A 60948-nucleotide genomic window follows, 5' to 3' on the forward strand; every position below is an offset into this window, starting at 1 on the left:
TCCCTTGAGAACCTTTCCCATTACCTTCTGCTGACTTCCTGGGTAGCTTTTGACTTTTTTCCCAGTCAAATGTTTCTTCTATTCAGTGAGTCCAACTGGGAGAACAAGTGTGGCCAACAAGATTATGTGGCCATTTTGTGATTTAGTGTCTGCACTGATTTCATCAGAGTCAGTGAGTGAGGCTACCGTAGGTTTGCGGTACCCAAAGAGTTCTCAGGTGCACAGGCTTGGATGTACATATTTATACAAAAAAACAAAAACTCCTCCTCCCTTTGTTTCCTCTCTTGACCACTCCCCCCTGGGATTACATTAGACCCATGCCTCTTCCTATTCACATATTATAATACAGGGAACTACCTGTCCCCTTGTTATTTCTCCCTAATGCCTGCTGGCATTAGGCCAGTGGGGTCTGTTTTCTCACTATCCTTGTATTTTCACTTCTGATTTTTGGAAGAGGCCTTTTTTCTTAAATTAATTTTTACTATGTCAACACATTTCCAAAATACTATAAGACCTACTTTTACATCCCATTACATTTCTTGTCACCCTAATATAAAGTTCATTGTTCTTGGCACTATGGTTTCAGAATACTTTGCCAACTTCTGTTACAGAATTTACCAAGTTGTATAGTAACTACTTCCTGGCCATATCCACCATTATTAAGGACAGGGGCCATGCCTTATTCAGCCTGGCATCGTTAATCTCTAAAAGACAACAAAACAAAATAAAATACACTATCTAACTTAGCTTAAATGAAACATTTAGGATGAACTTGTGTTATCACTAATAGTAACCTTCCCATCCCTCTGCTAAAGCAATAGCTGATTGCTTATTGCTTTAGCAGAGGGATGGGAAGGTTACTATTAGTGATAGTTGGCTGAGCCAATGGGGAAGGGGAAAGGAGAGGGAGGAATAGGCATGAGACTGCAACTCTTTCCTCCCCTTCCAGTTCCCAGTGACTAGATAATTGTCATTATCTAAGATTTCAGAGCCAGAACTTCTTTAACAAGTATTTTTTAAATTGCTTAAAATGACACTTCCTTATAGGTGAAGCTGATGTTGTAGATTGTACAAGAAGAAGAAAATGAGAAGAGGTGAAAAGGAGGATATAGGAAAAAAAGATTAAAACTATGCTCCAGTTTTCCACACTGAAGGTCATGAGTACCCTTGAGGTGTTTTGGTTAGCTTCACTTCTCATGACTTGTGAGATTTATTTTGATAATTATAGTATAGAAATTTTTTTTTATGAACATCTTGTGACTCTATATTTATCTCAGTTATTATCTCTGTATGAACTTAGCTATTGCTTGAGCCTGTCTCAGCCAAGTTTATTGGCAATTGCAGTCTATTTGCCAACAATTTAAGAAGCACTAATTTTAAACTAAAGTACACCCAATCCTTAGATGCAATCCTGCCTCAGGTTCATCAAACCAAATCAATAGAATCATTCAAATCCAAGGTTAAATCTTATCTTGGAACTAAGCTCATTTTATTTTTGTAAACTTTTATTTTTGCCTTATTATGAAGACCAAAAGGACCGTGGGAGGGCTGTAGAAAGAAAGCACCATAAACAATCTATTTATGTCCCTTTGTAATACCAATTAATTCATATAATTTTTACTTCCAACTTCATTCCAAGTATAATTGTGTATCTTCTCATATATAAGAATTGTCTTTTTCTGTTTGATGGAAGCCTTTTCAAATACCAAATATTATTAGGATTTTCTAAAAATATTAGGGGAACAGAGGAATGGAAATAAGTCAGATGTATTGCACATGAAACGGTCACACAGCTTTCTATAAGATCAGAGAAGAAAAAAGTGTGTTTGTGGAAGCATATTTCTCAGAATTAATCTGTTTTTAAAGTATTTTAATTTACACTAGAACTGTAATTGGCACTAAAAAAGAAGTTGATATTTTTATTCCCTCTACTTTTTCCTGGACATTTTGATATTCTTTTTATTTTGTCTATGATGACAAAAGCAAATATACAGGTAAATGTAAAGATAAAAGATTTATGGAGAAAAACTAGAGTTTCCCAGAAAAGAAGGAATGCCACCTCAATATGGTAACAAGATTGCAACATTGACTCTTACCTGAATATCCAGCCTGCCTGCCTGCCCTACAGATTTCAGGATGCTAGCTCCCAAAATCACATGAACTAATTCCTTATAATAAATAAATACACATATATGTCCACGTGCACACTCATACACACACAAACACACCCAAGTTCTTTGCAGAATTCTAACTGATATAATAGGTATATATTGTATTTTCAACTACAAAGAAGTGTGCAGGAAATGTTAAACTCCATTATTTCTTTAAAACGAAATTAATTCCAACTCCAAGTTCCCATTCCACAGACCAGCAAAAAAATTCAACCTAGGTCCTTTAGAGTTCACAGATATCCTCTCAGCTTTATCATATTTCCCTTTGATATCTTATTTTTCAAGGCCTCTTGGTTCCTGAAGGCAGATGGCTCTGTTCATTCTATGTCAAACCTGAGCACTGGAATCTCTGTCAAAGCTGGGAGTCCCATTTCCCGGTCCAGTCTCTCTAGGAGCACCACACAGCAGATCAACTCAAATGTCTTGCCAGTTCCTGAAGGTACTGCCAGGGAATAGAGGGTGGATCACCACTATTTTTGAAGTTCATAAACCTCCAGGCCCAGTGTTGGGGAATTTCTCTTTCCTCATTCACTTCCCTCAAAGGAATTTAACTCTCTTCTTTGCCCTAAATATTCTTCAGAAGCTCGGGTCTCACTATAAAATAAAAACTAAGAAAACAAGCTCTTTGGCAAGCAGTATCTACTTTCTATCAGGTAATACAAATTCCTTTTGAGATGAGGAATCCAAAATTATATCAATAAATTTTCATACTCTGTTACATAAAATGACCCACCTTGCACTATGAGTAGATCTTTTACCCACATATAATTCTGTTAACTCATGCATTGGTCTTTTGAAAAATATCAGTTCAATGAGTTATATAGATTTTCCAAATGTTTATTATAAAATTATTTTTTTTAAATCACATTTGTTAATATCACCACCATGTCATCAGAAGAATCTTTAGACAGTATGAAGCTGTCAAGCCCATAATGACAAGTACAAGTTTTTCAAAATTCTAACTTTTACTTGAAAGGCTGAATTTTACCATTGGCAACAATTAATTTTCCTTGAAGTGATAGTCTCACTCAGTTGTTTTTCAAGAAAATATTTGCAAAATACCCAAGTCTAAATAACCATAGTTTATCAGTCAGTCTTTTAAATAAAAATTCTGTTCCATAAGAAAAGCAACTGGTTCAGCTTCCAACCCAAACAGTTGCACAAATGCTCTTCTTTGAGACAGCCATTGTGTTTCAGTATGCATCAGAAGAGCTTTATAAATAATTCTGATTTTTGCCACACAGAATGCTACATAGATGTATTTAAGGGTCAAGTTTTAATAAACTTCATAGTTTACACTACTTTATCAAGGACATTCTAAAGTGAAACTTGCTTTTTTTCTGTAAGTGGCAACAAAGCATACAAAGACTGCTAATATTGTTGGGTGCCACTGCCTTGGTATGCACCATCAGTGCAAATGTTAATACATGTGAAAGGCAAATAAAGTCTCAACTTCATTATGAAAATAATTTTGACCTCATGGACCCCCTGAAAAGGATTGGTGGCTCCCTCCCCCACCCCAGTGTTTATGTACCTTGATTTGAGAACCTCTGGTCCACAGCACTGAAGTACTGGGAACTAAGGAACTGGCAAACACCTCCCACTTATCTCCTGACAGAAATGGGCAACTCAGTACCAAATAGCTGCAACTTTATGTACTAGTCCTAACCTAGAAACAGACCTCTAGACTAAACAGGATGCAAAAATCAAGTTTGTGTAGAAAAGATTAGAAGAGGAAAACCAGTAGGAAGGCATTTGCAATCATTCAACAATAATGTAAGAAAAACTGGAACATAGGGTAGTAAAAGTTACAATAGAAGAAAGGAAAGATAATTTAAAAGGCATTGGAAAAGTAGATATGTCAATAATGCCTTAGCTTTGGGGAACTACGGCAGAAGTGGTGTAAAAGACAAGTCCAAGGTTGGTGGTACTAATAGGAGAAAAGTAGAATCAGGAGAAATCACTGGAAAAATAGAAATAATAATAACAATAACATTTACTGTAATAATGTACTAAGTAGTATTCTAAGCACTGGTTTTAGACACCTTTTTGTTTGGGGCTTTGTTTTTATTTTTTTAAAAAATGAGAGGATGCTGAAAAAAAAACCTGACAAATTTTAAAATTTCAGTCCCACCTCTTTGCTAGTGTCTCTTTCTTCTTTCTCCATTACTGTATTACCACTGCAGTATCTGGCAACTGTGTTATAAAGAATACCAGACACAAGTCAAAGGATAACACTAAAATCTTAGCATTATTAATCTTCGTTAATGTGTAAAATCAAAAGTACATGCTCATTAAGTAGAAGGGAATATGAGTCAGTCCACATATTTGTCTGTGAAATTATTGCTCTTAATCAATACAGATTGTGTGATAGGTGCTTTCTAAGATGCCCCTTGATGATCTCAGGACCCCTGCCCTGGTATTCATAACTTTGTGTAATCCACCCCAGCCCCAAACTGTGGGCTGGACTTCGTGGTTTGCTTTACGAATAGAATGCAGCAAAAATGGCAGACTGTCACTTCCAAGATTAGGTTACAACAAGACTTTGGCGTCCAACTTGCTTGCCCTTTCTTCCTCTCTCCCTGGCTCACTCTGATAGAAGCCAGCTTTCATGTTGTTACTGTCTGATGGAGAGGCCCATCTCGTCAGGATCTGAGGGACATCTCCAGCCCACAGTCCATGAGAAACTCAGGCACTCAGTTGAACAGCCCACAAGGATATCAACCACTTGAGTGAGCAGGAAGTAGCTCCTTCCCTAGTTGAGACTTCAGATAAGATCACAGCCCTGGCCACCCTTGATTGCAGTTTGAGGACCCAGTAAGCCAAGCCCAGATTTCTGACAAACAGAAAGTGTGAGACAATAGATGTTTTTTGGGTTGAGCCACTGAATTCTGGGGTAATTTATTATGCTGCCACTGAGAACAAGTACACATGGTCAACATTTGCTCAACATTCATTTATTCATTCAGTGAATAAATACTAAATGTCTTTGTGTCAGTTATTGTACCAAGGAGAGGCAGATGTGACTATCTCACATGGGCCCCCTACACTCGAGAAAATCAGTCTGGTGAGGGAGATAGTGAGGTAAATAATAGTATATAATATCTATAGCAGAGATTGAAGAAAAAATCATGTGGGACTATGAAAAAGAAAATAACTCGATTTGAGAAGGCTTTACTGAGTAACTGCCATTTGAACTAGATCATAAAGTTTGAGCACATTAAGACTCTCTGGCACATGGCACTGATTTAGTTCAAGCTGCTACTTCCAGAAACCAAACCTAGAATTCTGCATGTAATCATTTTCGACCTACAGGCAGTAATTACATAAAGCCATGAGAGAGAATAGGATCTCTTTAGGAAAAAAAAAAAAAGCATGTAGAGAAAAGCAAAGACTCAAGGCACACATAGGCAAAATAAGGGAAATGATTAATAAGATGAATAAATACAGGGTCAAAAAGTGCTTACGTATAGCATTTGACACAACTCCTCCTCCTAAAAACTTTCTTCTCTTGGCTTTTTCAACACTACTCTTTCTCCTTGTTTCCCTTCTACCTCTCTGATAACTTCTTGTCTTTTTTCCTTCAATGTCTTTGTATTAGTTATGTATTGCTATGTAAGAAGCTACCCTAAAACTTAGTGCATCAAAACAACAAACTTTACTTATCTCAAAGCATCTGATGGTCAGGAATTCAGGAGCAGCTTGGGGTGGGGAGACAGGGACATTCTGGCTCAGGGTCTCTTAGGAGGTTGCAGTCAAGGCATTAACTGGGGCTGCAATTATCTAAAGGCTCAAACGGGGAGAGGGGATCCATTTCCATGAAGTTTCACTCACATGGCTGTTGGCAGAAGGCCCCAGTTCCTATATGTCTCAGTTCCTCACCAGCTGTTTGCTAGAAGCCTTAGTTCCTCACGATATGGGTCTCTCCACGGGCTACCTAAGTGTCTTCACAGCATGACAGATAACATCCCCCAGATCAAATAAAGAAGGACAGACAAACAGACAAACAGAAAAGCTGCAGTACCTTTTATGCCCTCCTCTCTGAAACTGTCCACTGTTGGAAGTTAGCCAATAAGTTCATCCCAACACTGAAGAAGAGAGGAATTAGGCTCTACCTCTTGAAATGTATCAATTTGTGGTATATTTCTTAATTACCACAGACTACTTCGTTTCATTTACTAAGAGATCTTACCAGTCCTTTCACCATCTCACTTTATTCACTCACCCTGGGTGATCTCAACTACTCCCATGGTTCCAAGTGCCATCTATGTTGTTGAATATACGCATCTATATTGACTCTCAAATCATTATTTGAGATTCATTATTTTAGTCCTCATCTCTCTTCCAAAACCCATATTTGTATTTTCAACGGCCTATCACACGTCACCTAGAAAGCCAGCTTAGCCTAACCAAAACCAAATGCTTGTCCTCGTCTCTCTTTGCTTCCAGTTTGGCTCTTCTATATCTTCAATGCAGTTACCCAAGATAGAAAACATGAAGTCATCCTCAATTCCTACCGCTCCTCACCTCTTATATCTTTGTTATAGATTTATCCTTATTGTTTATGCCCCCTAAATAACTCTCAGTTTATTTCCTCTCTCCATCATCAGCATCTTTGTACAGGTCGTCATCATCTCTCTCTAAGACTACTGCACTAGCTTAATAATTGATCTTTAGGTCTAGTCTCTCCTTTTTCTAATTTATCTTTTGTCAGATTTATCTTGGCTAAAATATGTATCTGAAATCATATATCTCTCTAAAAACCTTGAATGTCTCACTAATAACTTCAGTTTAAAGCCCAAGTCATTTAAAATGATATATAAGGCCCTTTAAAATCGGATCCTAATATGTTTTTAGCTTCATCTCTTGTCACTGTCTCAACACATCTTCCCCAAATCATTCCCATTCCCCAAAAATGTCATGTACTTTTATACATTCATATATTTGCACATTCTCTTTTTCTCTGCCTGGCATACCCACTATCTCCACGCTGCTTGGTAAATTCTTATATTTCAAGTTCAAACAACCTCCTCCAAGCTTCTCCCTCTGACTTCCCTAGGTGAGAAGTCATTTTCATCTACTATGGCTTCACATCATCTTGCATATACTGTTGGTATATCATTTTTTTAAATTTTATTTTACTTATATGGCTGCACCGGGTCTTAGTTGCAGCACGTGGGATCTTTTAGTTGTGGCATATGGGATCTAGTTCCCTCACCAGGGATTGAACGTGGGCCCCCTGCATTGGGAGCGCGGAGTCTTAGCCATTGGACCACCAGGGAAGACCCCTGATGGCATATCTTCATCACCTATATGTCATGGATGTTTTTAGAACTGTTTCAGTTTCTAATGTTCTATCTTTATGTCCTCATAAGAACATGAATAAATTTATCAGAGTGCTTCCCACTTTTAATGCAGAAAATATGATTACTAGTGACACTACTTGTCCCCTCTAGGAATTCCAGAATAACCTATTACAGGAAGAGGCTTACCTGTCTCTTGCAGAATTTTTGGAATCTTTTCTGATTTTATGTTGCAAACATGCATCATCGAAGAAGGCAAAATATCATTTAAAGCCCAGAGCACAAGTAAATATTTTACCAACGTTTATATCCTTCTCCACATTGCCTGTTCCCCATTCACGACAACCCCCACCACACCATTAAAAACCCACATTCCATAATAAGCAGCAGAGATGTCATCAGGAGAACTGAAAGAAGGGAAGCCTATAAATGTGTCTGTACATCTAATTATAGATGTATATCCTCAGAGGTCTCATCTATTAATTCTTTCCTGTTCTTGTGGAATCTTGGCATTTAGTGACATATAGCATCCCCATCATTACTGGAAAATTCCCCAGTTGGATCTGGATCCTCATAACATCTTGGCACAGAGGCTTTTATTAAGCTCACCTTCAATAGATGAGATAAATACCAAAGCTAAATACACTCTTGCAGAGCAAATGGGAAAGAACTCTTGTCTCTCTCACCTTAGTTCCAGGCCATCACTTTTTTTTTTTTTAACAGATCTTTATTGGAGTATAATTGCTTCACAATACTGTGTTAGTTTCTGTTGTACAACAAAGTGAATCAGCCATATGCATACATATGTCCCCAAATCCCCTGCCTCTTGAGCCTCTGTCCCACTATCCCTATCCCACCCCTCTAGGTCATCACAAAGCACCGAGCCAATCTCCCTGTGCTATGCTGCTGCTTCACACTAGCTATTTTACATTCGGTAGTGTATATACGTTGATGCTACTCTCACTTCGCCCCAGCTTCCCCCTCCCACCCCGTGTCCTCAAGACCATTCTCTACGTCTACATCTTTATTCCTGCCCTGCAACTAGGTTAACCAGCACCTTTTTTTTTTTTTTTTTAGGTTCCATATATATGCATTAGAATATGGTATTTTTTTTTTCTTTTTGACTTAACTTCACTCCGTATGACAGACTCTAGGTCCATCCACCTCACTACATATAACTCAATTTCATTTCTTTATATGGCTGAGTAATATTCCATTGTATATATGTGCCACATCTTCTTTATCCATTCATCTGTTGATGGACATTTAGGTTGGTTCCATGTCCTGGCTATTGTAAGCAGTGCTGCAATGAACATTGTGGTACATGTCTCTTTTTGAATTATGGTTTTCTCAGGGTATATGCCCAGTAGTGGGATTGCTGTGTCATATGGTAGTTCTAGTTTTAGTTTTTTAAGGAACCTCTATACTGTTTTCAATAGTGGTTGTATCAATTTACATTCCCACCAACAGTTCAGGAGGGTTCCCTTTTCACCACACCCTTTCCAGCATTTGCTGTTTCTAGATTTTTTTGAAAATAGCCATTCTGACCGGCCCGAGGTGATACCTCAATTGTTGTTTTGATTTGCATTTCTCTAATAATTAGTGATGTTGAGCAGCTTTTCATGTGCCTCTTGGCCATCTGTATGTCTTCCTTGGTGAAATGTCTATTTAGGTCTTCCACCCATTTTTTAATTGGATTGTTTGTTTTTTTGACATTGAGCTCCATGAGCTGTTTGTATATTTTGGGGATTAATCCTTTGCCTGTTGTTTCATTTGCAAATATTTTCTCCCATTCTGAGGGTTGTCTTTTTGTCTTGTTTATGGCTTCCTTTGCTGTGCAAAAGCTTTTAAGTTTAATTAAGTCCCATTTGTTTATTTTTGTTTTTATTTCCATTACTCTAGGAGGTGGGTCAAAAAAGACCTTGCTGCAGTTTATGTCAAAGAGTGTTTTTCCTATATTTTTCTCTAAGAGTTTTATAGTGTCTGGACTTACATTTAGGTCTTTAATCCATTTGGAGTTTATTTTTGTGTATGGTGTTAGGTAGTGTTCTAATTTCATTCTTTTAAATGTAGCTGTCCAGTTTTCCCAGCACCACTTATTGAAGAGGCTGTCTTTTCTCCATTGTATGTTCTTACCTCCTTTGTCGTAAATTAGGTGACCATTTGTGTATGGGTTTATCTCTTGGCATTCTATCCTGTACCATTGATCTATGTCTGTTTTTGTGCCAGTACCACATTGCCTTGATTACTGTAGCTTTGTGGTATTGTTTGAAGTCAGGGAGCCTGATTCCTCCAACTTCGTTTTTCTTTCTCATGATTGCTTTTGCTTTTCGGGGTCTTTTGTGTTTCCATACGAGTTGTAAAATTTTTTGTTCTAATTCTGTGAAGGATATCACTGGTAGTTTGATAGGGATTGCATTGAATCTGTAGATTGAGTAGTATAGTCATTTTCACAATGTTGATTCTTCCAATCCAAGAACATGGTATATTTCTCCATCTGTTTATGTCATTTTTGATTTCTTTCATCAGTGTTTTATAGTTTTCTGAGTACAAGTCTTTCACCTCCTTAGGCAGGTTTATTCCTAGGCATTTTTTTCTTTTTGTTGCAGTGGTAAATGGAAGTGTTTCCTTAATTTCTCTTTCTGAATTTTCGTTGTTGGTGTATAAGAATGCCAGAGATTTCTGTGCATTAATTTTGTAGCCTGCAACCTTACCAGATTCATTGATTAGTTCTAGTAGTTTTCTGCGGGCATCTTTAAGATTTTATATGTATAGTATCATGTCATCTGCAAACACTGACATATTTACTTCTTCTTTTCCAATTTGTACTCCTTTTATTTCTTTTTCTTCTCTGATTGCTATGGCTAGGACTTCCAAAGCTATGTTGAATAAGAGTGGAGAGAGTGGACATCCTTGTCTTGTTCCTGACCTTAGTGGAAATGCTTTCAGTTCTTCACCATTGAGTATGATGCTTGCTGTGGGTTTGTCATATGTGGCCTTTATTATGTTGAGGTATGTTCCCTCTGTGCCCATTTTCTGGAGAATTTTTATCATAAATTGGTGTTGAATTTTGTCAAAAGCTTTTCCTGCATCTATTGAGATGATCATATGGTTTTTATTCCTTAATTTGTTAATGTGGTGTATCACGTTAATTGATTTGCATATATTGAAGAATCCTTGCATCCCTGGGTTAAATCCCACTTGATCACGGTGTATGATCCTTTTAACGTGCTGTTGGATGCTGTTTGCTAGTATTTTGTTCAGGATTTTTGCATCTATGTTCATCAGTGATACTGGTCTATGATTTTCTTTTCTTGTGACATCTTTTTCTGGATTTGGTATCAGGGTGATTGTGGCTTTGTAGAACGAATTTGGGAGTGTTTCTCCCTCTGCAATTTTTTGGAAGAGTTTGAGAAGGATCAGTGTTAGCTGTTCTCTAAATGTTTGCTAGAATTCACCTGTGAAGCCATCTGGTCCTGGACTTTTGTTTGCTGGAAGATTTTTAATTATGGTTTCAATTTCATTACTTGTGATAGGTCTGTTTATATTTTCTAATTCTTCCTAGTTCAGTCTTGGAAAATTGTACCTTTCCAGGAATTTGTCTGTTTCTTCATGGTTGTCCATTTTATTGGCATAGAGTTGCTTGTAGTAGTCTCTTAGGATGCTTTGTATTTCTGCAGTGTCCGTTGTAACTTGTCCTTTTTCATTTCTAATTTTATTGATTTGAGTCCTCTCCCTTTTTTTCTTGATGAGTCTGGTTAAGGGTATATCAATTTTGTTTATCTTCTCAAAGAACCAGCTTTTTTTTTTTTTTTTTTTTGCGGTACATGGGCCTCTCACCGTTGTGGCCTCTCCCGCTGCAGAGCACAGGCTCCGGACACACAGGCTCAGCAGCCACGGCTCACGGGCCCAGCCTCTCCACGGCATGCAGGACCTTCCCGGACCAGAGCACGAACACGTGTCCCCTGCATCGACAGGCGGACTCTCAACCACTGCGCCACCAGGGAAGCCCAAGAACCAGATTTTAGTTTTGTTGATCTTTGGTATTGTTTTCTTCATTTCTATTTGATTTATTTCTGTTCTGATCTTTATGATTTCCTCTACTGACTTTGGGTTTTCTTTGTTCTTCTTTTTCTAGTTGTTTTAAATGTAGGGTTAGATGTTTATTTGAGAGTTTTCTTGTTTCTTGAGATGAGATTGAATTGCTATAAACTTCTTCTTGGAACTGCATTTGCTGTGTCCCATAGGTTTTGGGTCATTGTGTTTCATTGTCATTTGTTTCTATGTATCTTTTTATTTCTTCTTTGATTTCTTCAGTAATCTCTTGGTTATTTATTAGCCCACTGTTTAGCCTCCATGTAATTGTGTTTTTTACAGTTTTTTTCCTGTAATTGATTTCCAATCTCATAGCACTGTGGTCAGAAAAGATGCTTAAATTTTCCAAGGCTTGATTTGTGACTCAAGATATGATCTATCCTGGAGAATGTTCCATGTGCACTTGAGAAGAAAGTGTATTCTGCCACTTTGAGGTGGAATGTTCTATAATATCAATTAAATCTATCTGGTCTATTATGTCATTTAAAGCTTGTGTTTCCTTATTTATTTTCTGTTTGGATGATCTGTCCATTGGTGTAAGTGGCGTATTAAAGTCCCCTACTATTATTGTATTTCTGTCGATTTCTCTTTTCATGGCTGTTAGCATTTTCCTTATGTACTGAGGTGCTCCTATGTTGGGTACATAAGCATTTATAATTGCTATATCTTCTTCTTGGATTGATCCTTTGATCATTATGTAGTGTTCCTCCTTATCTCTTATAACAGTCCTTATTTTAAAGTCTGTTTTTCCTGATACGAGTATTGCTACTGCAGCTTTCTTTTGATTTCCATTTTCATGGAATATCTTTTTTCCAACCCTTCGCCTTCAGTCTGTATGTGTCCCTAGGTCTGAAGTTGGTCTCTTGTAGACAGCATATATATGGGTCTTGTTTTTGTATCCATTCAGCCAGTCTGTATTTTTTGGTTGGGGCATTTAATCCATTTACATTCAAGGTTATTATCAATATGTATGTTCCTACTACCATTTTCTTAATTGTTTTGGGTTTGTTTTTGTGGGTCTTTTTCTTCTCTTGTGTTTCCCACGTAGAGAAGTTTCTTTAGCATTTGTAGTAAAGCTTGTTTGGTGGTGCTGAATTCTCTTAGCTTTTGCTTGTCTGAAGAGCTTTTTATTTCTCCATCAAATCTGAATGAGATCCTTACTGGGTAGAGTAATCTTGATTGTAGGTTTTTCTGTTTCATCACTTTAAGTATATCCTGCCACTCCCTTCTGGCCTGCAGAATTTCTGCTGAAAAATTAGCTGATAACCTTATGGGGATTCCTTTGTATGTTATTTCTTTTTTTATGTTTTTCCCTTGCCGCTTTTAATATTTTTTCTTTGAATTTAATTTTTGTTAGTTTGATTAATATGTGTCTTGGTGTGTTTTTCCTAAGGTTTATCCTTTATGGTACTCTCTGTGCTTCCTGGACTTCGGTGACTACTTCCTTTCCCATGTTAAGGAAGTTTTCGACTATAATCTCTTCAAATATTTTCTCAGACCATTTCTTTTTCTCTTATTCTTCTAGGACCCCTATAATTTAAATGTTGGTGCATTTAGTGTTGTCCCAGAGGTCTCTGAGATTGTCTTTAATTCTTTTCATTCTTTTTTCTGTTCCTCAGCAGTTATTTCCACCATTTTGTACTCCAGCTCACTATTCATTCTTCTGCCTCAGTTATTCTGTTATTGATTCCTTCTAGTGTATTTTTCTTTTCAGTTATTGTGCTGTTCATCTCTGTTTGTTTGTTCTGTAGTTCTTCTGGACCTTTGTTAAACATTTCTTGTGTTTTCTCAATCCGTGCCTCCATTTTATTTCCAAGATTCTGGATCATCTTTACTATCATTACTCTGAATTCTTTTTCAGGTAGATTGCCTATTTCCTCTTCATTTATTTGGTCTTTAGGTTTTTACCTTGCTCCTTCATCTGTGAAATATTTTTTTTGTTGTCTCTCTCTTTTTTTTTTTTAAATGAGTGAGATTGTGTTCCTGTCTTACTGGTTGTTTGGCCTGAGGCGTCCAACACTGGAGTTTGTAGGCTGTTGGGTAGAGCTGCGTCTTGGTGCTGAGATGAGGAACTTCGTGAGACCTCACCCTGATGAATATTCCCTGGTGTCTGAGGATCTCTGTTAGTCCAGTGGTTCGGACTTGGAGCTCCCACCGCAGGAGCTTCCACCCAACCTCTGGCTCATGAACCAAGATCCTGCAAGGCACGTGGGGTGGCAAAAAAAAAAAAAAAAAGAGGACAATAACAGAGTAAAAAATAAAATTAGATTAGGAAACTAACAGATATGTCAGAAAGAATATAAAAATAAAAATACAGATGAATGAACAACCAGAAGGTACATCACAGTACCACAGTAGTAGAAAAGAGGAGGGAAAAGGAAAAAAAAAGAAAGAAAAAAAAAGGGGGGGAAAGGCCTTGGCTGTGGAGGGATGGTGGGGCCTAAGCAAGGGGGAGGTTTGGGTGTTGGGCAGGGCCTATACTTAGGACCCACAGAGCAGGAAAAGGCCCTGGGGGCTGTGGGTGGTGGGGTTTAGGCTCAAGGAACAGAAGGGGCCCAGGCATGCCCCTGCCCCTGGTCTCAGAGGGCAGGGCACCTCACCTGGGAGCCCAGCAGGCTTCCTGGGCTTGAGGTGGAGGGGCAAACGTCCTCCTCTCCTCTCTTGCTCCACTGGTCCTAGAGGGCCCTTCCCACCGGTCTCTCCTGTTGTCCCCGCCCTCCCTCCTATGCCCCCAGAACCAATGTGGCTGGGGGCGGGGTGTCTTGGAGGTCAGGGGACTAGCCAGGGAGCTCAGCAGCCTCCCCGGCCCAAGTGGGCCAGGAGATTGCCCTCTGCTCCTCTCCCGCTCTTTCCAGAGGGTCCCTCCCGCCTGCTTCTCCTGATCCCCCTGGCCTCAGGGGCGCCGGTCCTGTCTGGCCTCCACTTCTCCTTCTCCCTCAGTCCCCCCACATCCTACCAGTTCACTTGGAGGTTCCTCCTGTCTCCTTGGGCGTCAGCGTCCCCCACCAGTGGCCAGCAGGTGCCCTAGTTGTGGGGAGACGCTAACTCGACAACTTCCCACACTGCCATCTTGACTCCGCCCCCATCACTTATTTTTTGACACATGTATTGAGATCCTTCTAAGAGACGGATTGTGTTAGGGGCCATCAATGGAGCAGTACACAAGAGACCCAGGATCCCTACTCCAATGAAGCTTATATGCTAGGGCAAGAGACACCCAATTAAGAAATAAAGAAACAAAATTACAAAGTAATTACAGCTTGTGATAAATGCTATTAAAGAAATGAAGAGAGTGATGAGATAGAGATTAACTGGGAGTAGGGGAGGGAGGCCCTTTAGCTCTAATGGTCAGGGCTGGCCATTCCGAGGAAATAGCATTTGAGCTGACACCTCTGGGTGAAAACAAGCCAACCATGTGGAGATCTGGGAGAAGAATATACCCTAAAGAGGGAACAAGGGCGACCATACCCGAAATATAGTACCTTAATCACAAAAATGCATGTTATTAGCAGACGGCAGTATCCATATATACAAGAAAAAAAATATAGGCCAAGGTAGTTTGAAATATCTACTAATTTAAGACTTCTATGTCTTAAATCGGATGTCCAGTATGACTCACCCTATTTCTGAATGAGTAGTCACATTTTAAAGCCAACTCCAGAGTCAAAACTACCCTGGTGACAACCTCCGACTTGAAAGGTTCTTGTCCCTAAGCATCCCTATCATAGTTGTCTCTTGTCACTTTGCTTCCTGAGCTGCTTCTTCTATATTTGCCTTTTAAATGTTTTTCCCTTACATTCCTAATCTTTTTTTGCTCTGTACAATTCTCCTCAAAATTCTCCATTCCCATTGACATCCATATGTTCCAAAGTCTCTCCCGAATTTCCAAGTCAAATATCCATATTCCATTGGATTTCTCCACATGGACGTCCCACTAGCACTCTAAATTCAACAGAGCCAAAACTGGATACATTACTCCCTGCCCTGCCCACATACTCCACGCATTGCCTATGTAGCCTGTCTAGCACCATCAGTGATCATTTGCCCATGCTTGACACCTGGAAGTCCTCTCCTATTTCCTGACTTCTACCCCCTCAGCTCCCACACACAGTCACCCAATCTCCCAGTTTTACAATCTTAACGTTTCTTGGCGTGAGTTCCCCCAGATTAAGTCAACAATGAATTCTTTACTTCTTTACACTATGAACTGGAGTTATAGTAACATAAACTAATTATGTGCTTAACAGATGTTAGGCATTCTGAATGATTCACATGCATTATGTCATTTCATCCTTCCAATAGCCCTGTGAGTTATGAACAGTATGATTATTTCTCTTGTGTATATAAAGAAACTGAAGCTTAGCGGTTTTTAGCAATTTCCCTAAAGTCCCCTATGGAAGTGGAAGGGATGAGATTTAACCTACACATTTTTGACTCTAAAATCTGATCTTTTAAACATTATATCATAGAAAAGTAAAAAAATTAGCTTTCATAACAGAAAAATTAAGCATTTAACTTGACAGTTCTCTCTAGGAACAAACGTACCACTTTAAAGATTTTAAAATTCTGGGATAACAGGCACTAAATCCAGCTATGAAGGTGACATGGTGTTTGATTAATTAAATCAGTTATTGTGAAATGTGTTCAGAAAACAGACATCTGAAAGTTGTGGTGTTATTTGGGTAACAACGAAAACAATGACACCTTTAATTTCACCAAAAACCTAGATCTAATGTTTCTAACAGAAAATAAGACTATATTTTACATAAATAGCTCCACATTATTTGGAATGTCTAAAAAACACTTTTAGTCACATGAAATATTTTATCCATCCATTCCTGCTGGTTTCTTCTTTGTTCATTTGTTTTATGACTTGCTAACTAAAAATGCTAGCAGCCTGCCCATTTTTAAAGAACAAATGTGAAGGAGAAATTTTGAAATTGAGAGAAAGAGTTTCTTGCAGTAGCCCAAGCAAGAGATGTGGCCCTGAAATAAAGTAGTGAGGTAGGAAGGGCATAATTTGAAAGATATTTAAGAGATAGAATCAATAGGACTTGACTGGATTTGGAGGTAGAAGAAGGAATCAAAGATGACTCACCAAAGTTTCTATTTATAATAGATGGAACATAGATAGCAGTTTTTGTTTGGGGTTATATACATAAAACTATAGTGGTCCCCATTTATCCACAGTTTTGCTTTCCATGGTTTTAGTTACTTGTGGTCAACTTTGGTCCAAAAATATTCAATGGAAAATTCCAGAAATGAACTACAGTAAATCCCCTACATACGAATGAGTTCCGTTCCAAGAGTGCATTCGTTAGTCCAATTTGTTTTTAAGTCCAACAAAGTTAGCCTAGGTACCCAACTAACACAATCAGCTATATAGAACTGTACTATAATAGGTTTATTATACTTTTCACACAAATAATACAAAGAAAAACACAAAAAGTAAAGAAAACATTTTTAATCTTACAGTACAGTACCTTGAAAAGTACAGTAGTACAGTACAACAGCTGGTATACAGGGGCCGGCATCGAGTGAACAGGCAAGAAAAGTTACTGACTGGAGGAGGGAGAGGAAGTGGGAGATAGTAGAGCTGAAAGATCATCAGCAATAGGAGACGGAAGGCAAGCTGTAATTTCACTCACGCCTGACGATGATGGCACAAGTTCTGGTTCCTTGCTGGATTCAATTCTATCTACCCTCTCGAAAACATGATCCAGTGATATCTGGGTAGTAGCTTTTTTTTTCTCGTCATTGATGACATGGTAGCACTGGATTGCATTCTGAATGGCTGCTGCAAATTTCGTGTACCATTCTACATTCAGGTCCTGTGCCTCAAACACTAACAGTGCCTCCTCAAATAAAGAAAATCCTCTTGCCATTTCCCATGTCGTGAATCTCATCAGTTCTTCAGTTACTTCTTCCTCCTGTCTCTCTTCATCCTTTCTCTGGGCCGCCATTTCCTGGCGCTTCTTAGCAGTACCAGCTACATCACCGCTGCTTTTACACTTGCTTCCAGACATCCTGGGCTTGAAATAAAGACACTGTACTACTGTACTCTATACAGTACTGTACAGTAAAGTACACAAAAGCACAACCACTTGCAGAAGATGCAGACACATGAACTAACTTATGTGACTGGACACGGGAACGCACGTTCGCTTCTTTGAAAGTTTGCAACTCGAAAGTTCGTATGTAGGGGACTTACTGTATTTGTAAGTTTTAAATTGTGTGCCATTCTGAGTAGCTGTTCTGAGTGGCATGATGAAATCTTATACTATCCCACTACATCCCATCCAGAACATGAATCATCCCTTTGTCCAGCGTACCAGTACTATATATGCTACCTGCCCGTTAGCACTGTACAGGAAAAGAAAACATAATATATAGAGAGTTTGGTACCATCTGCAGTTTCAGGCATACATTGGGGGTATTGGAATATACATACCCCCGATGGATAAGGGGGGACTACTGTATTTATGAAAAGCTCTAAGGCAGTAGAGAGTAATAGGTGGGGTGTGGAGAGATAGGTGGGGTGTGAGAGATAGGAAAAGTTGGCCTAAAATGGGCAGTATAAACTGAAATAATAGAAGATAAAAAGCAGACATAACTGGGTGGAGGAAAGAGTGGAATCCCTTGTATTAATTCAAAAGGACATGGGAAACCATCAGAAAGCTAGTACTAGGGAAATACTGTGATTGATGGGAATCATGAGAAATGGTTTTAGCTTCAATGAAGCAAAAAAATATTTGGAAATTGTACATCTTGATTTCTTGACAAATGCCATAATAATTTTATCATAATGGCACCAAGAAATATTTCAAATAGAAACAGATAAGTCACACATGTAAGTCACCCATTTAAGAAAACTTTACATCAGTGTAGGCTGAAGTGAAGGTTCATAGAATTGAAACTCAAACTGACAAGTTAAAAGAGATTTTACATGCGCTACTGAAACAATGGCACATCTTTTGTAATAGTTTATTATTTGGGAGAGGAAAAAATGTCTTAAGGAAACTGCCAACGTGTCAGAAGCATTTTGAAGCCCTCAATATTTAAATCAAAATACTTTCTAATATGTACTGCCTCAATCCATAAATCAGCAACTTACATGGCCAGTCAAATTAGTCTTGTCTTGATGACAAGAATTTATTTACATAAACTAGTAGTCTTGCCTCTGCTCACCGTAACAACACCCACAGCATAGTTTGGTCCTTTATCAGTTAGTATATTAGTATGCTATGATAACAAAATATCACAGACTTGGTGGCTTACACAACAGAAGTTTATATTCTTATGGTTTTGCAGGCTAGAAGTCCAAGATCAAAATGTCAGCCGATTTGGTTTCTTCTGAGGCCTCTCACCTTGGCTTGCAGATGGCTACTTTCTTGCTGTGTCTTCAGGTGGTATTTCCTTTGTGCACATGCATACCTAATGTTTCTGTGTGAAATTTCCTCTTCTTATAAGGACACCAGTTAGATTGTATCACTATTAGAGCCCAACCTAAAAGCCTCATTTTAATTTAATCACCTCTCTAAAGTCCTTACCTGTAAACACAGTCACATTCTGGGGCACTAGAGATCAGTGCTTCAACATATGAATTTGGAAGGGTGGGGGGAGGCACAGATCATCCCGTAACAGTCTTTAGGTGCAAACAACTAAAATCAAGCCCAATTTAATATATATATATTAAATATATATATATATTATATATATATAGGAAATGTTGCCCACAGAATCTAAGGAATCTGGTAAACTTAGGATATCCAGAATCTTGAGAAGCCTGGAGAATCAGGCTGGGAAAACCTAAAGAGCAAGAGATAATAGCAAAGAATGTAATTAAAGTGTAAAGCAGATACTGCCACTGACCTACCACCTGGATTTGTAATAAAGTGTATTCTTCTAATGCCCTGAAAGACTCCAGAACTCTTCCTGAGTCTTGTCTCATTCCTTTGAGATAAAAAAACGTAGACATGGGGGTGGGGGGAGGTGGCAGGAAGAATCTGCCTGCCCAACCCTAAATTATGTAGCTAGAATCTGGTTCTGTGGGATAAGGGAAAGGGAGAAACTTGCCCCTTTAGTTTCTAAAGTGGGAATTTTAACGTAATGGGTTATCCCTCTCTCTCTCTCTCTCTCTCTCTCTCTCTCTCTCTCTCTCCCTCTCTCTCTCTCTCTCTCTCTCTCTCTCACACACACACACACACACACACAGGAAGGACCTTTGGTTTTGTTTGTTTTGGATCTTGGATCTCTATTCTTTTCTCTTACCCCCGCCCCAGATTTATCGAGATATAATTAACACATAATATTGTGTAAGCTTAAGGTGTACAATATGGTGATTTGACATGTATATGTTGTGAAACTATTACCACAATCAAGTTAGTTAACACACCCATCACCTCACATAAGTTACTGTGTGTGGGGGGGGGTGTGTATGCGTGTGTGAGCAAACTTTTAAAATCTACTCTCAACAACTTTCAAGTATACAATACAGTATTGAGTTTTTTACTATTTATTCTAAAATTTATTATGCATCTTTTTAAAAATTGAAGTATAATTGATTCATAATACTATATTACCATATTGTTAACTATAGTCAGGAAGCACCTTTGGCTGCTGGGTAGCAAAGAAATAATTTCTTCAGTACGAAATCTCCTACTCCCTAGAGACTCAGGTCCAAGTAATATATTCTGATGTCTTCTAAAGAGGTAGTTAAGGGAACAGACTACATCCAAGGCAATAAATCCACAGCCTGTCTACCAAATCAATCAGCCAGGACCAACATTTTTTTAAACTTTTTTATTTTTTGAGCTCTTTTATGGTGGGCATTTACCTCAGGTTTAACGCTGGTCCACTATTCCTTAGTGCAGGGGTCTCCAACCCCCAGGCCTCGGACCGGCTGCCTGTTAGGAGCTGGGGCGCACAGCAGGAGGTGAGCGGCGGGCAAGCACGCTCCCCATCCCTCTACATCGCTCGCATCACCGCCTGAACCATCTCCCCACCCCCCCCCCACCCGACCCCAGTCCGTGGAAAAATTGTCTTCCACGAAACCGGTCCTTGGTGCCAAAAGGGTTGGGGACTGCTGCCCTAGTGTATTTCATTCATCTTGACACCCATGTTTATATCCCTGCTTTCTGGGGCATTTGAATTTGTAACCCCTGGACTACACCTTTAAACTTTGTTTTGTGGAAGTTTAGTTTAAATTATAAAGGAGTAAAAGGTATTGAATTCCTAATCCTACTTTCATTTGCTACTGGATACCACAAACAAGTAATTATCTCAGAAAACAGTGAATTCAATGAGTTAGACTTATTTCTAATCTATGAAGAAATGACTATGAGGGACGAGGGCTATCAGAGGAGGTACTATATTTTAAAATGTATATATTCCACTTAAGGCAAGACAGGATCTTTTTTTTCTGCCTGGATCACAACTGCGGGGCAGAAACAAAAGTAATGGTCGGACGTAGAAGGGAATTAAGACCTATGAACCTGGGGCCACTACTATAATTTAGTTTCTAGATTCTTTATAATGCCCCCATATTTGTTACTTATAATTCATCAGTTTTATAAGAATGATTACCGATAAAATTCTTCAAAAATCAAAGGGCCCAAAGCTATCCTTGGGAGCACTAAAAAGAGAAACAAGGCAAATACATTTCACCCTCACGGGAAGTCTTAAAGGAGAAGATTCTCAAAGAATCAGAAAGATTATAATACTGAATAGAGAAGAAGGTGGGGTCCTTCCGTCTTCTGACATGAACTACAAAAATAATAAAAGATAAACAAGAAAGTAAATAAGTAAAAGACAGGGGAGTCCACCCATCAACCAGGGATAGGATCCCAGATGAAGTAAAATACGTCACACACACACACACACACACACACACACACACACACACACACACACGGGATTCTTTGGCATTGTCTTATGCAGAAAGTTTCGAAGTTTACTTCTTCATAAACCTTCACAGTAACCTGAAGCACGCTGCACTCGCCGGCCGACCGGCCCTGCCCCACCTGGGCACGAGAAGAAGGTAACTGGGTACCCTGAACCTCCAAGCATCCCCGAGTTGCTGCGGCTGCTCAGTGATCACCCAGGCTGTGGATGCTACAGGCGACCACTAATCCAGCAGGCAGAAAAAGCCTCCACCCAAGGCGAAGATGGGCATGAGTCGCACACCCTCAGCGGAACAGGATGCGCAGGGAGAACTCAAGTGCAGTGTGTTCCAACCCGCTCGCCCCAACCATTATGAGGCCTGCCGCAACCAAGAAAATGCTAGGCGCGTAAGTGACATCACGTGTGACGCCCGGTCATTTTTCCCACGTCCCGTCCCTGCCCCATCCTGGCCGGCCGCTGCGGAAGCGCACGCGCACCTCCGCTTCCCCGCTCCTCCGCTTCCGCGCTCCTCGCTACCCACAATGCTCCGCAGCACCGAACTGTCGCAAAGGCCGCGTTTCGGCGGCGAGTGAGCGACTAGCTTTCCGTGTGGTGCGGCGGCAACGGCTGCGCGCGTCTACCTCCTCCTTCTGTCGCGGGGCCAGAGTGCCTGAGGGAGTCCAGCTACGCTTAAGTCTGGCCGGTGCCACCTATCTCCGCAATGCCCCCCAAGAAACAGGCTCAGGCCGGGGGCAGCAAAAAGGCGGAGCAGAAAAAGAAGGAGAAGATTATCGAAGTGAGTACCCACCCCCTCCCCCACTCACGCCGCGAGTCCTCAGGAAAGAAGTCTCCCGGTTCCCCGCTCCCCGGCTCCTGTTCGCGTCTTCCGGGGCCACGTGCCCCTCCCTTTGGTTCTGTGTGCCCACAGCCCCTTCTCCAGCCCCCTGATGACGCTCACTGCCTCTCATCGCTGTAGTGACGCCGCTGGCGCCCCCGCACCCAGCCTTTGCTTCTCCGCCCACACGGTAGCCTTCACTGGGTCGCGTGCGAAACGACCCCTACCCCAGTGCCCACACAAGGTTGTGTCTTTCGCTAGTCACCGAAATTGAAGACGTTTTTAGGCTAGTGTTTTAAAAAATACGCTGAACTGCCCCGGACCAGACTGTTTCTGGGAGGCCGACTCATTACGAGCCTTTGTGTTTCTTGTTTCTTTACCCGTCACCTAGGAATAGTGGTTACTTCTTTCAGAGCAACAAATTAGTTCTTCATGGCCGTCTCGATCCATCTCTAAACTGTTTGAAGTTACATAAAGAGAGGAGGTTTCTTTCATGTCGTAGCCCACCGTCTTGTACATGGCGCTTGTCACAGATTCTGAGTTACATTAAATCCAATGACGTTTTAAGAGAGATTAGGTCTCATGTCACTAGCTGTGTACAGTGCCGTATCTGGATTTGTTATATATTATACATATTCATTTAGTGCACTAAGCCTGTTGCCCTTTAATGGCAGAGGAACGTTGTTGACGTTCTCAAATGTTTTATGTTTGTAGTCCAACGACTGTATCAATGAGTTTCCTTAAGAGAGTGGACCGTATTTGAGATTCCATAAACGTATAGTGTAGTCCCCAACAAGATATTTCTTCCCTCAATTCCTGTTATTAATCCTTCTCATAATTAAACAGTTCCTCGTGTACGTTAGAAGTAATTGGAAAAGCCATGACCGTTTTTCCTGCATGAGGTATATCTGAATAATTAATGCAGAGCCTTTTGTGGAATAGTTAACTTTTTATTAGAACACGACCAAAATGCGTGTTGTGCGTGTTTTGAAATGAGATGTTTATTTATAAATGATTATTATTTTTAATATTTAGTATTTATAGCCTTGAAAAATAGCATTGAAAGCCCCCAGGGTTTCATTGTATAAATCTAATCAGAACTTTGTCAAATTTCACAAAAGTTTTAGTCTGTTGGTTGAGTTTAACTAACATGCTTATTTAGAATTCTAGTAGCCTTGGCCAAGTTCCAACACTGAAACAGAACCTGTATTCTTATTGCCAGTTTGTGCTATTTAGAACTGTCATGAGTAGCATAACCAGAGATTTGAAAACAGAATGATTGTCACCTTCACACCTGTGTCTGCTATACCTTTTTGAACAATCTGGACTCCTGGCACTTAGGTAGATCTCTGGGGATGGAGATCTGATGGCATTCGGTACTGTGTAAATAAACCAGGAGCATTTTAGGGCTGACATTTTACCTGTTAACTTCCTTTACTGAGGTTGTATTAACATGTTAGACCATGATGCCAAATACAACTCCCATATAGACATGAAATTAAATGTTACATGACAATTTAAGTATACTTAACACATTATCAAGTTTTAACTATATATGTTTCTGTTTTTAAATAAATATTTATTTTTGTTTTAAGGAATTGTAAATGAAAGTTACTTATAGTATCCCATCGACTAAAAATGGTAGTTATATTATGGATTCATTCATCTTGTTACAAGGTTATTTTTAAGATAAAGAGGACTTTAGTTTCATTAATGAAGACTTCACAAAAGAAAATTGCAAAATAGCTGTATTCTTTAGCCAAAAGTATTCTAACAGAATGGTGAAATTAAGCCTTTTTCCCTCACATTTAACATATATGATGAGTGTGTGTTTTTTTTTTTGTTTTAAATGGTAGTGTGCTGCATAGATCTTTGCTACCACCAGAGAGGAATGACAATATTTTAAGTTGTAGGTTAAGTTATATCATTTTTTGTGAAACTAGATTTATAGAGAATATTCATCCTGGTTAGGAAACAGTATATTCCATTTTGTTAAATATCATATGTGACTTTTTTTTTTTTTTAAACTTACCTAAAGCCCTAACATATCTCAGTGGCTCTTGCAAGGGGTTGAGGAGAGTTACAGCAGGCTTAGCTCCCAGCTCCTCAATCAGATTTCATCCAGAACAGCACTTTATCAATTTTTGTATAATTTGCATAATTTTGAATACTAGAAAGGATTTTTATTACCAAAGCCTTTAAAAGTTAAGATGAAGTAAAAAATATATTTTTAAGAATTCTACATGTTTTTTAATTTTTTAAGTTTTATATACAACTTCTAAAGGTTACTTTCCATTTATAGTTATTACAAAATATTGACTGTATTCTGTGTGTTGTACAATACATCCTTGAGCCTATATACACCCAATAGTTTGTACCTCCCACTTCTCCACCTGTATATTCCCCCCTCCACTGGTATCTAGTAGTTTGTTTTGTGTTTTATTCACTACTTTGTTGTGTTTTTTAGAGTGCACATATAAGTGATATCATACAGTGTTTGTCTTTCTCTGTCTGACTCATTTAACTTAGTATAATGCCCTCCAAGTCCACCCATGTTGCTGCACATGGCAAAATTTCATTCCTTTTAATGGCTAAGTAGTATTCCATTGTGTGTGTGTGTATGTATATGTACCATACCTTCCTTATCCATTCATCTGTTGATGGACACTTAAGATTGCTTCCATATCTTGGCAATTGTAAACAATGCTGCTATGAACATTGGGGTGCATGCATCTTTTCAAATTAGTGTTTTGGGGGGGGTTGTATATATACCCAGGAGTGGAATTGCTGGGTCATATGGTAGTTCTATTTTTAGCGATGTAAAATATATTCTGCAACAGACTTATAATGAACGTAATTGGAACCTGGTTCATACTGGTTGTTTATCTCTATGACCATAATATGTGGAAAAAAATATTTCTTTAAAGTCTATACTTTGACCTGTAAAAGGCTAATACTTATTTAAGTGTCTGGTTAATTTTGGAAGGTTTTTATAGGACTATGACCCGAAATTCTAAGTTTACCAAAAATTGACAGTTAAGTAGAACATACGCTTTTTAAGCAGTACTTTTGAAGAGATTTTAAAATAAGTGGTTGCACTACTTGCCTGTCCCATCTTCTGTACCTCTGTTGCTTCCACTGCCACCACCATAGGCACTCACTATAGAAGAACAACAGCAAACGTAGCTTTTGAGAACTCCAAGTAAAGGAAGTAAAAAGAGGCATGAGAGACAGCCTAATTTAATGAAAGAAGCACTGGCTTGGGGTGAGATAGACCTGCATTTGAGTCCCATATTTCACATTAAAATTTCAAATTTTGGAGGCTTCCCTGGTGTGGCAGTGGTTAAGAATCTGCCTGCCAATGCAGGGGAAACGGGTTTGAGCCCTGGTCTGGGAAGATCCCACATGCCACGGAGTAACTAAGCCCGTGCGCCACAACTACTGAGCCTGTGCTTTAGAGCCTGCGAGCCACAACTACTGAGCCTGCATGCCACAACTACTGAAGCCCGCGTGCCTAGAGCCCGTGCTCTGCAACAAGAGAAGCCACCGCAATGAGAAACCTGTGCACCTCAACAAAGAGTAGCTCCTGCTTGCCACAACTAGAGAAAGTCCGTGCGTGGCAACAAAGATCCAACACAACCATAAATAAATGAATGAATGAATAAATAAATATATATATATTTCAAATTCTGTAGTTCTAGGCAAGTTACATGACCTATCTGAACCTCAGTTTCTCATTAGCAAAATGGAGCTAATTCCTATATTACAGAGCAGTGGATGACATGTAAAGTACCTGACGTATGGTATATGTTCAATTAATGGCAGTTGTTAATTTATTAATATAAAAAGCTAGTTAGGGGAAATAGACTGAACTGTACTGTTATGCAGTGCTTACTTTCTATCACTTGAAATAATTTCCTTATGGTGCCTTCATTTTTTTTCTTTCCCTGTTTAAACTCCCCAAAATTTCATGAATTCATTTGCATTTATAAGTATTTTCTTTCCGAAATGAGTATATCAAAAAGGGTTATTTAAAAAAAGGGTTATGGTTCTGTTAAACATTCACACTGTTGTCTCAAATGGCATGCACTATTTGCTTTCTTTGGATAAAATTTAATAAACTGAAGTCAGCTTTGGGAAATGGAAGGTTTGTTAATGGAAACGGGGGGATAATCTGGGTTTAGGGCAAGCAAATAAAGGATGTCCAGCTAAGGCCTTGTAGCAGCAAGGAGGTAGTAATGGAGACCTATAGGGATAGGATCCAGGTATGTGAAGGATGGAGAAAGAAATGATTCTCGTTGCCAGTGAAAAACTTCAGCTAAGGTCAGCTGTTGATTACTTGAATCTATATTAACCAGCTGCAGAATATACATTGCGTGGATAGACAACAAAAGTATACTGGAGTGCATTTGGGGAACAAACTAATGAGATAAAACAGTGCTGGCCTTTGTTTATACTAGTGTCCCAAAAGGAGGACTCCAGTTATCTTGGAGTACTATTCATTATTGACCTGCACTCCTGCCCCCTTCCTTTATTCAGACATCTTATTTAAGGAGTAGAGGCTGTCCTGTAAAAGAAGCAGGATTACTGAAGAGTGGATGGGGGAGAAACTGTCAGTTTTAAGTGAAGTCTGGAGTTCACTGAGTGTTAAGGCTTTTGGAACCTCTGGGAGTCGTCCTTTTCTTAGAATTACTGCCTGTTCTCTAAACTCCTTCGTATTTAATTTCCCAAGTCTGAAACACACACTGTTCCTTCCTTATCACTTAATGAGGACCACTGTTTCCCTAGTTTTATTTTAACCATGATTTGGGGTTGAGTATAACCTCCAGTCTTCCCATCTCATATCCCCTGACCCTAAATCCAGGTTAATCTGTAGGTAAGGTCTGTCCTGAACTCAAGAAAAAGGGAAAGGAAGCCTTTTGGAAGTATTCTGAATTTCAAACTATCCTATTTTCAAGAGGTACTGTTAGTATCCCAGGTCCACAGTGTAATATTCAGAAAACGTTGTGTACCAACCGACCCAATAACCTAACTAGTTTCTCTGGGAAGTAGTTTTTCCTGGTGGAAAGAACAAGGACTTTGCTTGGAGTCAGGTATACCTGGGCCAGACACAGTTCTCAGTGTTTTGGGGAAAGGAAGGAAAAGAAACAAGCCATCTACAAGTGATAAATTTACACAGCTCCTTTAATTCTCTCACTGAGATAAGTACCTTTTTGCAGTTGAGGAAACAGAAACAGGTTAAATAACTGGCCCAAGGTTATTAAGCCGGCAAGTGGCAGAGTCAGGATTCTGGCTCCAGAGTCCTTGATGTTAACCACTGTGTTCCACCTCTTTGTAGTAACCCTAAGAGGTTAGAGTGAGACCCACTTTACAAATAAGAAAACTGACAAAGGAGGTAATTTGCCCAGTCCTGTTTGGGATTAGAATTTGGCCAGTCTGACTCCAGATCTTATACTCTTGAATCATTACATTGTACAGCCTGCCCCTTATTAGCAGTGTTACTTCAAAAGAATTGTTGAAGATTTCTGAGTTTCAGTATCAACATTTACAGAATGAGGTAATAGTATATCATATGATTGTTAAGAGGATTCAATAAAGTATATATTCAGAAGTTTATGTTCAGTGAATACTAGGTAAATAAGTATCCCTTATCTCTGGAAAAAAATAACAATTTCCAAGTTCTAACCTAATTAGAGACTTCCAAGACACAACTCATTCATTCTCTTTAGACTGGTTAATTATGTGCTAAAGCAGTGTAATTAAACCTGAAAAACTTTTTCTCCTGGAATCTGGAGCTTATATACCTCTACCAGAAGCTGTTGTCATGAGTACTTTCTTCTCTAGCTGGCCACATCCCCTTAGAGGACTTTTTTCTTTCCTAAGTTTTCATATATCAGTATCTACCTTGCCGTTTGGCCTTGTTTATTCACAGTTTGCTTCTCATCTGTAGTTACATGTGGGGCATGAGTTGAACCCCAGAAACGCTGTTCTCTGATGAGACATATGTAGATGGTGTTGTACGCATATGAAGATTGATAGTAGATGGATGAGTTGGTTAACTGGCTTAGTAGAGCAGAGCAGTTGGGCCTGAGGGCCCACCTAGGAGTGTGCGATTGAGAAGCAGGTGGGTTTGCTCTGAAGAAGTCTGCAAAAGCTTGACAGTGGGAGGTACTAGGTAATGCAGAAGGCGAGTGACTGAAAACTGGGTGTTAAAAGTATAGAAGTAGCTGATAGCTCTTACCTATTCCTCTCGCAAGAAAGGGGGTGGAGGGGATAAATCAGGAGGCCTCTCTGCTTCTGTAACTAGGCACAAAGGATGTGGAGAGCATGGTTAAAATATGAGCCTGAAAAGGGCCACTAAGGAGTCTGTGTAGTAAACTAAGAGACACCTTCTCCCACCTGCTCTCTTCTCCAGTCCTTTAGCCAGGGTTATTGCTCTCCTAGCTAGGAGATTCTTCTCCAGAGAAACAGAAAAGACAGGAAAAAAGACTTCAGATACCAGTGTTTGGTGGTTTCCTGACAGCCTTTTCACCCCTTTACCTTAGAGTGAAGCTCACTCAGTCTAGCTTCTTGTGTTAGTTTCTTAGGGCTGCCATAACAAATTACCACAAACCAGGTGACTTGAAACAGAAATTTATTCTTTCACAGATGTGGAGGCTAGAAATCTGAAATCAGGTGCAGGCAGGGCAGTGCTCCCTCTGAAGACTCTAGGGAAGAACCTTTTCTTGCCTTTTCCTGGTTTCTGGTGGCTTCTGGCAGTCCTTGGCATTCCTTGGCTGATAGCTGTATCACTCTAATCTCTCTGCCTCTTTCTTCACATTGCCTTCTCTCTCTCTGTTTGTGTCCTTTCCTCCTCTTATAGAGATACCAGTCATTGGATTTAGGGCTCACGGTAATCCAGTGTGACTTCATCTTAATTTATTACAGCTACAAAGACCTATTTCCAAATAAATTCTCACATTCTGAGGTCGGGGTAGGCATGAATTTGGGGGGAGGACCCTATTCAACCCACTGTAGCCCCCAAACACACACACAGTTGTGCAGTGCTTTCTAAATGTTTTTGTGCTGTATACTTACTAAATATGAATAAATAGTCAAAGACCACCGTTAGTGCCTTGCACATAATGAGCATACCATAAGTGATAGCTGCTATTGTATTAATAACTTGCCCAAATTACTATTTAATAATATTCCAAATTTAGATTGTTGCTTTTTAGTTAGGAATACTTCAATTTTAATATTTCCTTTTTAGCAACAACTAGTAGTGTATATACTTTAGTAGTTTGGTTTCTATAAATTTAATTGTTTTGAGAGGATAGCTCTATTACCCCAAAAAAACAATCCAGAACTTAATGTATCTTCTTATGCAGTATTCCCTAAAATGTGTTCAGTAGTGCATAATCCCTCAGGATACTCTGAGAAAAATGTTTTCTGAGGAAAAATAAGATTTGGGATTGCTGCCTACTGTATCTCCTCTGGTAAAGGCTCTCACATATCTTGTGCTTGAGAATTAAAAACCCTGTTAAATAAGCATTTTCCTAAACTTATTTGACTGTTGAACTAATTATCCTGGTGTAACAACTCTGCACATCCTGTAATACTGATACTCTAAAAACACAATTCAGAAAAAGCATTATAGGCTAACAAGCTTATTGACGATAGTTATAAGTATGTATTGAATCCTAAAGAATCCTGGGTGATGTTTTGAGCTCATATGTTGCCTAGACTTGTCGTTGTAGTGTTTTGCATGTCTGTGTATAGCATAAAGAAAGAATAATTTTCTTACCAATGCGTAAATGAAAGAATGATTTTTAGACATGACTGAAAAAATAGATAAGAAATTAATATAAATTGCTAAGATATCTCAATAATTTTTCTCATTTAGGACAAAACTTTTGGTCTAAAGAATAAGAAAGGAGCAAAGCAACAGAAGTTTATCAAGGCTGTCACTCATCAAGTTAAATTTGGTCAACAAAATCCACGTCAGGTAAATAACTTAAATTTCTTCGTTTTCTTCATATGGATGTAGTACAGCATCGTTGCAGATAAAAATGTTTGATATTGTAATTGTGTTTCAAAATGGAATCCTAGGGCTTCCCTGGTGGCGCAGTGGTTGAGAGTCCGCCTGCTGATGCAGGGGACACGGGTTCGTGCCCCGGTCCGGGAAGATCCCACATGCTGTGGAGCGGCTGGGCCCTCTGTGAGCCATGGCCGCTGAGCCTGCGCGTCCGGAGCCTGTGCTCCGCAACGGGAGAGGCCACAACAGTGAGAGGCCCGCGTACCACAAAAAAACAAAAACAAAATGGAATCCTACTCTATAAACTTTCCTGCATCTTGCCTTTGTTACTCAGCAATACCTTTTAGATATTCCTCCAAACCATTTTGATATAGTTCTAATTTATTCTAATGGCTGCATACTATGATGCGGATGTACAGTATCCATCCATTTCACTATAAGTAATCATTTTGTTTCCAGCTTTCTGACATTAAGAACAATTGTACAAGAAATATCCTTATACATGTGTTTTTACATGCATTTGTGCTTTTATTTCGGTAGCATAAATTGTCTGGTGACACATTTCTAAATAAAGGGAAATGGATTTCTAATTTTTAATAAATTTGCCTGATCATTCTCCATAGAGATTGTAATACTTCAGATTTTCATTTGCAGTATGTGAGTTTTAGGTACTAAAGCTCTTTTTAATGTTTTCCAATCTGATTATGTATAAAGTGATACCTCATTTTTACTCTTTCCCTTACTCCTAGTGAGTTTGAGTACCTTTTCATAAGCTTGTTGGCTAATTTGGTTTGTACTTCTCTGACTTGTCTATTCAAATCCTTTGCTTTTTTGGTTATTTGTCTTTTTATTGTCAATTTATGAGAGACACCTTCTGTCTACATTATAGATAATTTGTGATGTTTCTGTTACATTTTGTTGTACAACAGTTGTATTGTCAGATATGTCTAGTTTTTCTTTTATATGGCTAAAAGGTCTCCCCTGCCATGAGATTATGTGTGTTTTTCCTCGATTTTTTTCTAATTATTTTATTTGCACAGTCTGTAATTTTATCATATAAATTTATTTTGTATGATACTAAGTTTATTTCTTTTCAAATGAATAGCCACTTATACCAGCATCGTTCATCTCACTGAATTGAAATACCCATATTGACATATATTAAAGTCTCATATATGTTCAGATCTATTTCTGGATTCTCTTTTCTTTTCTGTTTATTGTCTTTCCCTAAACCAGTATCACATTGATTTTGATTATAGTGACCTAGTAACATATTCTGTTAGCTATTAAGGCAAGTCCTTCCCCCCCAAGATGTTACTCCTTTTCTGTTTTTCCTGGTTGTTCTTAGGCGTTTATTTTTCCATATGAATTTTGAAATTATTTTATCATTCATCAGTTTTACCATTTTATTCAAAAAAATTTAGCTCCATTTTCTTCACATCTCTGTATTCTCAATTCTTCATTTTATATAGATCTTTCACTTTACTGAGTTCAGGATTTTACAGACATGGACCTTTATTTTAAAAAGTACTTTTTTCACCACCCTATCTCCTTTTCCTCATTTTGGAAACACTTTTTTTTTCCATCTGAAAATATCAGAATATATATTTGTGAGATGGTTAACCTCTGTCACTGATGCTGTCTACAAATTAGTGCCTCCAACACTTTTGTTTCTCTTACACAGTTTGACTCTAAAGCCAAAAGCTTGATCTTCCACACTGCTGACTTAATAGCTTGGTTTCATAAAAATGCATGCTCAGGCCTTGGAATCAGATCAACTTGAGTATGCATCCGCCTATCTTATTTGTTACATGATCTTAAATTATTTAGTGACACTGGTCTTTAATTTGTAGTATAGTATAAGGGGGGCAGTTACCCTTGTAGGGTTTCTGTGGTTTAACTAAAAGAGAAGATAATGTAAATCATCTGGCATAATATAAGAATTCATTTCAAACATGTTCCCTCCCCCCTGTTTTTTCTTCTAGTGGGAAGTATATTGACTGGTATTCAAATTTTATAGACCTGAGAAAGCCATAAAATGTGTTGTGGTTGTTAGGCTTGATAGTACATTTAGTAATATATTTTTGATAATTTCTTGGGTACCTGACCTTTTATCTGTGAGCTTGAGTTATCTAAACACCATACGTAACATTGGAAATGAGCAGCAGTCTTGCTGTTGGAGCCAAGCAAGAGATGCCTCACCCTAAACCCTGTGATGCCGAGGATGACCCTACTCTGTGTCTCCTCCAGATGTACCTCTCCCCACACCAGCTCAGGGCCTGCAAAGGTCAGTTACCCCAAGTCCATCTTAGGGTATACTACACTGCCAATATGCCTGAAGTAGTCAGAGGCAGGATATGTGCTAGGAGTGTGGACAGAGCCTTGATCCATTCCATGTTCTCCTCTGCACCTTCTTTCTCCCTGCACAAACGTGGTGGGATGAAACTCAGGGTGGGAAGCGGAGGAGCCAGGGGTTGACTCTCACTTTACTGCCATGCTCCAGTGTGGAACTCCATGGAGCCTAAGCGTTTTAAATTTGAAACTGTCCTTCCAGGTCACAAGGTATGTTTGTCAAGTAGGGGTACAAACCATACTAGGTACAAACCATACTTTATTTAACATTAGTTTGATTTCTAATTTATAAATATTTACAAAAATGATTTGTAGGCATCCACTGAACTCTTGCTTGGGGTCCCACAAATGTCTGAGATGGGCCTAATGAGCAAAGAATACTTTTTATTAAAAATAAAGTGACTTAAATGTTTTCTTTTTAGAAAATTTCTCCCATTTTTCTGTTTAAACACATCCGACCCACATGGTCAAAGTCAGGATTTAGAATGCCTTTAACCCTATTATAGTATTTGGCCAATCTTTCCCTAAAATTTCCTCTTCCTTTAATACATCTTTGTCCTGGATTTCTGTTTCTTTGATGTTTCTTTGTTCCTTTAACAGGCTTTTTAGGTTCTGTTGGCTTGTTTAATATTGGTATTCTTCAGGGAGCTGTTCTCTGCTCTTACCACTTTTTTATGCTGTCCTTGCGTAATCTGATACACACCCAAAGTTTACTTATTTGTAAGCAGCTATTTCTAAAATCTTTATCTCAAAGCAGACGTTCTCTCCGGGAATCAAGATCCATGTCCAGCTGCCTTTTAAATAGCTGCACCTAGATGCCCTGTAAGCATCTCATACTCAGTATGTCTAAAACTGAGCTCATCCCCACCTCCTGCCCTGAAACCTGTTCCTCCTATATTCCCTGTCTTGTTTAACAGCACTAACCATGCAAATGATAATCCTAGACTCCTCCCTCTCCCTTATACTTCATGTCCAGTCACTTAGTCTTAACAGTTCTACCTCCTTAAGAGCTCTCCTTCCCCTTTCCTCCATCCTTGCTACTAATGCCTATTTAAATTAAAACTCTTGTGCTTTCTTGCATACAGCAATTTCATTAGCTTCCTAATTTTTATTGCCTTCATTCTTGGGCTCCTTCTAGTCCACCCTTCGCAAAGTTGTGATCTTTATAAACTACAATCTGATTGTATCACTGGCTTACTTTAAACTCTTGAGTCTTATCCTGTCACCTGTTGATACAGTCCAAATTTCTCATTGATGTCTCTCATACCTTTTTCATATCTTTGCACTGACTGACACTCTCTGCATTTCTTGCCCATCAAAGGAATTCATCCGTAAAGTATTAGCTCAGTCTAATTTTCTTAGGCATATTGGCATTCTTTGTTCCCAGAGCACCATGTATTATATTATAGTTGTTGACATGTCTGTCTTCCCACTAGATTCCGAGCTTCTTTAAATAAGCATCTTTGTCTTTTCATCTTTGTATTCCCTGTCATCTAACATAGGACCTGACATATAAATGTTTGGATGAATCCTCTAATCATATTAGGTATGTAAATTGTGTGCCTGGAATTATGTCATATGTCATGTTTTGTTTTGTTTTGTTTGATCTCCCCCATTGACCTAGCCCAGTGTTTTTCCACAAGGGTACTTATAGGTATTTGGGTTGGTACAATTCTTTATTGTGTGGGACTGTGCATTTCAGGATGTTTGTATCTCTAATCTTCAAAATGCACCTACTTGTTTCTGGGTTGTTGTCACAGAAGAAATTCCCAGGTGAGAACCATTTGCTAAAGATGCTGGGCATGTAGCACATGCTTAATAAATACTATTGCTATAAGCTTTTGAATATGCTTTTAACTTGGCATGGTACCATTTACAGGGTTTTTTTGGTAAAAGTCAGCTGCTACAAAATTTAGCAATTTCATTTAATAGTTTAACCACACCATTTAATATATACTGGAAGGCCATTGTAACACTGATATTAAGAAGTAAGAACTATATACATGTAATATGCACTTGTCTTTATGTCAGTGATATTGTATATTACTATATAGTAAAAACAATTCATTATATGAAATCAAATTTACATTTTATACCTGGGAATATTATAGGTAGCACAAAGTGAAGCTGAAAAGAAGTTGAAGAAAGATGACAAGAAGAAAGAATTGCAAGAGCTAAATGAGTTGTTCAAACCTGTAGTTGCTGCTCAAAAAATAAGTAAAGGTAAACTTTAAATTTCAGAAACGTTATTTTTATCAAATGTAATTCATATTTTAACACTCTTACTATGTTTTCTTCAGATTATAAGCCAGTTGTGTATGCTATGAAAATAATACTCCCTTTGTCAAAGTTATCTTTGTCAGTGACTTTCTTATGGTTCCTTTACACATGTGCATAGCTGTGTCATACAACTGTAAGACCAGCCATTAGCCCCTCACTTAAGGGAAAATTAAGGATTTGGGGCAGTCTGCTAGTTGATTTATAATATCCAATCTTTGGTAGTGGGCAAAGCAAACCTATGGTTGTAAAAACTGTAAATCCCAAACTGTTGGTAGTATACCTGCATTTATATTTCTCTTTTGCCTCCTGCCTCATTGACGCTAACTAGACAAGTGATGATAGAATAACCTATGTATTTGCTTGGTTTCCCACCCCTGCTCTCTTTCTTTTTGGTAAGAAAAAAGGAAACAAAAATAGATATAAAATGCTATAGAAAGAACTTAGAAGAAATGTCTTATTGTTCATTTATATATGGCATTTCCTCTCACACCAGTAATAGAAAATAACAAGTTAACCAAAAGTAATTATATCTCAGATAGAAGCTCTACTTTGTGATCTGGCAGAGTATAGTACAAATACCATATGCTATTTGACATAGGTGCAGATCCCAAATCCGTGGTATGTGCATTCTTCAAGCAAGGACAGTGTACTAAAGGAGATAAATGTAAGTTCTCTCATGACTTGACTCTGGAGAGAAAATGTGAAAAACGAAGTGTTTACATTGATGCAAGAGATGAAGAGCTTGAAAAAGGTATTTTTTTTTAAGATATTCTCTTAAAAATAAATGTATATTACTTTTGGTTTGTTGTCAATAAGATATTTAATAACTTGAAGACTATTTCAGTCTTAGTAGGACTGTGTTTGTCCTAAAGAATAGTTGTGTGTTGTTGTTTTTCATAAAATCTGAATTTACCATATTATGCCCTTTGATTAAGTAAATGAAGATGTTTAAAAAACAGTGGATTATTTTGTATTTGTCTCTTACCCATTCTTCCAGTACTACTTTCTCATTTGCCTAAAGTACTTAGATTTTAGTGGATAATCTCACAACAGTGTTATTCCTACCTTTGGTGTTTTAAAGGAAATGTGTTTGGTTGTGAGCCTTAAAATAGAACTTTCCTGTGTAAGGATATATGCAGTGTGTTTTGGGGACAGTAGATAAAATTACAGTATTTAGTCTCCATATCTCTTTTTATTTAGATACTATGGATAATTGGGATGAGAAAAAACTGGAAGAAGTAGTGAACAAGAAGCACGGTGAGGCGGAAAAGAAAAAACCAAAAACTCAAATAGTATGTCCTTTTCTTGAATTGAGTTGCTGTGGTATTTATCATTAGGGAGAATTAAGTGGCAAGGTATTTGCTGCTGTTTTCTACTGGATTATTCTTTAAGTTATTGCCTCTTTTCATAAAGATTAGGTGAATCAAGCTTTGTTTTTGGAATTTACAGGTGTAAGTTATACAAAATTTGTTTCTTGTTTAAAAGTGACTTGAAAACCATGTGACTGAAGTCCTTCAAATGCCGTTTTCTGAGGTGGTTTTACTTTCTCAAACATGTAGAATTCTTTATTTTTTTGTGCAAAATGAATGGAGGTAGAACTATTAAATTAACCCACTTAATTCATAACATATTCTGTTTTAATGGTAGGGAGACATTAATAAATCACAAGGGTGAAAATATTGTTGCATATGAATTGCAAAATGAATTTTTATTCTGTAGTATAGTTACCATGAAAAACCTTGCCGTGTTAGAAAAATTCTAAGTATTGTTTTTACTTACTTCTATTGTATTTTTTCAGGAAAAAAATGATACTTATTAGTTAATTTTTCCTTCTTGTTTGTAAAGCGTGTTTACCTAAGGCTTCAGTACAGTTGCATCTTGCACCCATTCATGTTTTAAAGGGTCACTATCCTTTGTGTTTCTTTTGTGCCTTGCTCCTTTCTTAGATGTAAGAAATTGCCTATAATTTCAGGTAATTCAAATAGTGTTAGTATCTTTACGCATGTGATTAGTTTTTAGGAAAGATCAAATCAAAACAAAGTTATTGGTTTTTATTTTTTTGTAACCATTTTTATTTTCTCATATTTGAAAACCAGACTTTTGGATTACATTTACAAAGCCTAAATGGCAGCAAATCTTTTTTGTATAATTCAGTTTAGAGCAATGTCAAAAATAGAAATTTTATACAGATCCTCTCTAAAGGGAATTTACCATTGTATTAAGTATTTTAAGATTAATTTATATTTACATTTCTGCACGCAAGGTGCTCTGTACGTAAGTGGTTAGCCTAAAAAAGATGTGAATTGAGTGTACTTGTTCCATATACCTAAGCATTTACCTTGGAAATGGACCACACTGAGCCACTGCTTGTGAATATTGTCTCTATAGGTGTGCAAGCATTTCCTTGAAGCTATTGAAAACAACAAATATGGCTGGTTTTGGGTATGCCCTGGAGGGGGTGATATTTGCATGTATCGTCATGCACTTCCTCCTGGGTTCGTCTTGAAAAAAGATAAAAAGAAAGAAGAAAAAGAAGATGAAATTTCATTAGAAGATCTAATTGAAAGAGAGGTAACTAGTATCTTTTTCCTACCATAAAACACTAAAGCAGTATTTATTGTGAAATTCTAATATTTACCACTTGGGGGCAATAGCATGTTGTTACGAAAAAGAAATGTAAGCCTAGCCATAATCATTAGCCAAGCATGACATTAATTTTAGGATTATGAAATATTTTTTTAAGTACTAGCTGCTGGCTTATCAAATAAACTGTTTCCATAAGATTGATATACTGGTATATCAGTTTGTGAAAATGCTTAGTCAGTATTCAGAGTGATTGAACTTGAAGTTTTAGATATTTTCCTTGGTGTCTTTATTTTTTTGTCATTTTACTAATTATTTAGTAGTTTTTAACATGTGTGGAAGCAGACAACTCCACTACAGTTTTTCAGCTATATGTTTTATCATCATTCCTGGACTCAAAAGACTCTTCAGCTGCTCATCTCTGGCTCAGCACAAGAGTTTTATTCTTGAGCTAGCAGATAGGGTTACTGAGTTAGCAGATAGGCTCTTGGCCTTGACATGAAAAATGTTGAGATTATTGGAAATACTAGATTTAGGGTTGTATGCTTCAGACTGTATCCATTTTGCCTTGTCTTGGGTACTCTAAATGTGTTGTGTACATGTCTAATGTTGAGATTATATACATTTGTTCTTAAAAGGACATACTGTTTGTTGTCTCACATAGGCAATATACTGTGATAGAAAATGTAGACTTTGGAGTCAGATATATTTGAGATTACTATTTGTATCCTGGTTCTGCCACATATTAGCTAATAACCTTTGGTAAATTTTCCATCACCCTCTGTTTGCTTATTTGTGGAGATGGATGTGTTAGCATATGTGTATGAAGTATTTAACATTGAATACCTGGCAGATGTTCAGCAAGTATTATTTTTCTGTATATTTATTATTTGATTATTGGCCCTGAGGAAAGCAGATGGTGCCTTTTGCTTAGTTTGTTTTCTCATCTCTTGAGGATCACAAATGAAACTTGGATATTGTCATGGTGCTTTTCGTATTTATTGTTTTCAGCAATTGACTTATTTTAAAACTATTTCTTGTGACGAGTTTTACTCATCTTCAATTTTGAAAAGACATCTAGCTCAGGATAATATATTTTATAATGTTTAGAAATGTTTGTATCTCTGGACATGCATTTTGCTCCTTGCCATGTAAAGTGAAAATAAATCGGTTTATTCTAAGTTTAATGTCTTCATAACAGTCATAGGCAAGGGCTTAATTGAAGTAGGAGAAAACTGTTAGATCATAGTATCATAGATGACTTTAGGGGGAGAAAATTAACTTTTTTATCTTTGCAGCGTTCTGCCCTAGGTCCAAATGTTACCAAAATCACTCTAGAATCTTTTCTTGCATGGAAGAAAAGAAAAAGACAAGAAAAGATTGATAAACTTGAGCAAGATATGGAAAGAAGGAAAGCAGACTTCAAAGCAGGGAAAGCATTAGTGGTATGTCCCAAACTCACCCAAATAGATTCTCTATTCTTTCTTTCATTTTATAATTTCTGTATTATGCAAGATTTTATCCTTATTTAATTATGTGTATGTCTAAAATCAGTGACCAAGAAATGTTTGAATTTTGTCCTGAGTTGATATATGTGTGTATTTGAATAGATCAGTGGTCGTGAGGTGTTTGAATTTCGTCCTGAATTGGTTGATGATGATGATGAAGAAGCAGATGATACCCATTATACCCAGGGAACAGGTGGTGATGAGGTAAGAGGAAGTGTTGTCACCTCATCTTCTCATGTTGATTGAGAGAAGCAGTAGAGAGTGACAGTAGAGCAGTACAGTTAAGAGTACCAACTTCGGGGCCTTGGTTCACATCCTGACTCTAACCTGGGAAATTAGTTACACGCTAGGCCTCCACCCCCATCTGTAATACGGACATAATGATAATCCCTACATCACAGAGTACTTGTGAGAATTAAATGAGTTTATAAGTTTATGTTTATTTACAGTTCTTTATAGAACTTAGGTCAGTGCCTAATATATAGTTAAATGCTTATGTGTATTAGCTGTAAAATATGGTGTTTTCTCCCTCTAAAAGAAAAAAGCGTTTTGTTTAATATTTTATACTAAACAAAAAAAATCATGAGACAGACACTAAAAAGTACAGAGAAGGGAACAGGAGACAGCAGCAGAATTATTTGGTGATACAGAGACTTAGTATTAGCAAATAGCTTTTCATTTTTCATATGGTTATCATAAAATTCTGACTTCTGCCTTTGAGTTGAAAGATGGAAATATATATGTAAAAATATGATGTCAGAGGAAGAAGCTTCAAGTATGGCATTGCTATTCCTTTTTCAAGAAGTTTAGAAAAGTGAATTTTGGCAATAGTCATTTGTTTTCATTTGGCATTATTAATAATTTTATTTCATTAAGATAATTGTCAGAGGTAAAAGGCAAGTAATTTATGAAAACTTATTAGTAACACTTTCTTTTCTATGTGTTTTTAAAGGTTGATGATTCAGTGAGCATAAATGACATAGATTTAAGCCTGTACATCCCAAGAGATGTAGATGAGACAGGTATTACTGTAGCCAGTCTTGAAAGGTTCAGCACATATACTTCAGAAAAGGATGGTAAGTATGCTGACTTTTGTGTAATTCTGAGAATTCAGAAACTGTCTAAAGGGGGTTAGGCCAGGCTTGGCAAACTTAGATGCCTGCAGGTATCTGACTGGTAACATATAAACATGTGATTTGGCCGTATATAAAAGTAGTAAACAGTGGAGGCTGTGGAAATGGGTGGCTGGTTGGATATTGAAGCCATTAACAAACTAGAAGGGGACAAAATGAGTTTCGAGATGTAGCTAATGAGTTCATTTCAGGACCTCATGAGTATGAGATATTTTGGTTACTAAAGTGGCGTTGTCTAGGGTACCGTGTAGACATTACCAGGAGGAAAAGGTTTGAAAGTCATCTGCATTGGTAGCTGAGAGTGAATGAACACACCCAGGCACAATACATATGATGAAAACATTCTAGAACAGACTGCAGAAAATATCAATGTTTTAGAGTAGTCAAAAGAGAAAAAGCTTGGGAAAGACTGAGAAGGACAGAGAAAAATTAAGAAGAATTTCAGGAAGATTAAGTAGGATGAGAATTAGAAATAATTCCTTAATTGTGATTAGGGAAGGAGTTGTAGGAATAGGGTACACAGTTTTCATTGGGACTGCAGTGGTATGAGGAATGAGGAGAAAAAAATGACTACAGATCACTCACTCTTAAGAACTTTGAGGGGGAGACATGGTCATGAGAAGGGCCTTTTAGGATATGGGAAATCTAAATATATCTGTTGGCCAGAGAGAAAGGATCTGGGAAAGAATGAAAAATTAAAAATGAAACAATATCAGGTATAGAAGCAAGATCTGGAAGTATAAATAATGAGTTCAGTTAAGAGTGAGAATGGAGGAGAGGCTGGCTAGGTGTATTTGGAAATAAGGATTGCTGATACAATTTATATCTAATTGTGCCTTGAGTGAGGATTTGAAGAAAAAAAAGTTTGGCATGGTTGCTGTGAGAGAAAAAGGTAGACTACTGATCAAGGCAAAAGTTGCGGGAAAAAAAGCTAAACGTTGTTTTTACAATAAAGGAATAAAAGTTATAACTTGAAAAACTGGCCTGTTCTCCTGAGATTTGAGAATGCTGTCAGACTGCTGTCAGTCTTAATGCCAATCTGCAGACTGATTTGCTCCTTTGAAAAGTAGGGCTTTGGTGACAATAGGCACAATTGCAAGTACCTCAGAGGTTATAATTCCCAAGAATTTGTCATCAAAGATGTTTGAAATAACTTTAAATTAGGCTATTAAAAATTCTGTGTGTTCAGTATTGATGTCATTGAACAAGAAAAGGCAGCATTTTTGTTTTCTCAGTCATATAATTATAGCCCGAAAGGAAAAGTAGCTCCATAGCCCCAGGGTTGTTGTTTTTTTTCCCCACAGTTTGATGACAAGATGAAATATTTCTGCATTCACACTCATTTACAGCATTACAACTAGTGTGACTTAACTGCTATTTGTAAAACCAAAAGCTAAGTAGCTGCTTATATCATAAATGTTTTTTTATTCCATAATCATTTATTCAAACAAAATATGTGGAAGTTGACTGTTTAAAAACCTAATTGTTGGGTCATATAGAGGACACAAGGTTGTATAAGATAAATCTTGCCCTCAAATGTATGAACCGTTAAGCAGTCAGATGTCTACAGTGAAAGACATATGTTATAGTAGGTATAGATAATTGATACAAATAAGCTCAGAAAAAGAGCAGTTCTTGTTGGAATAATCTTAGGGAAGGCTTTCATGGAAAAAGGAAAAGAAGTGTATCAGTCTGTGACTGTCCGTTGCTAATGGACTAGTGTTTTCTTTTTCTAGGCCTTACTGATTTCAATTTTTATTTTTAGAAAACAAATTAAGTGAAGCTTCTGGAGGTAGGGCTGAAAATGGTGAAAGAAGTGATTTGGAAGAGGACAACGAAGGGGAGGGACAGGAAAATGGAGTCATCGATGCTGTTCCTGTTGATGAAAATCTTTTTACTGGGGAAGATTTGGATGAACTAGAAGAAGAATTAAACACACTTGATTTAGAAGAATGACACCAAAGAAGTCAATGAAAAAATTAAGTCAGCTCAGCATGAGTTGAAATTGACTACATTAATTTTTTTCCACCTAGAATTCTTCAACAGGATGTTTGTTTCCCATGCTGATTCTGGAGGGCTTACTCTCCAAAAAAGGAATATTCTCCCTACATCTTGTCTTCTGACTTTGGCTACATCTCATAGTAAGTTCAGAGTAGTTCATGATAAGTTAAAAATATAATGGTCATTGCAGAAAATGATTGATTGTTGTAACTGTCCACTCAAGTAGGAAGTGTAACTGCTTTTCCAGCTTTTGATTTTCAGTGGGCATGCGTTATTACAAGGACAACATAAATGTAAATTACCCTTCATTTAATGCAGTTTTTAATGAGTGATTTTATTTCCTTTGTATTTATATGTTTAAAAGACTGCCTGAGATATGAGCCTGTACTTCATAAAGGAAACTGCATATGCAGATTCAGTATTGTATATCTTTGGACAATTAGATGGACATTTAAAATGAAACTTCATTAATCTGCCAGGATCAGCTGCAGTGCCCTGTGTTAAACTGTTTTAAACTATTCCTTTTCTTTTTTGCCAATGAAGTTGTAAATAAAGACCGTGATACATTAAAATCCAAGTATGGGCCTTTTTTTTTTTTTAAGATTTTTCTATGAAAGTTTTCTTACCATTTCTAGCTTGAGAATTTTAACTAAATATCTGTTAGAGTTAACTATCACAGAAGGCACAGACACCTAAAGGGGTCTCTTAATACTGATTATAGGACTGTGTAGAGTGCTGATAGCCCTACTATGAGCTTAGTAACACCAATACTTAGCCTCAGAAAGAGACCATAGGTGATGTTATATGAAAGGGTAATTACTGAATTGAGGATCATCAACCTAATTAAGTATCACCTACAGTTGAACTAGATACTACTAAAGCATCATTGTGGAGATCCATGGTGTTATAATAGTACCTGATAAAGTTTGATTACTCTGTTTGAGAGAGTGTAAACAAATCCACAAGAAAACTGGGCTGGGGGCCTTTGACATTGAGATCCCCTGAAAAATGAGGGTGATACATTTAAAATGGACATAATTTGCCAGTAACATTTAATACTAGTTATACCTTTTTATCATTTTTATGTAAGTATATTTTCAAATATTAATACAGTGCTTCTTTTGTTATTTGCAAATATAAGTGGATTTTAAGATAATAGCACTAAAAGGTCAGGTGACCTGGGCCCTAATTAATTTCTGCCTCAGATAAATTATATGATTTTTAAATCTCTGAACCTTAGTTTCTTCATCTGCATAGAGAAGTTAAAGTGCTTCTGAATTGTAAAACCTAAGAAAACGTGACTGTAAATTTTGTCAAATGATAACATCAAAGTTGGTAAAGAAATTGAGTTCCTGGCTGTTCAGTACTATAACATAATTGACATTTTTAAAATGTAGAATGTCATGAGCCAAGTTTCCCATCTACAGTGGAATTATACTTAAATACTTTCTATGAAAGATTTTTTCATTGTTTTTATTAAAAAGTTTTAAATGTTACTTATGCTTGATTTAATAATGAAACATTTTCAGTTTAAAGTATTACTACCTTACAGTAAGCATGTGATTTTGAAAACCAAATTTTCTTTAATCAGTGAGTTAAAAGGAAAATGCTACATTGTGGAAGTAATTTTTGAAACCCACAATTCTTCATCTAGCCTATAAGTGTCTTTCATTAGAAAAACAATATATGCTCAGAGAACGCAAAAAAGCATTTAAATCTGAAAAAATCAAAATGCAAAATTAAATTTGCTTCTAAAGTAACATATACAGGCATACCTCAGAGATATTGAGGGTTTGATTCAGACCACCAGAGTACAGCAAAGTATTGCAATAAAGCAAGTACACGAATTTTTTTGATTTCCTGGTGCATGTAAAAGTTATATTTACACTATACTGAAGTCTATTAGGTGTGCAATAGCATTATGTCCAAAAAACAATGTACATTCCTGAATTTAAAGCTATAGCTAAAAAATGCTGTCATCTCAGCCTTCAGGACGTCATTGCATTAATATCAAAGATCCCCTATCACATATCACTAAAACAAATATAATAATGGAAAAGTTTGCAATGTTGCAAGCATTACCAAAGTGTGATACAGAGACACAAAGTCAGCAAATGCTGTTGGAAAATGGCAGCGATAGACTTGCTCAGCGAAGTACAATAAAATATGGGTATTGCAGTTTTAACAAAGATCTGTGGCATCCCTGCATCAAGCGAGTATATCAGCGCCATTTTTCCAACAGTGTTATTTTTAAATTAATGCTGTTTTTTAATGTTTGTTTTTTTAGATGTAATACTATTGCATACTTAATAGACTATAGTATAAACTTAACTTTTATATGTACTGGGAAGCCAGAAAATTTGTGTGACTCACTTTATTGCAATATGCACTTTACTGTGGTAATCTGGAGCTGAACCTGCAATATCTCGGAGGTATACCTAATATTGTTTACAGTGCAGTTACCCTGTCTTAGTATAATAAATCTGAAATTGGCTCTTGTTTTTCAAACTCATTTACACATAACTTTAAATAGTTTTTTCTTACACATTGCTCTTTTATATAATTTCCATTGTAAACATAGTAAGTCTCTGTAATCTAATTTTAATTATGCGATGACTTAGCTTCATTTTTAAAGATTTGTGATTTAGAAATTTAGAAACTTACAGTGTAAGCCTTCTACAGGAGGAGAACTGTGGCTTTGCACCTATTTCCATATGATTTGTAAATGAGATCATTTTCCAAAACATAAGAACTTTTTATGTTCTCGTTAACATCTAGGAATTACATCACCCCTACACTCTTTTATCCTGTACTCAATAACAGTTACAACCTATAATGATCCCTTGTTTGCCAAAATATTTCTAATGCAAAATAATTAAATTATGAATTTTAATTTATTTTTGCACAAACGATTTCATAATAGGCCCACCATGGATGGACTGATACCAAATTGTGTAATTGTTGTACCATATATTTGAATTTTAGTCCATTCTGATCATTAAGTGATTTAGAATGTGATAAAAATGAAGCTGCAGGATCACACATTTAGGTATAGCACATCATTAAGAAAGCATTGCATCCATCCTCAGGTTTTAACACACAAAGTACACAGAGGGAGTTTGTGACAAGTTAATACAGATAATTAATAGTATTACTGAATGAGTTCCATTCGTATTCTGGGTATTGAACTTCGTATAAAGAACTTTCAGGATCACAAGCTGTAGGCTACTCCTCACTCTATATATTAAGTTCAGGTCTGTGATTCTGATACACATACTATTATATTAAAGCTTCCAGGTATTAAAACACTTCGCACCGTATGAACTCATATACGTGTTGCAATGAATGTATCACAAGGAATACTGTATGAGAGGTAGGTGGACTACCAAAGTCTTGTGTTTTGGGTTTTTGTCTTTTTTCTGGTGCATATCCCATTGGTAATAGCAGTGTTTTCTTAATAAAGATAATACCTTGTTTCTCAATAAAAACTACAAAGATTGAAATTAGTAGAAGCCCACAGCATTTTAACTTTAAACTAGAATTTAGTAACATCCACAGAATTTCATGACATCTTCAGAAATAAACCTGAATGGCATTAGTACAAAATGTATTTCCAAATACTCCCCTCCCCACCCATTTTAATGTTGTATGTTTACCCTTTCACTGTTCATTGCTTTCTGTTTATAGGCAAAGAAGAAAGAATTAGCTTTTATTCATTCAATTAACAGGTATTTCTGTTATTATTATTCTCTCTAAAACTGTCAAGTGGTTTTTTTCTCCAGCCTTAAGTAGTTTCCTAACATGCATGGGCTAGTCAGCAGTACTCAGTTGAAGACACAAGAGAGACCCTTTGTGTGTCTCCAGAGTTCTCTTTGTGTGTGGCTCTCATCCCTGGCACTTTGCCTTGCAAATTCTAGCTGCCTTGGCTTCCCTAGACTCCATCTCCTCCTGGGTTTCCCCTTCATATCCTTTGGCTAGAAACTCCAGGCAGTAAGCTTGGAAAAATCATGGGGTCACTTTTGTTTCCCATCTCTTAGAAATCATTGCCTATTGTCTGATATTTATATCTTGAAAACAATTGTTTATATATTACATCTGATTTTTTAATTGTTTCAAGCGGGAGGTAAATCTGATTCATTGCATCATCTTGGCCAGAAGTAGAAGTAAAATCTGAATTTAGATTTTCACCACTTTTTGATACAGGAAATATTTAAATGAAAGCTGATTAATTTTCTCTACAAAATCTGCTAAGAATGTGGGTGTTCACAAAGTACCAAACCCCTAGTTAATTCTTCACCACATTTCCTATGTTTACCTGGGTAACTTATGGTTTTAGTCAGTACTACTCATAAAAATCTACTTGACAGAAATAGCTTTGCTAATATTAAGAATGTTCATATTCTCCAAAAAATCTGGTTTTCCAGATTCTTTTTTAATGATTAAGTATTGGAATAGAAATTCTCTATATGTGAATATAGTATAAAGTATTAAAATCTCATGAAAGCAACTCAGATGTAATATAAATAAATGTCAAGAACTTCAAGGGAAAGAACTTCAGGAGTCTACTAAGTGTCTGAGAAAATGATCTTTTACGTAGTTCTTTGAATTCACTGTTGAAGAGATATATCAGTATTTAAAATGATTCTGTGAAACAAAGAAGATTCCCCCAAATTACTGTTCTTTCTTTCTCAAGGCTTTTAATGTAAAACCCACAATAACTATAGAACTTTATAGAAGCTGAAATATTTAGTGGATGACCTTCTCAGAGAAGATACAAATATATCTTTATGTCTTGTTTTCATTTCCATATGTTTAAATTAAAAGCTGTTGCTTTAAATTGGATCTCTTGGTTCCAGAAGTATCGGAGTAGAAATTCTCTATATGTGAATGTACTATAAAGAAATATATATTTCTTGGTTCAAGAAATATTTGGATACATTTGACCACTTTTGTTTTCTTGGTTCATTTACTTACCCATATATTGATGATGAAGACTGAAGCTAACAGCGCCCTAAAAATGGGGAAAACATTTGAAGTGATAATAACCTGTTTAAGATCTTAACTTTAAAACTTAGGCTCTAGAAATTCAGGGAACATAGAGGATAACAGTTTATTTTACCTCAACCTCTGTACATATCATCCACATAATTATTTAGCTGTGTAATCATCCTGGGATGCTCAGCATCTGCACAGGCTATTTACTAAACATATTGCCAAAAACAGGTCACAGAATTTTTTTTTTTTTTTTGGCTGCATTGGGTCTTGCTGCACGTGGGCCTCTTCTAGTTGCAGCTAGCAGGGGCTACTCTTCATTGTGGTGCGTGGTCTTCTCATTGCGGTGACATCTCTTGTTGCAGAGCATGGGATCTAGGCACACGGGCTTCAGTAGTTGTGGCATACGGGCTCAGTAGTTGTGACTCACGGGCTCTAGAGTGCAGGCTCAGTAGTTGTGGCTCGCAGGCTCAGTAGTTGTGGTGCACGGGCTTAGTTGCTCCGCGGCATGTGGGGTCTTCACGGACCAGGGCTCGAACCCATGTCCCCTGCATTGGCAGGCAGATTCTTAACCACTGCGCCACCAGGGAAGTCCCTCACAGAATTTTTTTAATGACATGAATATTGCAGTCCATTTTCAAAAAACAAAGATGAAGCCATTTATAATGTCAAACAGCGTATTGTCTAGAGAAATTCTAGCCAGTCATTTAGTGACTGTTTACAACTTATTATTGAATGTGCTTTACCATCAGGAGCAAGTTTCCCATGGTGATCATATTAAAAATTATCAGTTTTACATTTGAAAGGCCCAATGCCAACCTGGAAAAATTGGTTGCACTGATGAGTAATAAATTGCATATTGCAGATTCCCATATTGCCTGAATTCATTTCATAATATTGGCAAAGAATCTGAATTTTTAACTGGATACATACATGTTTCTCTTCCAAGCAGGTATTAAAAACACATTGTCTACTTTTCAGAGAATCATAGAGTTGCTGCACTATGTCTTTCTGACAGTAGTTTAAGGTTTGAAATTTATTGAAATTGCTTGAAAAGATTCATTATCCTGCTCTATTTCTCCTCCATAAATTTAATATAACTCCAGTGCACTGTACCATTTGTTTTTAGATGTATGGATGGAGAAATACGTGCTCTACTTCAAAACTGTTTTCCCTCCAAAAATGAATTTTGTTAAATGATGGAAAAGATAGTTAAATAATTGCAAAGTCACTATTTTCAGTTAGACTTGTAGTAAATGATGTATATTATTGATACTTATTGAAACATCAAAGTTTTTTTAAAAGGAGACAAGCTTAAAAAGCATGCCAGTACTCCTGCTGTTTAACTCCAACTTTCTAGACAGTTAAATAGAGTTTTGCATTTGAAGTATTTTCATATGGCTTTGTTTTAAGGGCAAAAGAATATGAATTTGCCTTTCAAAATGTAAAAATTTTAAATGCACCTTTTTTCTCACTTGTCAAAGCAGCCTTGAAATTAAACTGAAATGCCCTTTTATATGTTTTTATCAGTGCCGTATAGTAATTTGAAGGTGTACCTGGTCTTTCATAGGTAAAATTTATCTCTCTATATAAGTGAAAGAGTAAGTCCTGGGCTTTCCCATATGAACACTAAGCAACTTGTCAATATACCATATAGTTCTGAATGCACTAATAATACAGAGCTTAATTCTGTTCTTTAGTCTTCATGTCATCACTGATAACGGTGGGAGAACCCTCAGCTTGACAATCTACAGCAAGTTATGTAGGAAACAATAACATTATTATTCTTATACATATATTAATGTACAGGAAAATGAGTGACAGAATGTAGATACTTGAGTGGCCCATATCACTTACGGCTGTTTTTAATCTTCTTTTATCAATCACTGTAGTCCTGAGCTAAAAATATATTTATAACATAACACTCAGGAGTTCACATCAAAAGAAAAAAGTTGATAAAAATGTCATGAAATGATAAAAAGCAGGAAACAGTTTGTGAAGGTGCCCTTTGGTTTCCTGATGAGCTACTTTCAAACTCAGCATTCCACGTGGGCAGTTGGTAATTTTGACTGGGCTCAAGATGATCAGTAATTATAGAACTGTCTATTAACCTCATTTATAAGATGAGAGTTTTTCTAAATAGGTATTCCTTGAGGTCCTTCAGGCCTCTTTGCCATCTTTGATTATTCTCTATTCCTTGGCAGTCTCATTCACTCTCATGATTTCAGTTATAATTTCCATATGTACAACAGTATTCCAGCCTCACATTTCCAGTAAGCTACCACACAGCTCAACGTGATATCCTGCCAGTATATCAGATTCCAAACTAAAGTCATCATTTTCTCTCCTAACTCTTTTCTCCTTCCTTTTTCTTTAATCTCTTTTTTAACCCATTCTTGAGATTTTTTTTTCTTATCCGGCCACTTGAACTAAAAAAATACCTATTATTCTACCATGCCAAGATTTCTCTCACGTCCATCCTCCTTTCTTTTCACACTGCCACTATCCTATATTACTCAGATTCTCATCTCCCTTCATATTTAGTCACATGGTTATTTCTCTTCCAAACCAGGACACTTTGGAGTGTAAAAGGGACATTATGGAGAGTGAAGAGACTCTTTTAACACTTATACTAGGACAACTGTTATACACTCAGACTGTCCCTTGCAAACTTGGGCATATGATCACTGTACACTAGTTAATTAATTTATTTCCTTCCTTCCTGTAACAAAACCATCCACAGCAATACCAGATTTGTCTTCTTTTTTTTAAATTGAAGTATAGTTGATTTACAATATTTTTTTTTTTAGGAGATAGTTTTTTTTATTTTATTTTTATTTTATTTATTTATTTTTTTAATATCTTTATTGGGGTATAATTGCTTTACAATGGTGTGTTAGTTTCTGCTTTATAACAAAGTGAATCAGTTATACATATACATATGTTCCCATATCTCTTCCCTCTTGCGTCTCCCTCCCTCCCACCCTCCCTATCCCACCCCTGATTTACAATATTGTGTTAGTTTCAGGTGTATACCATAGTCATTCAATATTTTTGCAGATTATACTCCATTATAGGTCATTACAAGATAATGGGTATGATTCCCTGTGCTATACAGCATATCCTTGTTGCTTATCTATTTTTTTTAAGAACTTTATTTATTTTTGGCTGCATTGAGTCTTCGTTGCTGCGTGTGGGCTTTCTCTTCATTGTGGTGTGCGGTCTTCTCATTGCGGTGGCTTCTCCTGTTGAGGAGCATGGACCCTAGGCACATGGGCTTCAGTAGTTGTGGCTCGCGGGCTCTAGAGCACAGGCTCAATAGTTGTGGTACACGGGCTTAGTTGCTCCTTGGCATGTGGGATCTTCCTGGACCAGGGATCGAACCCTTGTCCCCTGCATTGGCAGGCAGATTCTCAACCACTGCACCACCAGGGAAGTCCACTTATCTATTTTATATATAGTAGTTTGTATCCGTTAATCCCATAACCATAATTTGGCCCTCCCCGCTCCTCTCTCCTCTTAACCACAAGTTTGTTTCCTATGTCTATTTTTCTGTTTCTATTTTGCATATACATTCATTTGTATTATTTTTTAGATTCATATATAAGTGCTGGCATACAGTATTTGTCTTTCTCTGTCCAGTTTATTTCACTGAGCATAATATTCTCTAGGTCTATTCACATTGCTGCAAATGGCAGTATTTCATTCTTTTTCATGGCTGAGTAATATTCCATTGCATATATATGCCACATTTTTGTAAGCCAGTCATCTGTTGATGGGCACTTGGGTTGCTTCCATGTCTTGGCTATTATACATGGTGCTGCTATGAACATTGGGGTGCAATTAGTGTTTTTGTTTCTTCCAGATATATACCCAGGAGTGGAATTGCTGGATCATATGGTAGTTCTACTTTTCGTTTTTTAAGGACTGTCCATACAGTTTTCCATATTGGCTGCACCAATTTACATTCCCCCCAACAGTATATGAGGGTTCCCTTTTTCCACATCCACTCCAACGTTTATTTGTAGACTTTTTGATGACAGCCATTCTCACAGTTGTGAGGTGATACCTCGTGGTTTTGATTTGCATTTCTCTAATAATTAACGATGTTGAGCACCTTCTCATGTGCCTGTTAGCCATCTGTGTATCTTTGGGAAAATGTCTATTCAGATCTTCTGCCCATTTTTTGATTGGGTTGTTTGTTTTTCTGATATTAAGTTGTATGAGTAGTTTGTATATTGTGGATATTAAGCCCTTGTCTGTCACATCATTTGCAAATATTTTCTCCCATTATGTAGGTTGTCTTTTCATTTTGTTGATAGTTTCCCTTGCTGTGCAAAAGCTTTTAAGTTTAATTAGGTCCTATTTGTTTATTTTTGCTTTTATTTCTTTTGCCTTGGGAGACTGATCCAAGTAAATTTTACTGTGCTTTGTGTTAAAGAGTGTTCTGCCTATGTTCTTTTCTAGGAGTTTTATGGTTTCAGGTCTTAATTTAGGTCTTCAAACAATTTTGAGTTTATTCTTTTATATGGTGTGAGAGAATGTTCTAATCTCATTGTTTTACATTTGGCTTTCCAGTTTTCCCAGCACCACTTGTTGAAGAGACTGTCTTTTTTTCATTGTATATTCTTGCCTCCTTTGTCATAGATTAATGACCATAGGTACATGGGTTTATTTCTGGGCTCTCTATTCTGTTCCATTGTTCTATGTGTCTGTTTTTATACCATTACCATATTGTTTTGATTACTGTATCTTTGTAATATAGTCTGAAGTCTGGGAGGGTTATACCTCCAACTTGGTGCTTTTTTCTCAGAATTGCTTTGGCAATTCAGGGTCTTTTGTGGTTCCATATAAATTTTAGGGTTATTTTGTCCTAGTTCTGTGAAAAATGTCTTGGGTATTTTGATAGGAATTGCATTAAAACTGTAGATTGCTTGCTTTGGGTAGTATGGCCATTTTAATAATATTAATTCTTCAAACCCAAGAGCACAAGATATCTTTCCATTTCTTTGAATCATCTTCAATTTCCTTCATCAATATTTTATAGTTTTCAGAGCATAGGTCTTTCACCAGCTTAGTTAAATTTATTCCTAGGCATTTTTAATGTGATTTTAAATGGGATTTAAAATTTTTTTCTCATTCTGATATTTCATTATTAGTGTATAGAAACACACCAGATTTCTGTATATTAATTTTGTGTCCTGCAACCTTGCTGAATTCATTTATTAGTTCTAATACTTTTTGGATGGAGACTTTAGGGTTCTCTATATAGAGTATCATGTCATCTGCAAATAGTGACAGTTTTACCTCTTCCCTTCCAATTTGGATACATTTTATTTCTTTTTCTTGTCTGATTAATGTGGCTGGACTTCCAATACTATGTTAAATTGAAGCAATGAGAGTGGGCATCATTGTTTTATTCCTGAATTTAGAGGGAAGGCTTTCAGCTTTTCACTGTTATTTTGGCTGTGGGTTTGTCATAAATGGCCTTTATTATTGGGATATGTTCCCTCTATACCCACTTTGATGAGAATTTTTATCATTATAATGGATGTTGAATTTTGTCAAATTCTTTTTCTGTGTCTGTTGAGATGATCAAGTGATTTTTATCTTTCTTTTGTTAATGTGGTGTATCACATTGATTTGCATATGTTGAACCATCCTTGTGACCCTGGAATGAGTCCAAGTTGATCATGTTGTGTGATCCTTTTTATATATTGTTGGATTTGCTTTGCTAATATTTTGTTGAGGACTTTTGCATCTATATTCATCAAAGTATTGGCCTGTAATTTTCTTTTTTTGTAGTGTCTTTGGTTTTGGTATCAGGGTAATGGTGACCTCGTAGAATGAATTTGAGAGTATTCCCTCCTCTTCAATTTTTAGGAATAGTTTGAGAAGGATAGGTATTAGTTCTTCTTTATATGTTTGGTAGAATTCCCCTGTGAAGCTGTCCAGTTGTGGACTTTTGTTTGCTGGGAGTTTTTAGATTACAGATTCAATTTCACTTCTAGTGATAGGTCTGTTCAAATTGTCTGTTTCTTCTTGACTCAGTCTTGGCAGGCTGTATGTTTCTAGAAATCTGTCAGTTTCTTCTAGGTTGTCCAGTTTGTTGGCATATAACTGTTCATAGTGTTCCTGTATGGTTTTTCGTATCTCTGTGGTATTGGTTGTTATTTCTGCTCTTTCATATCTAAGTCCTCTCTTTTCTTCTTGGTGAGCCTGGCTAAAGGTTTATTGATTTTGTTTATCTATTTTAAAAAAGAGCTTTTGGTTTCAATGATCTTTTCTATTGTTTTTCTTTAAACTCTATTTATTTCCTCTCTGATCTATATTATTTCCTTCCTTCTGCTGACTTTGGGCTTTGCTTGTTCTTTTTCCAGTTCTTTTAGGTGATAGGTTAGGTTGTTTATTTGAGATTTTTCTTGTTTCTTGAGGAAGGCCTTTATCACTATGAAATTCCCTCTTAGATGTGCTTTTTCTGAATCCCATAGATTTTGGAAAATTGTGTTTTCAGTTTCATTTGTCTCAAGGTATTTTCTGGTTCCCTCTTTGATTTCATTGTTGATCTACTAGATTTTATTAGCATGTTGTTTAGCCTCCATGTGTTTGTTCTTTTCCTATTTTTCTTTCTGTAGTTGATTTCTAGTTCATACTGTTGTAGTTGGAAAAAATGCTTGATATAATTTCTATCCTCTTAAGTTTGTTGAGGCTTGTTTTGTTATCTAGTATATGACCTACCCTGAAGAATGTTCCACGTGCACTTGAAAAGAATGTGTATTCTGCTGTTTTTGAATGTAGTGTCCTGTAGATATCAATTAAGTCCACCTGGTCTACTGTGTCATTTAAGACCACTTGCCTTATTTCCTGTCTGGAGATCTGTCATTGATATCAGTGGGGTATTAAAGTCTCCTACTATTATTGTATTATTGTCAGTTTCTCCCTATATATTTGTTAGTATTTGCTTCATATGTTTAGGTGATCCTGTATTGGGTGTGTGTGTGTTAACAAGTGTAATATCCTCTTCTTGTACTGATCCCCTTATCGTTATGTAATGCCCTTCTTTGTCTTTTGTTATAGCCTTTGTTTTAAAGTCTATTTTGTCTGATATGAGTATTGCTAGTTCCCAGACTTGCCTTCTTACAACATTGTTTTAATCATGTCTTCCACCTTCATAATTCTTCAGTGGCTCTAAATTACCTACCAAATAGAATCTAAATGTTCAGGCATGCTCTTCAAAGTCTTCTTTAGTCTGATCTCAGCTTCCTTCTCTTACATTATTATTTCTTTTACAGTTTTATTGAGATGTAATTGACATACAGCAATATATACATTTAAGATATACAGTGTAGGGACTTCCTTGGCAGTCCAGTGGTTAAGACTCTGCGTTCCCAATGCAGGGGGCATGGGTTCAATCCCTGGTTGGGGAACTAAGATCCCCACATGCTGTGTGGCATGGCCAAAAAGAATATTAAAAAAAAAAAAGATGTACAATATAATGACTTGACTTACATATGTTGTGAAATGATTACAGTAAGGTTAGTTAACATCCATCATCTCATATAGATACCAAAAAAAGTGGGGGAAATGTTTTTTCCTTGTGATTGGAAATCTTAGGATCTACTCCCTTAACAACTTTCAAATATACCATACAACAATGTTAACTACAGTCATTGTGTTGTACATTACACCCTCTGTACTTATTTATCTTATAACTGGAAGTTTGTACCTTCTGCCCACCTTCATCCAGTTTTTCACTTCCCATCTTTGGCAAACACAAATCTAATCTCTTTTTCTGTGAGTTTGGGTTTTTTTTGGTTTTTTGGATTTCACATATAAGTGAGATCATACAGTATTTGTCTTTCTCTGTCTGACTTATTCCACTCAGCATAATGCCCTTAAGGTCATCCATGTTGCAGTATTATCATTTCTTTAGTCAAGTAACTCACAATGTTAATATTTACTTAACTTTTCTGATCCTGAGTTACCTCATTAGTAAAATGGGGATCAAAATGTTTATTTCTCAGTTATAAAGCTGAAAGGGGTATTATATGTAAAGAATGTAGCTTAGTACATAGATATTTAGTACTTGTCAAGTACTTAGTACATAGGCACTGAGGAACTGGTAGCTATTATATTATTACATACTGTAGTTTTGTATGTCTTATCTACCTGTTTCTACTTTGTGAAATATTCTCTTCCTCTTCTCTAGTCTCCCTATCTCCGCATTCCTAAATCCTTCCTATCCTTGAATGTTCCGAAGATGTATTCCTTTGAAACTACCTTTGATTCCCTGCAAACTGGGGGTATAAAATTCACATGATGATTAATATATATGTCTTTCCACCTTGTTTATTTGTGTGTGTATCTTTGCTTCCATAATAGAGCATTGTTTGCTTGAGGACAGGAACTCTGTCATTCATTATAGTGCCTTCCCCACACCCCAGTGCTGTGCTTTTAGTCAATGAATATTTGTTAATTTAAAAAATTTTTTTCATTAAAGGGCTCATTTTTTTGGATGTATGAAGTCTCTGAGAACTATGGTACTACATTTGCCAAATATGGTACATTCATGTAGTGAAATATTATGCAGTTGTTTAAAAGAATCAAGTAGATTTTTCCATTTACTGACATGAAAAGATGACCATGACATTCTATTGAGTATTTAAAAAGAAAAAAGGCAAGTATGAGAACTCTACTGAGAAGTATGTATGGGTGTATCTGTATATTCCTTTAAAATAAAAAAAAAGAATGTTTTAAAACTGTATACCTGTTAACAATATTTGTCTTTGTAGTATGGTGTTTATGTAGTTTGTTTGTAGTTGTTTGTAGTAGGCAGGGAATGTAATTACAGAGACCCTTGACTTTCAGAGTTTTTCTTTCTGTGTGTGTGGCAAAAAAGAAAAAACACAATATACATAACATTAAATTTACCATCTTAACCATTGTTAAGCGTCAGTTCTATAGTGTTAAGTATGTTCATGTAATTTTGCAACAGATCTCTAGAACTTTTTCATCTTGCAAAACTGAAACTCTATACCCATTAAACACTAATTCCTCTTTTATCCTTCACCCTACCTAAAGCTATGGGCCACCACCTTTCTGCTTTTTGTTTCTATGATTTTGATGACTTTAGATGCTTAATATAAGTGGAATCATACAGTGTGTGTGTGTGTGTGTGTGTGTGTGTGAGAGAGAGAGAGAGAGAGAGAGAGAGAGAGACTGATGACTTTGCTTAGCATAATGTCCTCCAGGTCCATTGATGTTGCAACATGGGACAGGATTTCCTTATTTTTAAAGGCTGCATGATATTCCACTGTATGTAAATACCACATTTTCTTTATCCATTCATCTGTCAGTGGACACTTGGGTTGTTTCCACCTCTTGGCTATTGTGAATAATGCTGCAATGAACATGGGTGTATAAATATCTCTTCAAGATCCTGCTTTGAATTCTTTTGTATATATACCCAGAAGTGGGATTGCTTAATCATATAGCAATTCTATTTTTATTTTTTTAAGGAAACTCCATACTGTTTTCCATAATGGCCACACCATTTTACATTTCCACCAACAGTGCACAAGGGTTCCAATTTCTCTGCATCCTTGACAATATTTGTTATTTCTGTTCTTTTGATAATGGCCATCCTAATGGGTGTGGGTGATATCTCATTGTGATTTTGATTTGTATTTTTATGACTGATTATTGATATTGAGCATCTTTTCATATGCTTGTTGGTCATCTGTATATCTTCTTTGGAGGATTATCATTTCAAGTCCTTTGCCCACTTTTTAGTCAAATTATCTGCTTTTTGTTGTTGAGTTACAGAAGTTCCTTATATATTCTGGATATTAGCCCTTTATCAGATATGTGATTTGCAAATATTTTCTCCCATTCTGTAGGTTGCCTTTTCACTCTTGATTATTTCCTTTGGTGTGCAGAATTTTTAAGTTTGATATAGTCCCATTTGTCTATTTTTGCTTTTGTTGCCTGTGCTTTTGATGTTATATCCAAGAAATCATTGCCAAATCTAATGTCCTGAAGCTTTTCCCCTAGTTTTCTTATAGGAGTTACAGTTTTAGACCTTATGGTTTAGGTCTTTCATCCATTTTGAGTTAATTTTTAATATGGTATAAGGTAAGCTTCCAAATCACTTTTGGCTTGTGGATATCCAGTTTTCCCAACACTGTTGTTGCAGAGACTCTCCTTTTCCTTTTTTCAGTCTTGTACAAATTGTCTGGCCATATACGTGAGGGTTTATTTCTGGGCTCTCTATTCTGATCCATTGGTCTATATATCTGTTTTTATGTCTGTACCCTTGATTGTCTGTAACTTAATTGGTCATCTCATATATTCCTCATAACAACCATGTGAGCTGGGTGTTATTATCCCTATGTTACATAAAATGTAATTGAGTTCCAGAGAGGTTAAGAAAATGTCCCAAGGTCAAATAGCCAATAAGTGTCAGAAGCAGAATCAAAGCTCAGTCATTTTTAAGGGTATTATTTTATGAATAGTTCTTTATTCTTAACCATAGCTGATATACTGTGGGGCTATTGTGATCACCAATATGAAAATTGGCATTACTATGATTTAACTAGAAGAATATCTGAGTCTATTCGACGGCTTACTTCTGGGCAATGGATTTGCAAGATGAATTAATTGGGCCAAGGCACAGCAGAGCCATTCAGAATAAATACTGAACCCTGGGATCCAAATGATCATGCAGTGATACCAGTGAACTCCTGAAGCAAAAGCTTAACCATTTAATGAATCTATTCATTTCATTCCTGGACCTACTCATTCGTTTCTTCTCCACATGGCATTTCCCTCACAACAGTTCTTATAACAACTTTTTAGTTAGAACGACATGCTGTCATTATACATAGCATTTACTGTGTGAAGCTGTTGTGCTTGCTTCACATGGACAACTTGTTGCTACAGAGTAATTCATTTAAAGTCATTATAGGAGAAGGGACCACTTGGGTGCTGTGTCTTCTTAGAAATGACTTTAGTTCAGTCAAATATGGAGGGGAAAAAGTAGTCAAATCCCTCTAGTTCTGTGCCTTTGTTAAGCATCTCAACTTTTTCATTTATTCAGCAAACACTTATGCAGCTACTATGTGCATACACTACACTAGGTGTAGGGGATACCAGAGGTAGAAACAAAACAAAACAAAACAACCCACCTATCTTCACGAGACCCCAGTCTCATGGGAAGATGGGAAAATAAATGGATGATTTTAATATTGAATACATTGTAATAGAGATATGCATGTGCCCTATGGAAGCCTGTGAGGGAAGAGCTTAACTCGAGAGAAGATCAAGAAGGTTTCCCACAGACACCTTCTTATAATAATACTTTAACTAAATCTACAGAAGTGTGAGCAAGCGTGGATCATAGTTCAGTACAATTGGAACATGAAAAGGGGTCGTGGGAGATTTCTGATTTCATGGTTGAAAGCATTCTAGGCATAGGAAACCATAATTAAGATTCAGGATCTTAAAAATCCAAAAGCAAGTTTACAGTCAAATATAATAACATTGCTTAAAGTAAGGGAATATTATAGGCTCAATTCTTGGATTCTTCTAAGACTTTTAATGACTTAAGTAAACTAGTACTTCTGGCCTTTAGATTAGGCTAGAAAGTGAGATTTGAAGTCCTGAGGTACTGAGGGTGCTTGTGCAGGGGAATGAAGCCTACAGTGAGCCTTTACACCTGAGATAGAGAAAGAGCCCGCACAGTAAAGAGCTCATCACCTCCTGCTTCTTAAAATGGCTGAAAAATTTTTGCTGCCTACTGAGTCCTGAATATTACCAGAGATAGTCATCTCCTTTAGCAGTCAATTTAATCAAACCCAAGCAGTAGCCAAGTTAATTCTACTATGTTATGCCATCAAAGAGCCAGGTTTTGATCTCCAAATGGTGGATTTTTCCCCTTACTTGCATATCCCACTCACCCCAGTCTCCTCCAGTTCTTAATGAATTACTCAAAAATAACTTTCAAATATAGTTATTATTAATGTCTCGGTCTAATATGTTTATAATTCAATAGACATTAGACCATTTAGAGCATAAATTAGATTTGATTTAATTACATTGACCAAATTCTCTAATATTTATTTAATTAGATAACCCAGAAAAAAAAATTAAATAATCTCTAACGTGATAAATGAAAAATTTGAAATAATGGATTAAGTTATACATGTCTGGTATTAATATACAAAATTTATTCTTGAATTCCTTCATATATTCAATATTAAAATGAAAATAATCTTATTTTCAGAGTTTACCCAAATTTCAAGTTAGTTTCTATCAACTGTGTGAGTCTTTCAACAATTCCCTTAGGTTTTTCTTTCTGAAAAATAGCAAAATAATACATTGGAGCTTAATATTTCCTGCAGATTGGAAGGTGTTACTATACATACGTTTTGGAGTCCCACGTTTGAACATAAAAAGAAGAAATGTTTCTCTCTCCTTACATAACTCCATCCTTGGCCCCCATACTTATGCACAGACCACAAACTGACAAAAGTTGTATATCCCAAAACTGGATAAAGAAGAAAGAAGAAGCTTACCTAGAAGTCATGATTCCTTGCTTCTTAGGGTTCCTGAAAATTACCTCATGTCTAAGCACATTCATAGCATCAGATGCTTCACCCAATGGCCAGAAACCATGTAAGCAAGGCATGGTTGCCAGCATTAGTAAGGATTTCTTGAATCTGGACCCAAAGTGGGTTGAAGAGTACAGAAGTGTAGGCACAAAGGCCCTCTTGGCCTCAGAAGTAAAAATTCATAGCCAGTGTGTCATCCTTCCTCCTCCCCTAGCTGTATTGGAGTCTTGTTTGCCAAGTGTTTTTCTCATCTGTTTACAGACACTGCTGTATATGTGTATTGAAAGGTGTGGCTGATTTGGACTTGAATAAACTTTTTCTTGGAATCTTTTAATTGTATGATATAACACCATGAACAACTTCTTTGTTATATGAAAGAAAAGCATGATAACACACTGGTGGCCCCAAATGGAGATTGGCTGCTATTGCAAATTGTTGGGAGAGCAGAAACAAACAAATGTTATATAGATTAAAATATTGTTTTGATTGGCACAGTATAAAATGCTCATGGGGATGAGGACATCTTTAGCAACAAATGAACTGAACATTGACTCTAAAAGGAAAGTGGATATCATATTAATACAGGTAGAATATCAACCATAAACCTTGGTAGAACAGTGGTCCCAACAAAAACCCCAAATGTAGAGTTTTTAAATATATATGTATTCACAAGCAGTATTGGAAAACTTTTGTATCCATTTCTCAGCATCTCAATACTGGGAATATGTAATGTATTTTGGCATAGATTCAAAGAATAGCAATAAAAATATGTGAGACAGATTAATTTAGAAGACATCTAAAGGATTTAATAGAGGTTGGTTATGAAACGGATTGACAAAGAATACCCTGCCCTTATTTCAGTTCTCCTTGTTCCATGAAGGAGGTGAACTGGCCAACCGTTTAAATGACTCCTTTGTGCCTGGGATATAGCTCATCCCAAATAGCTTTTGCATTGCTAACTCACAAAAGAGAAAAAGAAGAAGGATTCCTCAAGGGTTTCTAGGGGCTGTGGACTAGTTTGAATACACCGTGCTCTCTGTACTTAGTATCCAGCAGAGTTCAGAACACAAATAGGCACTTAATAAATAATGTTGACTTGAATGCATTAACTAGGTTTTTTACTGTAGTTTAAAATCAATCTCTTTTGGGACAAATATCAAATTATCTCTTTTTAAATGTTTCTAA

General features: G+C 37.0%; 1 protein-coding gene across 3 annotated transcripts; it reads left to right on the plus strand.

Moving 5' to 3' along the window:
• Positions 1-22033: 22033 nt before the first annotated feature.
• ZC3H15 (zinc finger CCCH-type containing 15) lies at positions 22034-59970 on the plus strand. 3 transcript variants are annotated; one of them, XR_007478392.1, is made up of 13 exons: positions 22034-22247; positions 30172-30273; positions 34767-34878; positions 35534-35686; positions 36136-36227; positions 37324-37506; positions 38817-38963; positions 39129-39230; positions 39979-40102; positions 41925-42300; positions 45451-45533; positions 45848-45888; positions 55653-59970. XR_007478392.1 is itself a non-coding variant. In XM_004276914.3 (10 exons), the coding sequence occupies exons 1-10, from the start codon at positions 22173-22175 to the stop codon at positions 42113-42115; spliced, it is 1281 nt and encodes a 426-aa protein (XP_004276962.1). In that variant the 5' UTR covers positions 22034-22172; the 3' UTR covers positions 42116-42732. The 3 variants fall into 3 exon arrangements, 1 of the variants encoding a protein (XP_004276962.1); XR_007478391.1 differs by lacking the exon at positions 45451-45533; XM_004276914.3 differs by lacking the exons at positions 45451-45533; positions 45848-45888; positions 55653-59970 and having other exon boundaries at positions 41925-42732.
• Positions 59971-60948: the final 978 nt, after the last annotated feature.

This window comes from Orcinus orca, chromosome 7 (genome assembly GCF_937001465.1).
Source record: "Orcinus orca chromosome 7, mOrcOrc1.1, whole genome shotgun sequence".
Taxonomy (NCBI): Eukaryota; Metazoa; Chordata; class Mammalia; order Artiodactyla; family Delphinidae; genus Orcinus; species Orcinus orca.

Excerpts from the sequence above, each read along its gene's own strand:
- ZC3H15 (XM_004276914.3), top strand. The coding sequence starts at position 22,173 with ATGCCCCCCAAGAAACAGGCTCAGGCCGGGGGCAGCAAAAAGGCGGAG. Across the intron at positions 30,274-34,766 it reads GTCAACAAAATCCACGTCAG|GTAGCACAAAGTGAAGCTGA; the intron begins GTAAATAACTTA and ends GGAATATTATAG. Across the intron at positions 36,228-37,323 it reads AAAAACCAAAAACTCAAATA|GTGTGCAAGCATTTCCTTGA; the intron begins GTATGTCCTTTT and ends TTGTCTCTATAG.